The sequence below is a fragment of the Melopsittacus undulatus genome, chromosome 3 (genome assembly GCF_012275295.1).
Source record: "Melopsittacus undulatus isolate bMelUnd1 chromosome 3, bMelUnd1.mat.Z, whole genome shotgun sequence".
NCBI classification, from domain to species: domain Eukaryota; kingdom Metazoa; phylum Chordata; class Aves; order Psittaciformes; family Psittaculidae; genus Melopsittacus; species Melopsittacus undulatus.
This window is the reverse complement of record NC_047529.1, coordinates 102,638,766-102,707,966: the sequence shown is the minus strand read 5'-3', so window position 1 is coordinate 102,707,966 and position 69,201 is coordinate 102,638,766. Positions and strand designations below refer to the sequence as shown.

At 38.8% G+C, this 69,201-nt stretch overlaps 1 long non-coding RNA gene across 2 annotated transcripts; it reads right to left on the bottom strand.

Annotated features, from left to right (window-relative positions):
* Positions 1–31,278: 31,278 nt before the first annotated feature.
* Positions 31,279–62,633, bottom strand: LOC115945333 (uncharacterized). Of its 2 annotated transcripts, XR_004079689.1 has the most exons (5): positions 62,515–62,633; positions 62,390–62,422; positions 61,787–62,285; positions 54,280–54,359; positions 31,279–31,480 (listed from the first exon to the last, which is right to left on the bottom strand). It is a non-coding gene; the product is annotated as an uncharacterized lncRNA (long non-coding RNA). The 2 variants fall into 2 exon arrangements; XR_004079688.1 differs by having other exon boundaries at positions 61,787–62,422.
* Positions 62,634–69,201: the final 6,568 nt, after the last annotated feature.

The window sequence follows — 69,201 nt, the reverse complement described above, 5'->3', positions numbered from 1 at the left end:
AGATCTCCTGTTTCTTTCCAGAGAGGGCCCATATTTTCCCTTGTCTTCCTTTTATCACTGACATACTTGTTGTCCTTTACATCCCCGTCCAAACTTAATTCTGTCAGAACTTCAGTTTTCTAACCTGACCTCTGGCTGCTAAGACAGTTTCTCTGTGTTCCTTTCAGGATACCTGTCCTTGCTACCACCCTCTTTAGACTTCCTTTTTGTGTCTGAATTTGTCCAGAAGCTCCTTGTCTATCCACCCAGGCCTCCTGGCATTTTTGCCTGACTTCCTCTTTGTTGGGATGCATCACTCCTGAGCTTGAAGGAGTGATATCCTTTAATATTAACCAGCTTTCTTGGGTTCCCTAACCCTAACCTCTTCCCTGCAGGGCTTTATCGCATGACATTCTACCAAGCAGATCCCTCAAGAGGACAAAGTCTGCACTTCTGAAGTCCAGGGTAGCCAGCTTGTGGTGTTCCTTCCTCATCACCCTAAGAATCTTGAACCCTACCATTTCATGGTCATTGCCTGCAAGGCTGCCCTCCAGCTTCACAATCCCCACCAATCTCTCCCTGTTGGTCAGAACAAGGTCTGGCATAGCACCTCTTCTTATTATCTCCTCTATTACTTGGAGAAAGATATTGTCATCAGCACATTCCAGGAACCTACTGGATTGCTTATGCCCCACTGTGTTGTCTCCAACAGATATTGGGATGGTTGAAGTTTTCCATCAGGATCAGGGCTCATGAATGTGAGGCTGCTTCTACCTCTCTGTAGGGGTCCTCATCTGCTTGGGTGGCCTGTAGCAGATCCCCACTATAATGTTGCCTGTTCTTGCCCTCCCTTTAATCATAAGCCATAAGCTCTCAGTTTGTTCCTCATCTATTCCCCAGGCAGAGCTCTGTGCACTCCACTTGGTTGTGACATAGGGGGTGACACCCTTTCCTCATTTCCCCTGCTTTTCCTTCCTGAAGAGCCTATATCCCTCCATTCCAACACTCAAATCATAGGAACCATCCCACCATGTCTCTATGAAGCCAATAAGATCAGCACCCTGCAGGTATGTGCATGTCTCTAGCTCTTGTTTATTCCCTATGTCATGTGTGTTTGCACAGAGGCATTTCAGCTGGGCCTCTGATGAAGCTGATTTATTGGCTAGAGTGGCAAGAATTCCTTTGTGCTGTACTAAGCCTCAATGAGTGGCACCTAAGTATTAGAGCTGCTGGGCTACATATGCCACTCCAGGACTCCTCCCATCAAAGCACCACAGCTGGGTGATTACATCTGACAGTCAGGGAGCAGATTATAGTCTGCTGATTCAACACAAAAAATGGACCCGAGCTTCCCTATGACCGTTACAGTGTCAGCCAGCTTGTATTGTGTTGATCTGCAGTCTCTGTCCTATTACAACATTGATTACTGCTTTCAGGGGGCAATGGAGTTCCCATCACCTTTTGATTTTCTGGAATAATGTGGGGCATCTGCCCCCTCAAAAAATTGCTAACCCCCTTCTTTTTCTGACTTCTCATCTTTATGGAGCAAAGCCATCTTTGTTATAAGGGCTGGCAGTTGTTGCAGACCCTATCATGCATTTTACAGTTTTACTTCTTTTTATCTCTCTGATACTTTTTTGCTGAACTGCCTGATTACTGAAAGGCATCAAAGACAAAAGCAGAACATAAAGCAAAGGTAGGATGTCTTTCTTTTTCTCAGGGCAACTCAGGTCCCAAGAGATCTGGAACAAGAGGGCCCTTCTAAGTTCCACATCAAGAGGATGTTTTTCTGTAAATGTTCTCTCATTCTCCCTTGTTTTCAAGCATACATCTGACACAAATTAATCTGCAGGGTTTTTAGTCATTTCCCATCCACTGCTGGGGTAAATTAGACTTGCTGATGTTGTTTTGGCCTAACCCTGAAGCAGCATGAAAAGAATGGCCCAGAGGGAGAGCAAGAATGTTCTCCTTGGCTCTTCTTCTACATACTCTCCGGCTCATTCAACAGAAAAATGAGTTCAATTGGCTTGAAAGGTGCTGGGAGAATGAAAATCCCTCTGTAGTACCTTAAGGAACCAAAATACTTAATTAATGTGGAGGCCATTATGTGTGGTTACCATATGAATGAGTAAGTGGACTGCCTGAGTTACAGAGCAGGAAAGAGGAGAGGATATCTGAGGTCACCTTTGTCAGGGTAAAGAAATCCTAAACAATAAGGACATTGGTTTAAGACTGGAGGAATAATTTGAAAGAGAGTCCTGAGAGTGAAATTAAATGAAGCATGGGAGAATACTGGTGGAGATTAGCAGTGCTGTGAAGGAAGCCAGAGCAGGCTGCCAATCGCCCCTAAGCACAGGCAGCTTTAGCTGGGCTGCTGCAGACAGGAATTAGGCAGAACACTGCTGGAGTTTGATGGAAAAGTATTTTCTTGAGCAATGTTAAAGAGTTTCTCTTCTATCACCACCCCCCCTTTCACTGACTTCTGAAAGTGAACACTCTCTTTTTTTCTGGATGGACTTATGACAGAAGAAGAAAAAACAGAGTCAGGGTTTTAAAAGCACTCTGGTGCTCTCAGTGTAAATGTGAGATTCACTTAGCACAAGGCTGTCATCATGCACATACTGCTTTGGATGAGAAGAGAATAAAGCCTAGCAATTAATGGCTGGGTTTAGAGTTGAAGCTGGTGAAGAAACCAAGGAAATGTATTTGCTGACGTATAGGATGAAAGGGATGTATACTGGTTTGCTGAAAACTAGATTATCTTTCTGAAATAGCAGTATTGACGGTGATCTAAAGTTCTTTGAGGCAATTTCAAGACTTGTTCTCACTGGAGGCTTACTAGCCATGATTTCCAGAAAGCAGTACCTGCAATAGGACAGGCTCCCATAGGAAAACAACGAGCTGTAGGAAGTAAGATTTTGGGGGAAAAAAAAGCATTTTTCTAGGCTTTGGCTTCATTTGCTGTCTTGTTGAAACAGCATTCACACATGTTCTACAGCAACCATCCTGACTGCTATCTAGCAGGGGTTCCTAGAACTTATTTTTCATAACAGCTAGAAACAGAACTATTAGTGAAAACAAACAGAGAGAATGTGAATCATCTCTCTGAAAATACTTCTATTGTATGCAAGTTTTCCAGAAGATAATGGACTAGATCTTGAGTAACTTCTGCAAAACTATCCACAGAAGCCCAAAGTGAGACTTCCAGAGCCTGTAGAATGTCAGGTGTCATATTTAGACCATGTCCTTCAGTTATAAGTAACAGTAAATTGACTGGACTGGTAGCCCCTAACAGCCTTTGAGAATAGTCATTGCTTTGGTGTTAAATGTTGCCATACATTGATACCCAATAGCTGGCTGTGTGGACACAATCTTAATGTCCATCTTTGGAAAGTTGCACTGTGACTTTCTCTACAGCTTTATTCCTAGAGACTGTAGGTAATCTTGTATTGTATAACTGTAAGTCTCAGTCACTGGGACAGCTCCCGTGGTGCCAAGGGCACCTCTGTGCCCAAATCCCCCCTGAGAAATGGGCTGACATCCTTAAACTGCCTTGCGAAGAGGCATGCTTAGAACTTTACTGGTGTATGACCCTAAATCATCCAGGTGCTTCTGGGAAGGAGGTGGGGCTGCATCCCTGACTCTTAATAATCCTAATGATTTTCAAGTAACACCAAAGCTGGAGCCTGACTGGTGTGTTAAATTGGAGTGAATCAATGAAATCTACACAAATGGTGCTTCATTGCATAAACTGCATTTTGGAGGCAGATTGGATGACATTTTCCAATGTTCTCTCTGCAGCAATTGTTTAATTCCTCTGCAGAAGAACAATTTAAGTAATTGAGTTTTCCCTCAGGATAGGAAAAAATTACCCCCCTTCCAGACTTTTCTTTTTTATTTTCCCTTCTATTAATTTAATTGAAACCAAAATTGTTTGAAATACGAAATACCGTTGGAGGCCTCCCATTACTGAGGCTAGAGCTGTGTGTGAAATACTTTTCTAGCCTGAAAAAATGTGTGTTTTCCTAAATATTCTTGTTCTGCTCTGCGATGAAACCAACCCCCTTTAAAGGCAGGAGTATGTGTGCTTGTGTTTATGTGTGGGGGTTAACATTATGAGGGTGAGATGAAACCCCCCAGAAGTTTCAACTTCAAACTACCTCATTTTTTTTTGTTTGTTTGTGTTTTTTTTCCTGACCAACAAAGAAAAGTACAAATTTCTTAAAGAAAAAGTAAATTGTTCCATAATTCATTCCCTACCCAGGGCCTGAGCAGGCTTGCTCTAGGAAGACACTGCCTTTTGGCTGAGCACTCTGCAGGTTAATAGGAAGGCCATCAGAAGTCTTGAAATTAGTAGGAACCAGCATGGAGCATGGCCCCACAAGTACTTGACCAGACTGGTTTCAAAACATACCTGCAGCCTAGCAGAGCAGGAACTGAATTAGCTTTGGAAGGCAATGTTGCTTTAGGAGACTGATGACTCACTAGTCACCCGCTCTGTAGCTGTCATGCAGGGCTTCACTGGCAGCTCTACAAACTAATATGTTCCACCCAGTCTGATCAAGTGAACACAAGCAGCTTAGGAACTACCTGTTGTGACAAAGGTGAGGCCAGTCCCTGATGGCACGTGAATCTGGGCACAGTAGAATTGAGTCAGGAAGCCCTTCAGACAGAACCCCCCACTAAACACATTTCTGTATGTTAATTCTTATGACAGAAAAAACAAAATCACACGCACTGCAACACTGATTGCTCAACACATGGCCTAAACAGAGCTTGCAGCTGTGTGATTTCTGTTAATGTAATGTATAATGACCAAATTTTGCCAAGTATTAATCTAATCAGCACTGAAAGACATGTTTAGCTAAGAATGCTATTTCTACTAAACATGTTGCAGGCAATGTATTCCTGAACCATAAACTATCCCCAGTTCTCTGGTCCCATCTAAATGAAACACGGGAACTTTTCATTGATAGATTTTTGTTACTTCAAGCAGACTTTAACCCTATGTCGTGGTTTAAGTCCAGCCATGCAGCTTGTTCACTCGTTTTCCCCCCCTTCCTCCCACCGGTCCCAGAGGGATGGGGAGGAGAATGGAAAGAATGTACCTCACACGGGTTGAGTTAAGAGCAGTCCAGTAACTAAGGTATAACACAAACCACTGCTGCTGCCACCAATAACAATAATGCGAAGGAAAATAACAAGGGAAGAGAACACAATTGCTCACCACCTGCCAATACCCAGCCCAACTGAGCAGTGATCTATCCCTTCCAGGTAACTGCCTCCAGTTTACATCCTGAGCATGACATGCTGTGATATGGAATATCTCTTTGGCTAGCTTGGGTCAGGTGTCCTGTCTCTGCTTCCTTCCAGCTTCCCCCCTCCCTGGCAGAGCATGAGACTCAGAAAGTCCTTGATCAGACTAAACATTTGAGCAACAACTAAAAACATCGGTGTTATTAGTGCTGTTCCCAGCCTGAAAGTTAAAAACAAAACAGTGCATCAGCTTCTAAGAAGGAGAAAAAATTACTGCTACTGCTTAACCCAGGACACTCTAACACTGCTGCTTAATGAAATCTAATTCCAGAAATGGGATTTAATTTAAAGAAGTTTTGCTCTGTCCTTACTAGCTCATAGCAATTAGAAATCCTTTGCCTTAGAGCTCCCATAGAAGAGGGACTCATTACTTCAGCATTCAAGTCTTCTTTTTCATGTGTGAACCACAAATATATTACCTTTCAACAATTCACAAATTAAGATAATAAATAGAGGCAGGGTGGGCAGTAGGTTCGTACTTCTAAGAGTTTGGGAAGGGGTTTCAAAACTTTAAAAGTTTATTTAAAAAAAAACAACTAATTGAAAACCAGCTGAAATCTCAAGAAAAATCCAAGCAATACATGAGTTCAAAACTGACAGAGCTCTTTTAAAGGATTCTGAGCAACTAATCCACTGTTATGATTCCTTTTAATAGCTGCTGTTCCTTCCAATTGCTTAAACTACTTAAGGAGGTATTTCAGTGCAATCATTAGCATAGACAGCCCTATTGTTTATGCCTTTTGATCATTGATGCCATCAGGGAAGAAGCTGGATTTTAATATTCTTGAGAAGCATGAGTAGAGTTCTGACTGCCATCCATGCTTTATGGTTGTAATATTTTATGTCTAGGATGATGAAGATGGATATAGATATGATCTTTTTTCCTCCATCAAAAGTTTTCATAATAAATGCCTTTTTTGTGCTATTTATTATGTGCTATCCAGTGACCTCCTCAGGAATCAAATAACTGAGAAGGGGGAGAGAACACATTCTCCTTTTTGTAGGTTGTGTGGATTGTGTTGTGCCACAGAGATAAATACTAGCTTTGGGATTTTTAATGATGTATCTGACTTTGTATGATTCCGTGTGTGTAGTTGTAAAGGCTAAATCATCTGCCATCTGGATCTGATCTGCTCATATGTGACCTGGGTCAACCAGGTCACCAGAATAGGGATAAAGAGGTATTTATGCAAATAAATATATCATCTAGTTTTGGTTTGTCAAATTTACCAGCATGTTCTATTGCTCTAGAAATTGAGAAGGAATCCTCTCAGATGAAGCTTTCCTACGAGTACTTCCAGCCTTGAGATGCTGTTGTCTTACTGTGTTTTGGTTTTAGCTCTTTCAAACAGGCCCAGAGGTAAAATGCACATGCCATGAATGTCCAATTAAAAGCTGGCTAGTCTGAGGACATACTGTAAGTACCCAGAATAGTTCGTGGCATTTGTCAGGGGCTAAATTCATTCTTTAGAGTCAGCGCATACTCTAGCAGCACTTCTTCCTTAGTGACACCTGATAGTAGAAATAAAAGGATTATCTTCTTTAGTCTAAATTTCTTAAAAACTATAATTATCCCATCAGGTGCATCTAGTTGTTCCTCTTCTGGGCTGAAACCAGTGAGAACTTCATACTGGAGGAATGCATTATGGCTTCACACATGAACCTGACATTTCGTCCTGAAGAGAAACTTTTAACAGTTGTACAATCCCGCTGCTTTGGGTAGTGGTTAGTAAAGCTGACCTTAAGAAGTCTGTCAAAGCTAATGTCAAAACAATCTTTGTTAGGTGGGTAGATAGGGGCATTTGATGTTAAGCCACTTCAGAGTGAGGCTAGAAAGCAGTTTTTAAACTGCTGTTATTTAAAACAATTGTTACTGAATTTAAAACTGTGTTTTATGAATCATTAGCTCATATGGTGAGCTGGGCTCATAGGCAGGCTCCATTATTTGGGCTGACTTCTCAAAACACTGGTGAGAGCACACCCACATAGATAGAGCTGAGAGAATAATGAAACAGCAAATAGTAGCTGATAAGTTTTGGTTAGGTTCAGAATGTTTGCAAGACAGTCGAAGAGGGTAGTATTTTACACTGATGAGCAGCTACTGAGTCCTGGAAATAAAAGCTGTGATGCTGAGCTGCAACCTGCCTACACGTGTGCACATGAAGCTCTGGCATGCAGGGTGGTGGATGCAAACTAAACCTTTAGGTCTGGAGAGCCATGTATATCTGCTATCCTCCCCCAGGCCTTGCTTTCTACTGATGTGTTTGGCAGTAAAACCCAACCCTGTCCTGGTCAGGAAAAACAGATACAGCAACAGCTAAAGATGATAAAAACTAAAAGTTTTTAACTTTTGGGAAGGAAAATAATTTAGTTATCATAACTGCTGTTATAGGTTGTCCAATGTTTGATTTAGGCAAAACTTACACATTTCATTCCTTATTTCTACTTAGGCAGATTTTATATTGCCTTCAGGTTAATCTTTCCTAAAAGGTCTTTGAGTTGTTGTGACCTAGGTGCATCAAAAACTCAGGCACAGCCATTCCGTTGCCAGTTATGGCCATTGCAATTTAGACCCTTAAGGAAAAGAAACCTAAGGAGAGAGGCTAATTCAGAATTCATGAGGCCTGATGGCTGTCCACTCTCAGCTATTTAGTCACAAGTCTTGTTTAACACTGTCCTGAGTTACAGGAATTTTGCATTCAGGAGCACATTGTCCCACTCCACCACGTTTGCAGGAAGCTTCTGTCAGATATCGTGGGGAGAAGAGACAACTTCATGGGGTGAATGGGAGGTTATTCCTAATTATAAATATATTAGTGTTTCATTTCAAACCCTTCTGCTCTCATGCAAGATTCACTCAATGCACTACATGACTACCTACCTGACTTGTGAATTTCTGCTGGGAGGAGGAAATTCCTAGCTTTGGGAAGCAGCTATGATATTCATTCATGTAGAGTTCCTGTGCTCATCAGAACAAAATAGCACTTAACTTGCTGATTGCTCAGGCCTCCTATTCTGTAACAAAAAGAAAAGTAGACACACGCATACTGTACACTTATCAGTGAGTGATTAAAACTGAGTAAAGTGTTTGTCCAGTTCTCTCTGGATTCAGATGCATCAGTTGCCATCAATATACAAATACATAGGGGTTTTTTAATATAGACAAGAAAACACCAGAAATCTTTACCACCCCTTGAAAACGCTTTTGTGGACCTAAAAGTTTTCTTCTGACTACACCAGCTGACTTAAAAAGCTTCTCTTTTGCCACACAATCCTGCCTCAGAAGTATCACAGGTCATCACTTATTTGCAAATCCCCTTTTAGAGTAGAGCATACGTCTCTATGTTTCAGCACTGGAAAGCCCTGTTTTGAGTTGAATCCATAACTAACATTACTACAACTAAATCTCAACAGCTTTCTGTGCAAGGGTACCCAAACACTATCTTCAGTTCACTCTAGATCCCCATGCCTAAAGTAAGGCCTAATGTGAATTCAGATTCAGACTGAACATGTTTACCTTACCCTCATCCATAACTTCTAAACAGTAACAGATCTCCATTCTTTCCTGGGGAGCCTCATACTTGACTTTCCTATTTATTTATCATTCCTTTCAAAAGTAAAAGAGGAAGAAGTTAAACATAATCTTCAGAATAAATGCTGGACTTTGACACAGTCAGAAGTATTACGACTTCAAATAACAAAAAGAGTTTGACTTTCTTTTTCGTGGCCTGAGTTTAAAGACTATATACCTGTCCAGTTTACTGGCAAAAAAGCAGGCTAGGCTGCAGATGTGTTACTTGGAAGAAACATAATGGTCTGAATACATAAGTGCAGAGAGTGTCCTGCCCATAATGTGTTTGTCCTAAAACTGCAGATCTGGCAGAACTGTCAGTGTTACAAATTTGACAGGTTTCTTTGTTTAATTAAAGGAAATTATTTCACTAAATTGCAGCTTTTCTAGCCAATAAAGCTTCAGCTATCGCACAAGAGTGTCTGCCTAATGGCTATTTAAGTAGGTATTGAATATATTGTGTTCTTATTTCAGTTTAGGAGATTTCTGGTTTTAGGAAATGATTTGACAGTGGTTGCATTCTGCACCATTATATTTTTACCACTTTAAAACTTTGACTTAAATCCTATGAAACTACAAAAATCTGATTATCATGGTGAATATGCTGGTTTCTATTCTGTAACTAGTAACAGACACTGGTCCCCTTCTCCTTTTTGTGCTCTGAGCTCTTGACGTGTGATGCTTTTTTAGCTGGCTTTGTGCTGTTCTATCCAGAACAAACATTTCCACAAAGCTTTCTAGCACTGGGTTTGACACCATCAGTATAGCACCTGGCAATGTCCTGACTAGCAAGCATCACTTGCAAGGCTTACATTCCCTGGCTGCTTTGCTTTCACAGCCTACTGGGCTTTTTTTTTGTAATATGGGTCTTGGAAATTAGTGTGGAGCCACTGGTTTAATTTTGGATGCTTCTGAGTGGTCCCAGTGGTGAGCCGGCCCAAGCCATCACACTGTGAAATAGAAAATCAGTCCAGAAAGCACATTTGACAAATTGGTATTTAAAAGAATTCTCCCTTTCCTCTGTCCAGCCGCCTGGTCACATCTGTTTGGTCACATCCTTGGAATCTGATAGATTTAATGTTTGCAATGAATAATTCAAACACTTCTGAATCTGCCAGCTCTTTACTTTCCCCACAAATTTCCAAGTGATTTGAAGAAATAGATTTACCCCGTGGTACTGTTTAGAATCCAGGAACATCAATCCTGAGCTGAAATGGTGACGTTTTGGAAGGAATGTAACTATTGGAAGTACGCAATTAATCTTTTTGGTGGACATCCTTATTTTATTCAGGAAGAAGAGATTAAATTTGGGGTTATATTTTGAGTTATGTTTAAGGCTTATAAATGAACAGGAAAAGTTGTGGGTCTGGTTAATATTGCAGTTTCTAGAGGAGGTCTGTATCGGGGTCTTTTCAGACAAGTCATAGCTAAAATTACTATCATGTTCATTGCTCTTCTGGTACAGCATGTCTGTGTCTCTGAGTGTAATAAGAATAAGTTGACACTGATATTTCATTTTGTATTGCATTTCCACATCTCATAAAATCTGCCATTATCTGCTTTCTTTAAAGCATATGCAGAGGAATTCCATGCTCCTTTCCAGGTTGTATACATATGCTTCATGCATACTTCAGCACCAAAAAGTTTTGTTTGCACATTCAACGTACATAGCACAATGCACGAATTGCTACCCATAGAATAAATTCAGGCATGCATGTTGTATAATTAACTCCAAGATTTCCAAATTATGTATTGTGCTAATTACATATAAATATTGTGCTAATTACATACAAAGAAGCTAATTACATAGTTTGAGTTGCTTGCTGCTGCTTGGGCAAGTTTGTAAAGTGCAGAACCTCCTTTGTCTGTACTATGATTCTACAGCTATAAACCTTCTGAGGTCTGATGGTTCAAAACCAACTTTCCCAAAAGCCAAAACAGGTCACTGCAGTGTCCTTGGAGGGTTAAGCTGTGGCTTTTTGGTATCCTGACTCAGTGAGTTTTTTGATGCTAGGTTCAGACTCTCAATTTCCTTTTGTTTTCCTAATTAGAGCACAGAAGTAGCAAAATACTGCTGGAAAGCATACATGGGAGAACCACATTTTCTCTATAATGTTATAGCAGTCAATGAGATTGTCTTAGTGTCAGTGCATTTCATTAGAAGTTTGGACAGTTTCTGTTACTAAAAGAATGGAGTGATATGAGGTGAATGAGGAGGAAAATATTTTCAACAGGATATCTTGATGAAGCTAAAAAAAAGAGAAGTTACACAACATTTCAGGTGATAATTGTCCCTTTTATTTTCTAATCAGTACTTAGCCAGGTTACTGCCTGAGGTCTGAATATCACACTTGAGGTGAGACAACAGACAACTGCGGGATTGTGCAGATCGAAGTGCAAAAGCAAATATATATCTTTGTGAGTATCTCCTTGATCTTAACACCACAGATCCAAACATCTTAATATTATCTAAAAATATCATGTCTTTCCAAAACTTACCCCAAAGTTGTAAACTCAACAAAGGGAAGAACTGGAGAAAATTTTTGCCTTGTACTGTCATTGCAATCCTGTACCTTGCAAACTCAGAGAATCTCATCTACCCTTTGCGTCATGGAGAATGATACTCTGATATAATGCTTATAGGCAAGGAATAGAGCACAGATCCAAAGCAAGGATAATTGTTGTGAGCAATATATGTCTTCTTCAAAAGAACAGTGGTAGCATGGAAACAAGCAAGCAGTTGGAGAGACACACATAAAGGAGATCTCTTGTAGTTGTTCAGCCTGTGTCAAAGTCAACCTCCCTCAGTGATGAAATGCATGTATTTAACATCTGTGTGAAGGTGGACTCACTGTACAACACATCTAGTGTGCTCAGGGGTTATCCCTGTATTTTGGCAACTGGTTGTTGGAGGCTTACTTTGAAAACTGACAATCTGGGCCCTCAACCTTATGACCTCACAGGAGAAGGTGGGATTACCTAAATGAAATTTAAATAAATAGCAAGTAAGTGTGTTAGACTAGGGGCCATCAATGACCTGACACTTTTCTCCTAAAAGAAGCAAGCATCGTTATTTTAGCCTTAGAACATCCTTCTGTGATTGAAAACACTTGTAAGGTGGTGCCAGCATGTTGTTGTTTGCATCCAAATAATGATCAAGATCTCATACAGTGATGATCTGTTGTCAGCTATTTTTCCCCCACACTATACAAGTCTGACACTAGCAGCCCACAAGCTTATTAACTCAAATATCTGGTTTGGGAATCTACATTTTAGCTATCAGCAGAATATCCACAGAACCTAAATAACCAACCAATTAGGCTGGTGTTCCAGGAAGATGAAGAGTGTCTCCCTGAAGTAGAAAAGAAGAAAGACAAATGTTGGTAAACAGACTTTCCAATTCCCCCCTGCCACCCCCCTCCTGAAGAAATTTCTCAGGATTTGGGTTTGAATGCAAGATTCATTAACTACCAATAGAATATAAGTAGAGGGATAACAACTCCCCAAACCTACAAAGAAGGTGCTCCCTTGGAGCAGGGGAACCCTGAATAGCTGTTTAAATCAGTTACAAGCATATTCCCAATCATAACATCACTGGCTAGATTAAGAATTCTATTTTGGGGCTTGAACCACTCATCAGTTTTTAAGGAGGGAGTTTACACTGTCATTCAGAAGCACCATTATACCAAACAACACGTCAACTTGCTGTCAGTTGAACTAACTTTGGTAACAATAATGTAACTGCAGCAGCATTAAGCTCATCTCAACATCCAAGCATATTTTGCTGAAATAAGTGCTTCAGGAGAATTAGTTCTCCCTTTCCTACTTCAGTGTGAGGGCACCAGATTTCTGGTGCTGAACTCTGTATGTTTTGGGTCTGATCCATTATGGCCAGTCCAGTTTTCCTTCAAGGGAAGCTGGATGTAAATGGTTATGTTAAGTTACACCTTTTGCAAGTTAGAAGTAGACTTGAGGGTGGGTTTACCTATTAATTCTCTCCATGTTTGAAGTTATCTCAGCCTCTTGGCCAATTTCAAAGAATGACTAAACAAAGAAAGGGGAAAAAAACTTCAAACCCATACCAAGCCAGTATAAACTTTAACTCTTGTTGCTTTGCCACTGCTTAATTGCAGATGGATATAAAAGTTTAGTTATACATCTGTGGCAGTGTTAAATTACATTTATTAAGATATACTGTTTGCAGCAATGTGTATGCTTTTTTTGCTTACTTTTTTTCACTGAACTCTAAGGTTTCACTACAGCATTCCTTCCAAGGTTGCTGCTGTGCAATCTGACTGTTCCTGCTTCTGCTGAGCCTTCCACTGCATTTTCATGGTTTTGGTTTCATTTCTCAAGTGTTGCTTTCATCCTGCCTTGAGACATTTGCTATTGTTGGTTCATCCACTCTAGCAGAGGGGCAAATGACACTGGCACCAAACATGATTCCCAGCACTGTGAAAATGAAGTTCATCCTTGTAATACAGTATGTCTGGGAACTATAAGGAAAGAGATCATGAAAGTAAGTCCACATCAGATACACGTCATTAAGTTAAGGGATGTAACTGTATGTGGAGTCTGTCAGCTGCATGTGTCACACTTGAAATGGTCATGTTCAACAAAGCTTGGCATATTATATTTTTATAGATGTTTCTTGTTAGAGGTCAACTTCTGAAAATAACAAAAAAGAAATGCTGAATATGGCAGTGACTTAGAAAGTCCCATTGTTCCCATTTGCCCTTTCTCTCTCTTGTGCATGTCATAGCCTACATATTTAGAAGCTCCTAACTCAGTTCTACAAGTCCACATATGAGAGAAACAAAGGCCTCTTCTATAAGTGCAAGTGGCTTAAAACTCAGAGGCACAAACTCCTGTGAAGGAAATACTGCCCAGTTTCAGATTAGGCACGTTTGGTAACTATTTGGGCTGGGTTTATTAAAACCTCCAAAGAAATGTCTTTAGGAATTTCACATCCTGATTGCAGTATGGACATAATGTGAGTCAGTCATGAGACATCCTGCCTGCATTATGAAATAACACAAGATCAGTATGCATATTGGGATAGTAAGTGTTATCATGCCTTAATGCATGTCTATGCCTAGACATGTTGTGAAGTGTCTTCAGGAAGAGCCCATCAGTATTTTTACAGCCTACATGAAGTTCTCTAACAGGCTGCTGAATGATTTAATCAAGTTTTTTTTTAATATTACGTAACCATTCTGTGAACAAAGTGCCTTGTACTTAACAGTTGAACACTAAGGAAGGCGGGATGACAACAAATCAGTAAAGAATATCTTCCCATTTTGTTTTGATTTAAAGTTGATTCCTGACTTTAAGTGTATTCTGGTACTTTGCTGAAAGCATAGTTTTGACTAATTCTCCTCAATTTCCAGGAACGGCTGCTCTAAGATGTGCTGTTAACTTCATCTAAAGAGAGAGAATTAAATTAATTAGAGCAAGAATGAAGCAGCACAACTGAACTTATGATTGTCATTGTATTATTTGTGTACCATTGTACATACATGAGTACTGCATTATATTAATTCCCAGAGTTAAGAGATCAGGATCCAACATGTGTTGACATCTTTTGTATCTCTACATTCAGGTATCTGCAGATGCTGGACTCCAGATAGACTACCTGAATCAATTAGCTTATTCATGCAAAAACAAAGCAAATGCTAATCAAAGAGTTCCTATGCTCTTCAGTTACAGCACATGGACAAATGAAATTTCCCCATCTTGATTACATGGTTGTGCATAGTGCTCATAAATGTTTTAGCTGTGGTTCCTCAAAAGAAGGAGAATGCATAGGTCTCCATCTTAACTGTGCCTTGGGAGAAAATTACTATGCTAAGCAAAAGAAATGTTGCCTAAGGAGTGGGACCTTGCAGTCTCAGCACCAGCTTTGCATACAGGGAAGTCAATGGGAGTGCAAGGAGTTTAAATATAGAAAAAGTCTAATTGCCAGTAATCATGAGATTACTTATGATTACTTAAAATTATGTGAAATTAAAATTAAAAATATATCACATTCAGGCACTGATATAAAACTTTGGCATAAGGAGGTACTTTTGGTTGAAGTATACTGTAAACACATAAAAAATGGAAAGCTACTGCCTTGAGGAGCTATCAGTTTATTACAAGATGCAGTCAGAGAAGGAAATAAACAGATAGGAGCTGAAAGACAGAAGGATGTGGGAAGAATGGTGCAAGAATGCTTTTCCATAGACTTGCTATGTGCATAGTATCACAGCAAGCAAGGGGGCCCTGGGAGTCTCATGCTTCAAGCTGCAGCATATTTAGGCACAACTCGTATAGACTTCAGAAACAGCTTTGTCTTAAACAGAACCATGGGTGGGAAATCAGGGCTCATCACAAATGATCAGGTATGTACAAATGAATCAATGCACTTCCCACTCTCCTGGCTTAGTGCTGAAAAAAAAAGCAAAGCTTGGGAGGAACAAAAAAAGCAGCTTTTTGTAATTATAGATGTTTCTGAGTTAGCCTGAGCCCTCCCTTTCCTTCCTTTAACTTCCGCTTCTCCTCCCGGAATAATAACACATTTTGCCAATAATTCTGTGCAAGTCTCAGTGGGCCAGATGGAATTTAGAGAGAGGGATCTAACAGTTTCGCTTCATTGTTCTTTTTCCTGTTCTTTCCCCTCTCCCCTGATTTTCTACTTGAGATTTCTTTCTTTGGCTTATTGCGAAACATGGAGGTGGTGAGGCAAAAATAGAAGTTAATGGTACCACCACTGTTTGTTTCTATTAACGTTTACATGTGAAAAGAAGGCATTTTGAAAGAGAACCAGACTAACCAGTAAAACCTTTCACCCTCATAAACCATACACTTAGTTTGACTTTGGCTTAGATCCCAGAACTTGACACAAGCTGTATTAAAAATCTATAGTTCAGCTAGAGTTTTGTTAGTTTTACTACAACAGCTCCCCTCCTCAGAATAAAAAAAAAAAAAAGAGAAGAAAGATCAAACAGTCAAGCAACATCTTTTTTTTGTTCTGAATGCTTCGCAAGTTCTGGAGGGAATATACTGGAAATGCAATTACCAGATAACTGGTCAGCATCAATCATCAGAAAAGAAATTATGTTTATCTACAATTTATAAAACTTATACATCACCTCCTTAAAATAGTCTAAGAGTGATTGATTTTATAAACAATAAAGCAGCCACCAACACTCTAGCATATTGCAGCTTCTCACACAGGCCTAGTACTGCCAAAGAAGAGTCCACAGATCAACTGGAGAGAGTTTTGGACACCTGGGGAGAAGATGCATGCTGCACATTTTCCCAAAGGGGTAACTTAGCTCTGCATGAATTCACTCAGGGAATATGTAAGAAAAAAAAAGAGGAGGAAAAGGAGTGTGTTACACAATACACAGTTATAAAACTATTAGTCTCATCCTGCTTTTATGCATCCTATGTCTCTCATGTACAAAACCCAAATACAAATTCACAAAAGCTTGTCATTTCCTAAAAACCTATTGAACTGAGTTCCATGTCTCCTTCAGCAGCTGCTGTCCAGGGCTGTCTGGAACCAAAGTACCCAGGGGACTCCCTGAGCATCTCTTTTCTCATGCAGAATGTTTAGTGTTTGGATGGAAGCAGCATTTTTTTGTAGGCGAAGGAAGTACATTTTTTTATTATTACTCTTGGAAAGTAAGCAATTTGGCTCATTAGCAGTTATGCCTGGCTGCTATGCCAAGGCCACGGTTGGTGATGGCTGTAGGCTGCCTTGGTACTGTCTGAATCCCCCCTGTGGAGATGGGCTGAAAGCTTCACCTCTTCACCTTACTGGGACAAAATATGTGCCTGGTTGAACCATTGTTATCATTCACAGAACTTGTTTTCCACTCCTTTCTGGAGAACAACATTGTCTGGTGGTGCTTTGCTGTGGGGCATCTTAACAGGAAGTTACACACTCCACGCTACTAATGCATTAGTTAAGTGAGAATTTGTGCAGCAGATGAAAGGGGTATGCAAATGACCATTAGTTTTAGTCAAACAGGAAAATCAGTTATAAAGTACTATGTAATACACTGTAAGTTCACAAGCAATGCATGCAACTCTCAGTAAGTCTTTGGTAAACACTGATTTGCAAATTTTAATCTTATCATGAATTTTCAAAATACCCTTTAAAGTTTGCTTGAATTATAAGTAAAGAATAAAAAGTAAGAGTAAAATTAGGAAGGACTTGCATCTATCAATAAAAGGAAACCAAAATGCATGTTGGAGCCAAGGGTCCACTGCTGAATGCTGCATAGCACGTATTACGTGAACTGTTGAGGATGAGATTGTTTTAACAGTCAGTGGGACTCAGAGGCTCAATACCTCTAAAAATATCTCTCTCTTTGCTCTACATTCTTATTGCTTTCTTTGAGGGGGAGGAAGATTTGAAGGTCACAGAATCGGGCCATTTTGTATAACCAGAACCAGATGATTCATTACTTTTTGAGGGATTTTGTTTCTCTGCAAATTCTATCCCAGAAAAGCACGAAGATGCATGAAGTCTGTGGTTGGAAGAAAATTATATTAAGATTACAGAAATATTGTGTCTCACAGTTCTAAGGGAAATGGATTTTCATTGTTTAGCATAAGAAAAAGAAATACAAGTCAGGCTGCATAGCTGGGTTTTGTGCTGTGTAATAAGCTCTGAATAAAAGCATAACAAACCTTTAAATATTGCACCCAAACTGAAAGTACCTATGTTGGAACGTCTCTGACTGAAAAAGCAATTAGCACAATTAACAGTCAAACTAGGTTAACCATCATTTAAGCTTTAACAAAATCCCATTCCATTCTTTCATGCTCCATCCCCCAAAAAATCATTTGGAACTCATCACTGGAAATGTCACCTCAAACATCTTTTTTTGCTTTCTGTTATTTAAACCAGAGATATGTGGGCTCACTTGAGCAAAATAAGAATGAACTTTTTTTTTTTTTAATCAGAAACAGATCCAGATGAGGATTTCCAAATTACGATTTTTTTTTCATTTAGATTTCTGCTCATTTAAGTGGTATGTTCTAGGGAAAATGCTGATTGCTGTCAAATGTTGAAGACTAGGTTGCAAAGCCCATTGAAACCACTGGGAAAACTGCAATTTTGGTGTACTTTATATCAGGCCCTTTCTGGAATAGGCCCTGGCCATAACGCTTGGGATGGGCTGAAACACCTCTCATTGTTCTCCAAAGGGTCTGTTTATTATGGCAAACTAACAGGTTTGTCCACTGCTTCACAGTCTGTTTTCTTCTTTGATCTTTGTATGCTCCAGTTTTGGCCTGGGTTGACCAGCTTCTCCCAGGATTTCCTGGGTGATTATTGCAGACCTAAGGACCAAGAAATAGCACAGATGTGACAACTGGGTTTAGATTCAAAGAGGAGGGCTGGCTGTGTGAGTTTGGACCACACTAATACCACTCATCCTCAGTGCTGGAAAGTGGTTCTGGACACATTAACAGGCCAAAGGTTCAGAAGGGAGGCCTCTGTTAGCTGTTACACAAATATCAGTTGTTTTCAATGAAGTCTGTTTACAGCTGGGTTTACTCCAGAACATTATTTTTGTAATATCTCATTTTACCTCTCATTTTCTCTAGCCTTCTTCTGCATGTGAGCTGATCACAGCAGTAAAGGGGAGGGAGCTAACCAATACTACAATGGACAGAATTATAGAGTTCATGCTATTTTCTGCAGCTTCTTTTCTCCATGTATCAAATCCCATACATCAGCATGTTTCTAGGAGTCACCCACACCAAATCTGGGTGAGGAAGCACAAACGGGCTGGTGCCATACCAGGCATTTGCTTCATTTGCTTCTCCAGAGCTTATCTGACTTTTGTTTAATGCTGCTTTACAGCCTCCCATCCAGGCTGGGAGAATGGGGATGAGCAGCTAATGCCATGTAGTCCAGGCTGAGCCGCTCCACAACTCCCTTAGAAGGCAGCAAACCCTCAGCCACTTTTCTCCTGGACTACTTTCTGGCAGTTTTGACTTGCCCTTCCTCAGCACCAGGAGTTGGTTGAGCCAGTACTTCTAAAAGCATTGTTCTTCATGAATGCTGCTGAATGGGCTTTTTTTACATGGTGAAGTTTGACCTAAGACTTTGGATATTCTGAAAGCAATCCCTTTTGCAATGAGTGGCATTGCATTAAAGGGACAATTCTGTTCTCTCACTGGAATGAGATCAGAATTGGGGTCGCTGCAGTTTTTTTGTCCACTGTAGCTTTGGTATAACACAATGCCCCTGATGCTTTTGGTGCTGATAGATAAATGTATTTATATATTGTGCTCTTACATTCTTGGTACTTATGAAACAACAGTAACACACTCTTGCTGATACAAGTACTGCCCTGGGAATTGACTAATTACCATAAAACTCAGCCCTACAGGGACATTTCCAAGTTCATTTTTTGCTGCCTCAGCAAACTATAGAATTTGAGCTCTTAACTACTTTCAGATGCCCTTTGTCTTTCAAGAAAGAAATAAAGAACAGCCACATTACTTTAGGCAAGTTAATGATTCTACAGAACACTTATCTTTTTACCATATGCTTCATGGCAGATTAAAATCCTGAAGGAGCTAAGGATTATATACTGTGTGTAGTCCTTTGGCAGAAAAATGTGTATTGTGAACTGAAAGACAATGGCTGAATGTGACATTTATATTCATTGTTTCTTTCAGGAACTGCATACTGAGGATGTTTGAGTTTACTTAATCTAATCCCAAAGCAGAAGTTTTGTAGGTGCTTTGTTTTCTCAGGGTTTCTTAAGGTTATGACAAGTGGTTCACAGTGGCTCTGAGAAAATTAGAGAAACAAAACCATTTCTATAAAATTGGGGAAAATCTGGCTTTCCTTCACAAAAACGAGATGTGCTTAAAATGTTGAAAAGCTCACACTGCTTGCCTTTTCTGTGTCAGCATGTTTGTTTATGTGAATGTCTTACCTTTCATTTATATTTTTTCCTTGGCTGACAAAAGTTTCCTGTTCACAGGCAAAAAAACGTGAGAGAAAAGAGAAAGAAATTCACATGAAATGAAATTTTAATGTCACAGGTAAAGAAAAGCTCATTGTCTTTAATAATTTTCTGCAGATCTCTCAAGCAAATTGCTCTCCTCCTTGTACTGTTTGTTATTAATCTATTCTTAATGTACATCTGCCTATTGCTGCTATTTATGAATGAACAAAATCACATTCTGCTGTTCACAGAAATCATGTGTAGAAAATAAAAATAGAATCATTTTCTGTCAAAGGGTTGAAAACTGTTTGATAGGCTCTTAAGTGTACAGCTAAAGAAACAAGTAACACTTTTGAATGAGCACAGACACTTGCAAAATATTTTGCAAGAGCAGAAAACCAAGTGCATGTGCAAAGTGCACATTTGAGAAAGTTAATGCCCCAGTAAATGCAGCTACATGCAGTAGTCTTATTTCTGTTTTGCACACACATCTGCTTGTTGGTGAATGAATATGCTCATTTTGTGAGTGCACTTCAGGTGTGATTATCAGAAGACGGCGTGTATCTACATCTCTGTGTGCCTATCAGCACAAGTTATTTAGGTTGCCCAAACATATCTGATCCTGGTGTTTAAGGCTTCACAAACTTTACCCATTTGTAATGAAATGGTACATGATAAGTGTCTACTTGCACCTTTTTTTTCTGCAAATTTCAAACATAACAGTTCAACATTTGCTAAAAAAAAAGGAAGAAAATAACTAGGAAAATACATACTGTTTCACTCTTAATCAGACGTCCTGCAAAGGTTTCATTTTGTGTCACTGTGGCTTCTAGGTTTCAGAATAGCAAAGTGGATTGAGGGGAACATTGATCTGAACCAGGAGAACTTAAGAAATGGGGAAGGTGGGGAAGGTGGGGAAAGTGAAATCTGATATAAAGCCAGTAGGTAGGGACTATCTGACAAGGTGACTCTTAAGGAACTGAGACTCACTGCGAGATGAGTCATCACAGAAGGAGGAGTCAGAAACAGGAAAAAAAAAGATTGCTATATCAGTATTTGAAGGCGATGAGGCAGCAAGTGTCAGTCTTGGGGTGATCAATAAAAAAGCCTGTCTTTGTGACACTCTAGTACTTGGAACAGCACCAAGTGTCTGTGCAAGTCACTGAAGATCTTTATTTCCTCTTAACCCCATCCACATGAGACTGGCAATTTGCTACTGCTATCATCTACTATGACAACTGTCATGCTAGCTGGAGATGGATTGTAGTGTTTCCAGCACTGCTGAATCTGGGAGGCAGCAAAGGCTGATGACATCGTAGTATTCCTCTATAATTCCATGCAAGATACCACTCATGTGATCATATACTAACTTTTCCTTAGTTTGGTCTGCCTTTACTACCCTGAAAAGCTTAAGGAAACCTAGACATAGGCAGCTAGGATTTATTTAACTTTTCCCTGGAGTTTCTTCCCTGCATGCAGCAACAGTAGCTGTCTGTCACATAGCTCCAGTGTACTAAAACAGAGGGAACACTGCATTTTGCCTTTATCATCAGGAAGTGTCAAAACTATTAATAGTATAAATTCCGCTGCCTGGCTAAAATTCTCACACTGCAATCTTGTGCATCAGCATTTTTTTTTTTTTTTGCCACAGATGGTCATTTATGTAAACGTTGTTGGAAACTGTGGTTGTGTTCCACAGCAACAGGAAAATGGGATGCACCTGCGCTGTGTGTGGAAAAATACAAATGAACTAGAAGCTATGCAACCATTTAAATTACAGGGAACCAGGCCCGCAATAACTGGTGAACTGCATGAGCAGGAAAAGAGGGTCAGCCTCACCCATGCCCTGAAAAAAATGGCCACGTTTATGGGCTACTCTATTGTACTGAGTGGAAGTTTGCTTATGCTGGACCTTCCTTCCCTCAGGACCTTCTCTGAGAGGAAATGTCATCACTACTCAGTAGGGCTCAATTGTTATGCTAGTAAACCTAGTAAATTATGCTAGCTAAATTGTTATGCTAGCAATACTAGTAAATAGGATTTCTCCATTTTCATGTTTAGAAACATATGCAATGGTTATTCTTGCTCACCAATACTTTCAGAGAGCTGAGAAAAATCAGACATGTCAAGTAGTTAGAATAATACTGTTTTATAGGTACCCCAGTATTTGACGAATCTCACTTTTTTTCAGCTCTGTTGCTTCTCTATGGCTGATGTGGGAGTGCTGCAATCAACCAGAGATCAATATGATCAGACAAAAAGCCATTTATTGCAAAGCAATTACAGACAAAAAGCCATTTATTGCAAAGCATTAACTCCTTATATACTATTGCTTACACACACCTACAGCAATTTGGCATATCATGATTGGATACTTGTCTTGAAGACCCTTAGTGACTAACATATAATTGGTTAAGCACAGGTGTGAGAACTTGACCTCAAACGCTTGCCAACAGTCCACAGTTTTCATAATTCAGTGAATCCCAGCTTCTTCTAATCTTGCTTGCTTAGGCTTCCTCAGGCCTCCCACAGCCTTGCTGTATCCCTCAGAGTTATTCAGAGCTCATGTACCAAATATCCATTCTCCTGTGAGAACACTGTCTCCACATGGGAGTATGTTTTAAATGGAAGAAGGTTAAAAAGACTGGAGTCTTTAAAACAGGAGTCATGTTTTTATCAGAATGCTTGGTCAGGTCTGGCCTGTGTCTTGGACCAAACTGCTTTGAATCACAGCGGTTCTGGATGAACACTTTTCTGAGGCCATATTTGCAGCTTAGATGTTCCTTGAGTTTAATTTTTTTATCATGATAAAACAGGACTATTTTTTGAGATAAAAGAGCTAATACCAGTGTTGCTTTCCCTTTGTCATTGCCACTGGGTTGCCAGTCAAATGAAATAACTCTGGAGAAGGCTAGTGGATGGGGAATACACTGAGTTCTTGGAAGGACAAAATGACTGAGATTGGAAGAGCCCTCTGCAGATCAACTCATCCAACTTCATCTCAGGCAGGTCAATGTAAGCAGCTTGCACTAAGCATTGTCCAGTTGGTCTTTGAGTATCTAAAAAGGGTCGAGACTCAACATTGTCTCTGAGCAACCTGCTCCAGTGTTTGGTCATCTTCATGGTAAAAAATCTTTTTCTTATATTTAAATGAGATTTGCTATATTTCAGTTTGTGCCCACTGTCTGTGTGCTCTTGTCAAACTCATTATAACCATGCTGTTTTGTTGCCAGCCATACTGGAAAAGTGTTGAGCATCAGCCAGACGAAGGCACACTCACAGTAGTGGTTAGCAAACCTTGGTCTGTTCTGCACCCACAAGAAGTGGTTAGTAAACTTTTCTCTCTTAGCTGAGCGGACTGTGTATCCAGATACATATTTGGCTCACAATTTTATATACATTTTTCGTTAAGCTGTGGGACACCAGAAAACAAAGGAACATTGGGAACTGACCAGAGTCCACCAGTCTTCAGGACACATTTGTGTAAGGAGGAAGCATCACAACCATGATCAATGTTGAAGTGTCTTGACAGCCTGTCTCTTGAAGTTTCAATGTCCATGACATGGTTTATACTGAAGGTAAGTTGCCTATCCTCAGTCAGACAAAGTTTCCAGAGGGTGCAGTAAAACAGTCAAGAGGGCAAGAAGATGTAATTTAGTCTTTCCAGTACAATACTTAAGAATTCTCCTCCAAGGAAAATACATAAGAACATAATGGTATTACAAACTGGTATTAACATAATTAAAGCTCTGTTAGATAAAGCACTGTAGTCTAAAAGCTGATTTTACCCTATCTAGAGACCTGGTCCAACATGTTTCAGCCAAGTCCTCCCTCCTTCTTCCTTTTCTCTGCTTTTATCTCTACCACCCTCCCACTCACACCTGCAGAATTTACCCAGGTTTTCAGCCACCCATTGAATAAGTGGAGGGGCATTCATTGCACATAACCTTTCTGGCAAGCCGTACTGTTGGTGCAGGCCCAGGTTGGGGCCGTGTCCAGGCCACCAGCCCCTGCATCCCATCTGAAAGAATGTCACCGGTGAGGTAGGAATTCCCACCATGAGAATTGCACCTCTGTGTTGCTCCACAAAGGGCACTGCATTGTCTCCCTGTTAAGTGGGTGTCAAAATGCACATATGTTGCCAGGGCTATCACATATGAGGGTCCATTTAGGAAGCAGTGGGTTTTCCTGGCCGTTGAAGGCTCTGAATCCCCTCATATTAGTACATTAGCATACATATGGGCCTACTTATCAGATTAGCTACAGTTGTCACAAGTTAGTTCACCCTGTGAAGAAGCTGCAAAGGTACATTTGACTGTTAGCTCAAGAGGAAGAAGGGTTCTTTTTCATGTCTTCAACCATCAGAGTTCAAAGTAAATTAAAGGGAAAATCTTTCTTATTTTGGTAGCAGGATACTAAAGGATAGGTATTAGGGTGGACTACACAGAAGGAAGTTAATGGATACTTAGTATGACTCTAGAAAATATTTATTTAACCCCTTAAAACCACTTACATTTTCTTTCCTCACCAATGTCAATAGTCTTTTGAGAAATTACATTTCTGAAGCACAAACTTGCCTTTTTTATGGTTTGCTTCTTCCTCCCCCCCATTTTTTAGTACACTTGATTTGTAGTGTGAGACAATGATCACTGTTATGCAGCTTGAAGGAAAAAAAATGCTAGTATCTCATTACATTATTTATTTAACCCATCTTTCTCCTTAAAAGGTTGTGTTAGCTGGTGAAGTAAACAGTGACTCCAAATACTTTTTGGCAAGACTTGCAGTCTACACAGGTATTAAGACCGAGCTTAGAAAAGACCTTGAAAGTGTAGAGATAGCAGAGATTTTAACAGTTGTCTCTGAATAAACCTGGTAGTGAAACAAGGCCCATTAAGAGTAGACATGTGAGTTCCACTCATTGGTCTAGTGCAGAATATTTTAGCTAGGAAATGAAGAAGAAATCAAAACCTGAACTGTGACTTCTAACCAAAATTCTAACCTACATCAGTAGGGTTTTAATTGCTAAGCCTTTGTTTAGCTTCTACCACAAATACTGGAGCTCAATCTTAGTAATACTGCTTACCAGTCTCTTTAAACCTGGCTTAAACCTGGCGGGTTTAATGCACTCAGTCTGCAAACATTAGAAAGTACAATAAATCATTTGTAAGGGCACTAGTGCATTACTACAGGGGGGAGTTTTGGTGCTTCTGAGGAAACAGACTAGCAATGTGCTCCCAAGTGCACGTAATCCTACTCTTCTACGATTATAGCTTTAGGCTCAGAGCATGGACTTTTTCATCCTGGAATCCTTTGTGATAGCTAAAACCCCAAATACTCCCAGTTTGGTGACTCACTTTGTAGATCCTTTTGAAATGCAGCAATATTTTTACTATGTTCACATTTTATTTTGTTGTTTTCAGATTGTAGTGCCACACCAATGAAAGGGCTGTGAAGGATGTATCAAAACCACCCCTTAGAGCCCTATGTCAAGAAAAGTTACATGGGATGGTGCTTCCCAGCTCTAAGTTATAAACTATTCCCATTTATGATCCAGACAGTGCGGCAACAGCAGTAACAGCAAAGCGGAAGCATATATGGGAGAAATCAAGCTGTTGTACCCTGCTTTTGCTTGAAGTGGTTACATCTTATTAGTTGATGAAAACAGTCTTCATGCTATAAAGTCACCCGCAGAGTTCATTGTGACATCTGTTTCTTCTTTTGTCAGATAGGATGGTAAAACCTTACATTATTAATTTCCTGTGTTGCTTTTTGATAAAAAACAGCGGTGTTTCTATTTGTATATTTCCACATGCATCTAGTTCAGTATGGTCAGTTTAAAAGTCTGGTTGTTATGAATATTATATACAATAATATAAATAATATATACACTATATATAATGCTAACTGTTTTGTTCCTGTTTTTAATTTCTCTTTGGAAAGGGTAGGATATAAAAAGGATCAATGAAAGTGGAATTGTAGTTCTTGAGTTTATTATTTCCCTATCAACCTAGATATTTGTTTCTCTGTTTCTGTGAAAAATCATTTTTCAGCCCTCAGCTGACACATTTCTAATGCACTCACTATGAACCTACTTCAGTCTTTAATCCAAATTTAGCAAAATCATTTTGTTGATTCTTCTGTCTTTATCCCAAAGCAGGGAAATAGCTGAAGAGCTAAAAGCCTAAATTCACAGTAATCTTCTCTCTTTTTATTCCTTAATTAAGCACATAGGAGTCTGGGGCAGAGTACGAATGTTCTGTTTCCATTAGCTGTTATTATGTTGTCCAAGCATCACCCATCTTACCAGCATAAGCAGAATCCAAGTTCAAGAGATGCTGTTGAGCGCAAAAAATGTTGATTTTCATGCAGTTCTCTTAATTGAGTGGGTCTTGTCTGCAGCAATGCATTTTGGTGCTAAGGATATAAATTATTTTCCAGAACCCTGATTAAAATGTAAACAGTAATCTTCCATGTTTGCAAAACAAAATTTAACCTCAGTCTAGTAAATGTGTGAATTTGAGTCTCAGTAGTAACAGTCTGTCTTGCTCACCTTGAATAAAAGACTAGAATTGAGACCTGTGGCATTTTAAGCTTTGATTCATGAAACTGAGTTCCTGGCAGCTGGACCTGCATGTCATTTCTTTTATGAGACTTCAGCTTCTATCCTTACACAGTCCCAGGCAGTGTGGCAGTCTGATCCTTGAGTTACTGATGCAGTCATGTCATGTGGGGGCAGGAAATGCGATTGGGGATGGAGGTGGAGAAAGAGCAAGACTGAACAGCATGCTCCCTGGCGGGAGCTGAACATCTCTGCCTCCCTCCCTGTCACCTACCCACTTGCTTTTGTCACCTCAAGCAGTCCGGCACACTGATTGACAGAGAAGCAACTTGACATGTCTGCATGGCACACAGCTTCGACCCTTCAGTTCCTCAGTGCAGCTCATAGGAGCTGGATAGGTTTAAGCTTTGGCCATTTTATGACCGTTTAGTCAAAAGCAACACATAATTTCATCTGAAATATCCATGAACTTTAAAAAACTAATTTCTATCAAAATATCATCAAAAATTTATTGAACTTCTTGTGTTGCCCTTACTTGTTTCAGCAAGCTTCTTCTTATTTTAACATGTCAGATTAACCTCAGGCTTCATCAAACATGATTAGTAAACTAATTATTTTAGATACAGGAAAGCTGCTTCAGCTACAAGTCTTTCCTCATGCTGATGAACTCCTGCAAGCTCCATGGCTGCTGATGTGGTCTGAGGAGCCTTGTTCTATTGATAATATTGCTTATTGTGAGGATACTGACTGCGCAAATTCTTAGTGTTCAGATCTGTATTCCAGTACTCGGAGCATTCTGTAAGGGTGTGTAGGGCTGGTATGCTGGCTCTCGAGGCACAATGTGAATTACAGATATGTGTCTCTGGGCCAACAATTATTTCTATGTGCTTGTTTAATGATAGCAGGGAAGGAAGACTTCCCTCTTGTTTAGTCTCTACCACTGTCTTTGGTGCTGTACTGCATTTAATACAAACTTCCCCCCACCACCACTACCTCAGCCTAGCCCTGTTAGATATTTGCTTGGCTTTCATTAAAACACTAGTGCCTGAATAGCAGTAAGTTCACAGGGCTGGAGGGCATCTTTGCTAAAGCTGGAATCTTTGGTAAATAATATGCTGCACTTTTGGAAGTGTTAGAAGTAAGCAAGAACCTAATGAATGAGTACCTAAACAGTAGATTTAGTTGAACTACTCACAGTATGCTTTTTTGACTAGTAGAAGTAAATAAATAGTAAATGTTTTTTCAGTCACTCTATGTTGTTGGCAGCTCAGATTCCTTATTATATCTGTTTAGGTTCACAGGGCTAAAATTAACATTAATTATAATTTTACCTATTATCAAATTAGTGTGTAACATCCTGTCTAGCTATCAAAAGCAACAGGACTATAGGCAGACTTAGATTTTTCGTTATTTTAGAATAGACTGGGCTACAAAAATAATAGTATCGGAGCAACAGCTGGCTTAAGTCACATAATGTGTCACATAAAGTCACTCAGCTATATAGTCTGGATTTCTTGTTTTCATTTCACTTTCCTTGGTTTTAGAGACAAAAAAGTAAGCCCTTGGGGGAAAAGACTTCCAGCTTTATTGCTTGACAGAGTTAGCTGACTTGGACATCAGCAGTTTTTATTAACTGAAGCTTTAACATTCCTTTTTCTGAAAGTAACATTGACAGTGGCACCTCTTTTCAGCTGCAGAACCAGTACCAAACAGGTTCTAGTGCAGGCTTTCTCGCACTGCTTTTCCAGCCTTTGTACTGTCATCTGCCATGGACTATCCCTACTGTTAATAGGTAAATCATTCTACAGTCATAAACATCCTAGGCTCTGGCCTTAGAGTGCCCAATTAGGTATCCCTCTGCACCGTGTGGCTTCTATTTTAGGAAATGGTTTGAGATCACCAAACTGTTCTCCACATGGAAGCAACAAGCATTTGCCAGTGCCAGCTCTACTATAATTTGAAATCTGTGGCCTGTGTCAGGCACTGATGGAGCTGCCTTGTGGATGGGAAAGGGGAAAAACTGTGCAATGGCAGCTACTCTGCAAAGTGACAAAAACTCCTTATACACTAGACTGTGGTAGCTGATAGCAGCCCAGTTACTGAGCCAGCTGCACTGATCTTATGGAAAAGAAACAGTGATCTCCTGATCAGTCATATTGGTATGTAAAGTGAGATAAAGCTGTAGTGAAGAAAATACTCCCTGCCCATACAAAGCCACTTAAAATTATTGCTGAAAAGAACACTCTTAAGTTAATAATCCTGGACGCAAGATAGACTGTATTGCTCTTGCTAAAAGGTCAATTTTAGTCCTTTGACGGAAGATCACAACAAAAGATCACATAAAAGAATGTAATGAAGAATAACATTAGTAATTTTATCCAAGGTGCCTGTAACACTTCATATTAGTGATGGATGACTAAATATTCTCAAGTATTCTTGTGATACACTCTCTTCTTTCTTTTTCATTTTATGATGAGCTATATGAACAGTCATCTGGGTTCCTGAATCAGGAAGTTAAATATTTTGTCTATAAGGTCACTTTTGTTATCACATATGGTGTTGCAAGGAAATTTACAACTTGGTTTCAAAATAGCTTTGACAGAATGTAAGATTCAAGCCAAGAAAGCCTCCTTCTCTTTTTCCTAGCTTCTGTCAACACTCGATTAAGGTTCGGCAACTTAAACCCAGCATATGAATGTAGTTGACTAGCTCATTTTTTTAACTCTCTATGGACAAAAGTAAACTTCAACACTAAGATAATGGCCCTCCCTATAGTGATTGAGGTCTAGAAACCCTCTTCTTAGGTGCATCACATAATCTAAATTTTTGCTTTCTGTTTGTGGGTTAGGCATTCAGTATATATTTCAGCTAAAACAATCACTGCTCCCAACATGTCTAGCTTGTTCTTTTGACACAGTTTCTCAAACAGTGTTTTATTGCCAGCTAGCTGTCAAAAGGTTGGAAAAAAGAGAAATCTTTATTTGGATAAGCTATATTTATTTGGATAAGCTATACTGTGTTAGGTACTTAGAGTGGAGTCACCTTTTGTTATAACCATTCTATGTGTTTCTCATATTGTATCCAATGTGTTTTGCTATAAATTTGTTCTTACAGGTCTTTTGTATGTCTAAGTCTATGTCAAAATTAGAAACAGTGATATAAACTGTGTTCCCTGCCTCTGAATCATGGAATCATAGACTAATAAAATGGTTTGGGTTGGTAAGGATCTTAAGACCATCTAGTTCCAGTCCCCCTGCCACGGGCAGGGATGCCTCACACTAGACTGTATTGCCCAAGGCTCTGTCCAACCTGGCCTGGAACACTGCCAGGGATGGAGCATCTCTGTAGGCTGAAATACCGCTAATATTAGGAACAAGTCTGTTCAAGACAGGTACTGATCTTTGTCCTTACGGATCTGGTCAGTGACAAACTGCAAATAAGTCTTTGCTTAAGATCACAGAGCACGTTCGTCTTCCACGCTCAGCAGGCAGCTGAATTTGGATACTGGATTCATGAGCCTTGAAGTATCACTGCATCTGGTCAGGCTTACGCAGCTTACTTTGGCCTGTCAAAGTATTCTTGAAGATATTTTCTCCCTCCCCAGATTTTGGTCATGATACTGCTTAAGGTGTTCTTCTTTAGATAAGCAGCTGGTCATTGATTTTCAAGTTTTCTCTTCTCTGATACCAGCCAGCTGATTAATTTTACTCCAACACCTTCAATAGTACAGCAGTTTCATCAGATAGATGAGAACTATTTTGGAGAGCATCTACTTTTCATTCACCACTGCTCCATCACTTGTCTACAGGGTCAAAGTCTGGTTTTCAGAGACACAGAGTATCAAAGAGATCAAGAGAGCCATGAATTTTGTGATATTGAAGGTTTGAGTGAGCCACATTCTTGTCCTTGCTCAATTCTGTAACAAAAACAACACTACATACAAACCGAAGTGCAGAGGTTGAACACTGAATAAAACTGAACTGAAACTGGCTGCAATAGTGAAGGAAGTTTAGGAATATTGCTGGGGAAGATAATAGGCAGTGGCAGAGCTAATTTATAAAGTGTCTTCTTTTAAAAACAAAACCCAAACCATAACAATAAACAGAAAAAAAAAGAAATAATGAAATGATTGTAGTGGAGAGGGTTGCTATAGTAAGAGTAATCTTACGACCTAATGTGTGAGTGCTCTCAAAAGACTGGATGTCCCAGTTCAGTGAAGCAAGATGGCCCCCTGCAGTATTGTTAGCCCCCTTCACGAGGAAATTTAGCTTCTAATCTAGGAACATCACTGTACACAACACTAACAGATCTTTTGTGGTTTACCATTAACTTCACTCAAAACATAAGATAAACATTCTTTACTTTAAAACTTCAGTCAAAATAGAAGTCCTCAGTTACCAGCTTTGCTCCCCATACTTCTGAATGCCAGCTGCATGGTTCCAGTGTGAGAGCCAAACAAAACTGGCTTTAGAGTATACCTCTGAACCCCGAGGAAACAAAAATACCCTCTCAAATAAGTGTGGCAAAGATTGCAGTAGGTAATATTTAAGATTGAAAAGAAAGTCTTGTAATTCCAGAAGAGAAGTGAAATTTCACCTCTCATGAGAAGGTAAACTTCAGGCAAAAAACACTGTGTTCTACATGGATTTGGACAATAGAAATGTTGATGTGCATTGTGTGCAATGAAACTTTTATTTCTCCCACGTTATTACATTTCCCTGGCAGTAGTGAGAATGGGATAGCATACTTTTTTGAAATGAAAAGTTTTTATGATATATTTATATTTTGGGAATATTTGGGTCTTTCAGGTTATCAAATTGTTTTCACTGACACAACAAATCCCTATAAATTATGTGCTTTGTAACAGCACAACAACAATTTCACGCTTTAGAACTTGTACGTATGGATGTGTATATGTATACTCAATGTACATCGGTAACCTGCACCTGGTAATATGCAGCAAAATGTAGAATTTGATGTTTGTTTATTCATTATGCAGGGATATACAGTTAGCTTCTCTCTGAAGTACATGAGACTTTTTTGGCTGCCATCTGCAACTTGAAGGTTCCATCAGGTCACACACTGCAAAGGCTAGGAAAAGGAGAAGACAAGATAGAAAAACTCAAATATTTTCTTAGCAATTAAATGCAGTGGTTCATAAGGTTTATCAAGTCAAATAAACTCCATCCCTACACTTGTTTCCTTTCTCCCCTCCCTCTGCTTTGTATACCTTTATGATTTCTATCACTATTATTTGCAAGGCAGCAACACTATGCCCAGTGCTTGACAGAGAGATGTGGCACATGACCAGAAGTAAAAACATTAGAAAAGAAGGCTGTCTCATAATAATTCTAATTTATGCTTTAGCTTGTTCCCATCAGATTTCCAACTCAGAAAATCAAACATGGACTTGGGAAATTCGAATGAGTGCAAACAGTAATAAAAATTAATTTCCTCTTTACCTCTCAATGCTGAACTTAACACATCACTCTCAAATACTCATCCAAGCTCTAAAGAATCAGTGTTGTGATGCCTGTGTGGCCTTCTACAAACTGCTTTGGTGTGGGAGCATGGATTGTTTTTGACCCTGTGACACTGAAGGGCCAAGAGCCTCCATGCAAGTACAATGGTGCTGTTAGTGCCCATTACTAAAAGCCTTCTTGTTTCTTCCAACTGCTCACAGGCCTCCTAAACAATGAAAGAAATCCATACATCATTAATAGGGAGATTTAATTTAAATTCTGCTCCAAGAGAATTCTCAGATATCCTCTTTTTTTTTTTTAAGTGAAAATTGCTGAAGTCTGATGTAAGACTCTTAATGCAGAGAATTGTTAGGCCTTATTTAGGAATGCCCGGAGACTGGTGGGAATTGTAATCATAGAGTAAACTGAAAAACAGTACTAGCACACCAGTGAGCAGCTCCTGTGGAATGAAAGCTTCACTGAGCATGAGGATATGTCAGCTAGTGAAAAAAGTCTGTGAGCTTTCCTGTAAAATGATCTTTTTTGACTTGAGGGATTTTATGACTTTTATATTTCGAATGATGATAATTTTGTTTCTATTGGGATGACATGTATCCACCATTTCTAACAGCCATTTGTCATTCAAAAAGGACTTATTTTCACTAGAAAAGGGAATTGTTAAATTCTGACAGAAAGCTGATGTGAAAGAAAATGAAATACAATAGCCCATATTCACCTTCGTAGTGAAAGGTTGTTAATATACACAGCAATAATTTTACTTCTAATTGTGAACACTTGACAGTTAAAAATCAGCCAGTACAAAGGATCAGGATTATTTGTCCCTTGAAAATAACGTGAGTTAGATTTGCCTCAGCTTACTTTGCCTTGAGTTTTACTTAGCTTTGCCTCAGCTCCACTGTCTTCAGTGGAACTAATTACATGAGGAATGAATGCTGATTAGGGCTTTCAAAAGGTTTTATTCTGCTGTCACATTGAATTTGAAACCATTTACTCATTTTGATATTTTTTAGGAAATTAAAAACAACAGAAGATTTCAGAGAAACCTTTAAGTTGGACTATATTGTGAGAGGCTGGTTTAAGTTGTTAAGATCAGTCCATCTGCCACAGTAATGCCAGAAATAACTATGCTGCCTTCAGTGTAGATAAATGTAGCATGTTTAAATGCATATGTAATCCAGAATGAGCCAGCATTCTAATGATTAGCTGAAGGACAACAATCAGATCATGCAAATGCTTCACAGGTCCCAACAAACATGCTTAATTCATCAGTGAGTGTGTTTTGGTAACATAGCAGAGATCTGTCTACATATGTATCTATCCATCTGTGTATCTATCCATGCATACACACAGGCACACACAGAAATGTTATATAAATGTATTTACAGAGAGAGAGAAAACTTGGAAAAGAAATTTTTGTTCTTGTGGCATTAAATCTAATTGAATGCCTTTGAATTCAATAGAGTTATCCTGTAGTTGCGCTGGACTAACTCAGAACAGACTTTGTATTTTGGCAGATAGAAATTTTGTTATATAAACTGAATTCTTCTTCTAACTGCAGTATTCAAACAGACCATGTATAATTTATAATTTTAAGTTAGGTGAATCAAACTGGGTCATAAAAAGGTTTTATCTATAAGTATATATATGTAATTTTATATGTAACTGTGTAAAACTTTGGGTATATCTATATTTAAATATGTATATATTAGAGATACTTCTCCAAGTCTGCTCTCAATGTGTATTATGGCTTCCAATGAAGGTAGCTGCAAAAAAAATTTCAGAGACCTCACTAAAGCATATTCAGTGATTCTTTTACCCCATGCTCCTTGTAAACCTGAGCAGGATCTTACCAAAGATGTCACGTTCCGGTTAAAAATTCTTAAATTCTTTTGCAACTACTCCTATCATGACCTGAGGAAGACATAACTTTGGACCTCCTTGGAAACTTTTCTGTTTTGAGGGGATCCTAGAGCCTTTCTCTAAGTCAGGTTTTTACACTATACTTAGCAAGTACAGGATTGCTTTACAGACCAGTAAAATATGATTTCTTTGCCATAAATGTTTAGGCAGCAATACTAAACATCAGTTTAAACCAGGAAATTAAGGATGTTTTTATTATTATTTCTTTTTTTTTTTAAATTTAGGATAGGAAAAAGTATATGTGCTCCTGAGGACAAAATAATTCTTTGGAATTTGGGTACGTCCACATTAGCATTTCAGTATGGGTCAGGACCATGCTTTTAAAGTGACTCTCTTACTTGTTGCCAGCTACCATGTATTGGTTCACATCAGAGACACCACAAACTGGATTCTGTTAGGATATCATTAAGCCAGAAGATGCAAACATAATACACTCCAGACCACCAACTGGCAAATCAATCCACACTTCAATATTCCTTTGAATGTGTAAATAACTTCATGTGGAGCATGTACAAGTCCTTTCTATGTTTGTTTTCACAAATATTTTAGCAAATGAGCCTCATTAGCTAGAACAGTATCAGAGCCTTGATCACAAACTGGCTTGAATAAATATGCATGAAATCATCACTAGTTTTGCATTTAAAGTAATCATTCAGCACACATATTTAAACAGTGAAGAAATGGCTCAACTCAGTCCCTTGAGCTGAAGTAAGAAAAGTATTTCAGGCCTGGTTTTCTACTCCTTGGCATCCTGTATATTTCTTCAAAATGAGTGTGAAACATTATCTATCCAGTTTTTAAAACATCTCACAACAATGAATAATGTTTCAGTAAGTAGTTATGTTAGTCATCTGTCTGTATCTAATTCTTGCTTAAGCTTAGAATGTAAAATTTTGAGAGCAGAAACATACCATGCTAGTAACTATGCTGAGCAGAAGAGGATTTTTTCTGATATCTGGTACTCCCATGAAGTGTTACAATATTACAGTGTATTTTTGCAATGCTCAATATGCTTGAGACTAATATCATAGTTAGAATCTTGTGAATTGTAGTGGATATATGCAGTTGAACTGTATGCTAATAGAAGAGTTAAGAGAATGCTGATTGCTACAGTGTACAAAGGGCAATCACAAATACTAGTTCCACAAGCAGAAAGGCAAAATTTACCAAATAAGATAGGAGTTAGTTAGGAATGTTGACCTGTAGATGTCATGTAAATGTAGATCTGCGCTGTAGTAAATACATATAAGGAACAACATTATGATCATGTCATCCCATGACCAAAAGTGAAGACTCTAATATGGGAAACATTATTTTCTGCTCCCTCCCTTCCTCCTCTCATTCACCCCCACTCTTTTGTTCTTTGCCATTCAGTGTTTTGGTTCAAGTTAATTAAAGATTCCTGTTGCAGCCTCCTGGAGTGAAATTCTGGCAGTATGCCTAGTGTGTAAGCAGCCCCTCCAGTGAGCTCCACAATGTCTCTCAGAAACTATACAAAGAGGAAGAAAGAAATTGAATCCAGATGGAATGGGAAATCAGATATTTCTTCCATTTGTGCTGAAGTCTGTGAAGGCTGCCCCATAGGTTGAAAAAGAAGGCAATTCACATACTCTGCAGTCTCAGGGAAAAGCATGTTTTCTCCCCCACCCCTCTGCCCTTCATTGAAGAGGAATCTGTGAGAAAGCTTACAGTGAGACTGCATACTCAGTAATGCAAAACATGTTTGCCCAACTCTGCTTTACTCTGCTAGCTATAGAAAGGTGTAGGATAGACCTGTCAGGGGAACACAAAAAAAAACAAAACAACAGATCAAAAAAGTAACTCAAGCAGACATAGATTTTTCCTAATGACAGGGTTATGAGAGAATTTGATATCCAAACCACAAAATACACACAATTCATAGTGAAAAGAGATCTTAAAGCATTCTAAATGCTCCAAAAGAAAGTAAGCATGTCTAATACACTAAGCAATAACCACATCCTGAACTGCTTGCTGTTAAAAGGCATATCAAAAACATTACAAAAGAAAGATTATAGAAGTACGTTTGCTATTTCTTGGATCTCACATGCATAACAAAAGTCATAACTATCCCTGGAGAAGTACAGATGTGTATTTTGTTATTGTAAGTCTTTGTCAACTTGAGTGCTTGGTTCTCAAAACATGATGCTATACTTGGTTGGTAATTACTGAAGAACTTTCTTATGGATTAACAACAGTACCATTAGAAAGCAAACCTGGCTATTTGCAGATGTATTTTCTATATAAAGTACAGAGTCTGTGCTCACTAAGGATAATCTGGAATTTGTTGGTGAAAGGAATAAATTGTGAATTTATCTGCAATGTTGCTTGGTTCCTCTATGCATTTCATTTTACTGTCATCACCATGTGAATTTGTTGCTCTCTGATGGCCAGTTTAGTTTCTCAGAGTTTGGGTTATTTGAAGGTGGAAGGTGTTATATGAATATTCAACTTTGGCTAAGGCAATTATGGAAAAGAAGTCGAAACTTAGCAGCTGATTTCTATGCTAAAGCGCTTTTAGTTTCAAAATATCAGGGGAGGGTGATTTCTTGGCACACCAGAGATGCCCATTTCAGGTACAGACTTGGGCCAGAGGTTATGATTCAAGGGAGCAGAGTTTTAACTGATGGTTTAGAGAAATTTGTCAGGTGAAATGAACCTGATAATTGCAGTGCAGATTTCCCCAAATAGCAGGTTGCCTGGAATAGCTCTGGTTCCCTGTGACTAATTGGATGTTTTGTTACCACGTTTTTGGTTTTGTTTAAAGCAACAAGGATGGTCGAAAAAGCTGTCCAGGTGAAAAGGGTAATAGATGTATACTGATGTGGGTATGTGTGTTTCTTGGCCTTTCAAACCTTTGAAGACAGGCAGGGGTCAAATTGCTCAAGCAGAACAGCTCTGTTGAAAAACGTGGTATTCAAAAACCCATCCCAGTATGAGAGGTGCTGCTAATTTAAAATAACAGAGGAAGGGGTGGGGGGAAAGAAGTCAAAAAAGAAAAATAGGGAAAACCAGCACCAGTCTACATGAAATCCAACCTAACTGCCACCTTCCCCCCCTAGCCTCCTTTTGTGCGTCTGCCTTCCCTGCCTTGTGAATCGGCCATGGTTGGAGTTAAATGGATAGCTTTTGTCTCCTCACAATGGCAGGGAGTGACAGATTGAGCTAAATGATTTACTGGTGGAGATGATTTGAAGGACAGAGCTGGGCAGCCTTGGGAACACACACAAGAAAAGGACAGTAGCAAATCAACTTCTCCTCCCCCTCCCATGATTTTGAATGAAGGATCACAGAGTGAGGCTCTGACAGACACAGCACCATTGAGAAGCTATTCTTATTACTTACCCATGGCAGCCCTGCTTTGCTGAGAGAAGAGCTGGGGTTAATTAACCTTTACTATTTCTCCTTTCAACTGTTGTTGTTTCTCTGATTGGAGATGCAAGGCTCTAAGTTGGCAGGGTCACATGCCACAGACAAAGGGAAAGCCTCTGTTTAAGACTCCAGCAGAAGCAGCCTCAACAAACCCTCCCCTAGCCAAAACAAAGCTTTCCACACAGAAAGGCGTTGCAGCTAGTGTCAATTGGAAAGTGCTAGAGACAGTAACCCACCCACCCCATTAAACTGCACTGGCAGCCCTGATACCAAGTGCTAATATGGATCCTAGATTGTTTCTGAACCCTGTTTGATCAGGCTGTGAGGGCGGGAATGAGCTGGTTTGTTGGGATGGGGCATGCGGGAGTGCTGGCTTGCCATGTTTTTCTGGTCTCCTCACAAACACTCTTCTCCATCCAAGGCAGCAGACAGAATGGAGCTCCCCGATGAAGGGGAGCTGGAGATGGCAGCCCTCTGGCCTTCCAGTACTTGCACTGCAATGTTTTCCTCAGAAGCTACCCCTCCTCCCCTTACAAGGAAAAGTGAAAACTCTTCTGAGTAGGCAAAGGACCTTTTCAGACAGTCGTGAATTAGTCTGCAAACACCCAGCAGGCAGGCCAAATAAGATATTAAGGTCGAGTTTATGGATAAATCAGAACTCATAAGAGCCGTATTACTCAAAAGACCAATGGTTTCTTTCTATTCCATATTTCTTTTGGTCTGTGATTTGTGAGCTATTCCTCAAGTGCAGTGGAATGATATATTCTGTCACAGGTTATGACCTGTAATTCTTGTGTCATTGCTTGGTTCTGAGAAACAGATAATGACAACAAAAATTCCTCAAGTACTACTGCAGAAATGTGATTTTTCTAGTGCCAAACCTAGTGACACCCCAAATTCTGTGAATGTGCATAGAACTTCATCCCAGTATATTCAGTTAACTTCAAGAAAAGGCACTCAATGAATATCTGATCTATCATAACTAGGTAAGAAGTTTGAATGGTAAACCCACTGTGTGCAATAACACACATCTGTTGCTGGCTAGCTTTCAATCATATTCTCATTTTTATACTAATTTTAATGAAATCTTGTAGATATGCAAAAGAAATGTGAACATGTGAATGTGGTGGCAAAGCAGCATTTGCATCAGCAAGTTTGGAAGACGTGACTTGATTTAATGGGAAACTGAAAGGATCTATAAAATGGCAACTTTAGAAAACAAGTGTTTTCTGTTAACTAATCTGTTGTACTGTGGAGTTGCAGTACTGTGGAGTTGCAGTATGCTATCACATGGTAGCTTTCTAATGGCCTTTTGAATGCTCAGTTGCAAATAAACACTTCTGTTTTAACATACAAAGAACAAAACAAACTAAATCTAAAAATACAAGAAGGAACTATGGGTTTGTTGGGCTTTTTTATGTGAAAGAGAGCAGTGTTTGCAAAAGATGAAGCAACTCTAAAAAAAAGCTTATCCAGCAAGCTTCCAAATATGGATTTACCACTGTAAGGATTCTGGCAGGTGAAAACAAGAAAAAATATTCTCTTTGATATCCTTCCAGCCATACTCACTGTCACTGACCCAGTGTGCATGGGGAATGTTGGGATTACTTTCTTCTTGAAATTGCAGAAGAATAAGTGTATTTTAGTACTACCTGACTAGTACAAGGGTTTTTTTCATAAGTGTTATTCGTAACTGGCTCTGATCTTGTAGTTATATTTCTGGCCAGGCTCACTTACTGATGCTTTTCCAAGCACTCTAGTCTCAACTTCCACACACCAAGTGATATTGATGCTACTATAAACATCAACATCTCCAGAACTGGCTACACAGTACTCTTGTAGGACTGGGCCACGATATTTTGCCCTGCTTTAAAAAGTGTCTCCGATAAGCAGTGAAGTTCATAGAGTGCTTTAAAACATAAAGGAAAACATGTTCTATATTGCACAATATGAAAACTATGATTTGAGGCACAAGAGTGGCCCTTCTGAATCCAGGACTGCAGAATAGCAGTTATGCCTGCTCAAAGTTCCCAGTATCATTTACATTAGGCTCTCAATTTACTCCTCTAGTTTACATGAAATCAGTGTAAAATTTTCACAATGTGGGGGCAATTTCACAATTTAGGGCTTTACTATTTACTTTTTAGCGTTTAAGGAAGATGTGCCTTGTCCCTTCTTTTTCTGTGATTTTTCTCCTTTCCTTCGCTTTATTTTGTTCCCTCACTTTCCCCAACCTTAGTTCTGCTATTTTTTTCTATTTCATTTGCTTTTTCTCCGACTCCTTTATATGTTCCCTTGTCTGATAATCCTCCTGAGCAATTGTCCTAGTGTTCAGAAACCAGAGGGTCTGAACAGATGGCTTTGAAAGCAAAGACGGAAAAACTATGCAAGGGTGGGAAAATAATATCTTTAGGATGCAGGGTCCCCATTTAATTTCTTTTTATCATGTTATGTCAGTAGCATCACAGTTTGCTTTCTCTCTTGTTTGTCCATATCCAATAAATGCTTTGCCTGATCTCAGATGAGTGCCTTGATATAATCTGTTGACAAAAAAAAAGCATGGAATAGGGCTTCAGTCACCCAAAGGAGGCACGAGACCTCAGGGGGGCAGAGGACAGTATGGTCTGAATGGGGTCTATATTGCAGTTTCCTACAGACAACTGGGGGACAGAGTCCCCTCTAACCCATCTGGCACTCTCCAGTGGCATGGGGTGGCCCCTGATGCTGACATGGGACATCTGTCCCTTCCATTAGGGCACAACCCTGAAACACTGCTTGGAGTCAGCACTTACTACCTGGGTAACACCAGCCACTTACTTTCTTCCGATGCTCAACAATTATTTATTTTTAGCATATCTTTCAAAAGCCTTTCTTTATATTACAGTTCTTTTATTTCTTAATAAGAGGTTACATCACATCACAAGACCAAAAAGCACAGTGCAGCTTAGTGTAACTTGGCCCTGATCTAGCATTTCCTTGTGATGTGTCATGTAGAAACATTAGGAAAACAACATTGTGCTGTTAATTTTGGCAGCAGTGGTCACTACATGTTGCCCTGCCTTCTGCCTTGAAGATGTGCGTCATTTATGAGACTAATGAGTATTCTGTACTGGAAGTAGGAGAAATCATGTTTATGAGGCTGTAAATACTTTCTGGAGAGCTGCATGTGAGCTTAAGAGAGAGTGGGCTCTGTGTTAGTGCTGCTGGGGTGGTTGCAGAGAAGTTGGTGAGAAAGACCAGCATTTACAATTGCTGCTACTTGTGTAATGAGGGAAAATATGAGAATACACTGTTTTGTCATTTCTGTAGCTTTTCATTTTTGGCCCACTGAATGTCAACTCCTTTTAAATATGCATTTTCAAAAACAGATTTGAGTAAGAAATTCTAGAGCATCCTAGACCCAGTAACAAAAAGTGCCTCCTTGTACTAAGCTTAAGCAAAAGCTGATAAACAGGACCTGTTATAGCCTAGACCCAGGCCTGATCATGTTAAAAGAATCCCTTCTGTATTAGTTTTTTCATATGTACACAGGAAATTATAACCCTGACTCCCAGCACAGTGTATTGACCTATTGTTGCTTGTCTTTTACATCCTTATAGCTACAGTTTATTTGCATTGAAATATCACACTCTCAAAAGCCTCCCCCTGCAAGGATCAAATACTTGTTATTTTTGGAAGAAGACTTATCACTTTATCACTATGGGGATGATGAGCATGAAGCCCTGATTTAAAAGGCTTAGGTGATAGTAGGAATTGAAGATAATTTGCAGAGAAAGCATCCTGGAGGGGCCCTGAAGTGCTCAATTTCTAGTCCTGCTACTAACCTGTTGAGTGACCTTGAGTTACTCATTTTGCATCACTGCAGCTCTGCTTTCCCTTTGATTGCTTATTTGTTTAACTTGCAACAGGTTGGAAGCCTTTCTATAGCACCCTGTGAAATGAGTGCTGATCTCGTTTTGGTTTTTAGATGATGGAACACTAAAGCCAGTAAAAGTAGTTTTAAGTAGATTATTAAACATTTCCCAGGTCCTCCCATCTTAGCAGACCACTGTGCCTTACTGAAGCATGTGACCATTTTTCTTGAACTGTTCTTGCAGCTCATTAGTCATGCTGGGTTTCCACTGACAGAACCTTAGGTATGTCACATCCATCATAAAGCTACGATGGAGTTGCATATACATTTTACAGCCTGAAGTCATAGGTAGTTGGATGAGGGTACTAGTAAGGCAGTGTCAGAAAGAAGTAGCTGGCACAGGGAAAACCAAGAGTTTATGTGGAGGAGCTCATAGGGAAAATACTCAAGCACATAATGTAACACAGCTATATCGAGTGGAACTATAGAGATAAGGAGAGCTGGAATGGGATGAGTTAGGGTAAAAAAATGTGCTAGCCATTAAAAGAATATTTTGAAAGGTCTAAAAAAGTGGAGATTGTTCTGAGATTCCATGCTTACTTCCTCTGCAGGGAGGAAATACTTCCATTACTGTAGGTCCAATGCATAGGATTAGCCAAACTTCAGTTAACAGGCCTTATGCTTTTCCAGAAGAGATTATGCTACGTGATGGCTTGACTTCGTGAATAAAGATTTGTGAAGAGGTTTACCCATGCTTACTACAAGTGTGCTGATGACTAAAAAGGCCAATGTGGGATAGGCAAATTGGGTAGCAAAAAGCACAGCAAAAGGTCTCCTTGGGTGGTATAGGTGAGGCATGATTCTTTCTACATTGTCTTTTCTCCTCAAGACTAATTCTGCATGTGTTCTCAGACAACAGCGTTATGTATGGTGTGTCTCCAAGTCTCCTGATTGGAGGCCAAGGTGGACCACTGATGGTAGTCAATATGGCCAAAGCTGAGGTATTGTTTCAGAGAGTCCTTATATCTCCTCTTTGGGGCACTTCTCTTGCGGCAACCAGTGGCAAGTTCACCATAAAACACATCTTAGGGGGGCAGTGATCCTCCATCTTGGAGATATGCCCTGCACAGCACAGCTGGGATTTCAGCAATATGTCCTCAATACAGGTGACCCCTGCCTGTTCAAGGAGAGTAACATTTGACACATAGTCAGTCCAATGGATATTTAGAATTGTATGGAGGCAGCGCTGATGGAAGCATTAGAAGAGTCGCAGGTGATGGTGGTAGATAACCCATGATTCAGACCCATATAAAAAAGTAGACAGTACAATGGCTCTATAGACACTAATCTTTGTACTTTTTTCAGGTGTTTACTGCACCAGACTCTTTCATGTGGTTTTACGAAGGCTTTATATGCCTTTGCTATTCTGTTATCTATCTCTTTGTCGATCATGGCATGTGAGAAAATAATGCTTCTCAGATAGCTGAACTGCTGAACTGACTTAATCTCTGACTCACCAATTGCAATGTGGGGATGATGGTAATCTTCTTGTGATGCAGGTTGGTAGAGAACTACTGTCTTCTTCAAGCTGACTTCCAGCCCAAAAAGCTCAGCCGCCTTCGTAAAGCAAGATGTTAAGTGCTGCAGAACTGCTTCTGTGTGGGCAACAAGGGTGGCGGTGTCAGCAAAAAGCAATTCACGGACAAAGTGATTTAGGGTCTTAGTGTAGACCTTCAGTTGCCTTAGATTGAATAGGCTCCCATCAGTACAATATCAAATATAAATGCCATTTTGTTTGTTGAGCTCTACCATAGTCCTTTGGAGCATCATGCTAAAGAAGACTGTGAATAAAGTTGGTGCGAGAACATAGCCTTGTTTCACACTATTGGTTATTGGGAAGGGCTCAGAGAGTGCATCGCCATATCTGACTTGGCCACTCCAATCCTCATGTAACGGAATAATTATTTTGAGGAACTTCGAGGGACAACCTAAGAATGCTACGTATAATGGTATGTATGCCATGTACCGTGGTCTAATCACCCACACTTTCTTAGGAAGTTCAGGTGAATAAGTGTACCTGATTAAATCTCATCTTACAGTGGTATTAGCAATTGAAATGACATGTTTCCACTGATGTTTTGCCTTCCTCCGTGAAAAAAATGGTGAGAACTTTGTGGTCGCTACATACTACAGAAAACTTTTGCATGACTAGGACTGTAGTAGTTTTGGATCTAAAGTTCAGATCTACCCTAGCTAACATTGAGTGTTTTATTTGGTGCCTCTCTTTGCCAGAAAAAGGGAAAACAAAAACTAAAGTAACACTCCCTCAAAAAGCCTTATATAATGATAGCAAACTAAACTACAAAAAGGACCTGAAAGACTACTTGTGAGTCTAGGGTATATTAAAAAAGTTCATTTCATCTACAATATTTCAAGTTTATTTAATTTATTTGAGAATATTTCTTTTCCTCAAAAATTTGATTAAATTAATGCCACAAATGCTGCCATCTAAAATATTTTAAAAATTTTTCTACATAGCTACCTATGTCTGGCTTTTGTCCCTAGAGTAAGCAGACACCTTGAAGCTAGACTTAATTCGATGTTCACAGATTTATTAGAGATCTACTTTGATAGGAGATGAATGGTACCACAGAAGTTATGTTTCTCTCTGTTCACTATCAAGGCAGAATAGATAGTTAAGCCAGATGGAGACAGCGACACTGCAGATAGCTGTGTTTGATTAGATAAACTGACCAAAATACTTGTACAGGAGCTTCCAACCATAAATGCCCAAGAGATGTGTAAAGTTAAAAGGAGGCTTGATTAAAGTCTCCAGTCAACCTGTATTATCTCTGAAAACATCTATTCTTAAGTCAGTCAAAGTAGAAATGAGATTTGCTAACTTCTGTTGATTTTTACCTGTTTTCTAATTTTGAGTCTTTGTCTTCTTTGCATGCGGATCCCTGTTCCTGTTTAGCTCATTTGTGTGTCTCTGTGTGTGTGTATGTGCGTGGAGGCAGTACTGTCCAAAAGCCTCCTCAGGTTTGTAGACAGAATTGATTTCTTATGCTCCATGAATGGGACAGCAAGAAATATTTGAAGTCAGCCCAGAACAGGAGGGGAACAGGTGACAACTCCAGAACTGGAAAAGGGTTCCCTTTCCTTTTTCAGGTGTAAATAAAGGTGGGCCTTTATGCCCTCCTCAGTGGCAGTAACAGCCAGATGACTGCTTTTACTGGGAATGGAGCCAGCCTGCTGAATGTGCATGTCCATGGGCTCTGTGAGTGTGGCTGTAGAGGTATTTTTAGTCCTAACATACTGCCATCTCTATTACTCTTGGAATGAGTAAGGACATTGTATCTTTTATTAACACTGAATTATTTTGACATTCTTTTTTTTCTATATCAGAAGATTTAGCATTAAAAGTCAGGCTGTCTACTTAGATACCTGTGATGATGGCTGTAGATCGACATGTCTAATTTCTGTCAAGGAGAGATACACTTGCTGCATGTTACTTAGGGCTACTTGGTCTTAGAAACACCTAAGTTTTCATTTTAGATGGCAGTGTTTCCAGAATGTCTAAGTATAGATTTGCTGTTATGTTCGGAGATGTGCCATTATGAGCTGGCAGTGACATAAATACGCCCCAGTTCTCCTGCCAGAGCCACCCCATTCTGCAGAGAGCAGAGCAGTTAGGGCACACAGTGCAAAGAATTGAGACAGCCTGTACGGCAGCTGGGATGGGTCTGCCTGAAGTGGAGTCTGCTGGAAAGCAGCAAGCATTTCCATGACTTTGGCTTTCAGTTTGTAAGCTGGAATTCAGTCTTTTTTGTGTGAATAAAAAATGTGCTATAAAGCCCTACTCTCCATTTTAGCTGGATGGCCAGAGGCAATTTTTCAGAACTGCACTGCCAACCATGTAAAGTAAAACCATGAAGTAAAATGCTTTTTCCATATTTTTTCTTAATGTTAAAAAGTAAGGTTGACAAGAGAAAACCAGCTGAAGAACCTCAGGCTGTGAAGTTCTGCACAGCTTGAACTCTCCCTATATTTATCTGAAACAGATGTTCTAGGCAGGATGCATGCTGCAGCCAGAGGTGCAGAGGTGTACAGAACTTGAATGTATTTCAGTACAGCTCCCACATCCTGTTTACACACAGCCACTGGCCTGAGAACAACATGGGGGAAAAAAGGAAGGTGTGGGGAGAATGTAATAGGAAGAAATGGTTGATTGGAGTCATGATACTAATACTATTGCTAGCTGTGCGTCTGGAGAGTGCTGTGCATTTGTGGTTCTCTTTGCAACTCCCATTCCCAGCAGCGTTTTCTCTGTTCCTTTGGCAGGCACTGATAGGCATGCTGTCTTTTGTCATAAGGGAGAGGAAAGGAAGAGAAGGAGCAATTCATTGAAAGAAAAAGACAGCTCACCTGCAGAGAAACTGTACTTTCTCTTGTATTCAGCAATCAAGAAAAAAACACAGCTGGAATTCACCAAACCAACTTTTCTGTCTCATTAAAATTATGGACTGTTTTCTAGTAGTAGAAAAGCATTTTCCGAGTCACTGCTGGGCAATAAAAAATATTAATAATGGTAAGCCACATTTAAACAGCCAGGATGATGGCTTTTATTCAAGCTGGATACTTATTGTCAATTTTATTTCTACACACATAGAACAGAGAAAGGTCCTCTTTTCTGTGCACTGGACATGCATTTTCATTTTATGCCTCATTCCCAACCATGTCTATTCCACATCATCCACATGTATTCCTGTTTAAAGCTCAGGAGTTCAGGAAGAAGTGTATGTATATGGCCTTTTCCCCCTCTCTCTTTCTCTTTTACATTAAAGCAAGATCACTAAGGGACCAGCTTTTCCTTGTCAAAGATTCATAAAACTGCTAACGGCAAAACTCCTAGGAGGCAGAAATGGAAGCAGCAGTTTTTCAAGGTTGTTTTTCACAAAGTTCACAACACAGGCTGGGAACACTATGTATCTGTTAGGTGCCCCTGTAATACTATATTCTGCAGAGACTGGCTGCTGGCTTCCATCTACGTGATCATACCCACGTACAACATGAGGTAGTTTGAAGGACATGCACTTTTTTGTGCTTAAATGTTGTGAACTTCTGAACACCACAGGTTGACTGATGTCTCATCAATTGATAGAAACCAAACCAATATGAAAAAAGCTCAAATCTTGTAAAAAAGTATGGAAAACTCTGTTAGCTTGTGTTATTATAATCTATTTATTTTATGTCCTATTAACTAGAATGGAAAAACACTGCAATCACAGAATGAAAGTTTCTATTCCCTCAGGACAGCCCAGATATTAACGAATTTCTTTACTACTGCTTTTTTTTTTTTTTTTTTTTAAATAAAGAAACCATCTTAGTGGCCAAGATTCCTCTTTTTTTATGCATCAAGTTCCAGCAGGAGACAGAAATACCTAAAGTATGTGCTGAGTTAAGCTGCATTTTCCAGACATCATGCTTTTCTTTACCCTATTGTATTTGGATTATTTTGTTATCCAAACCACTAGCATGATATCAGGCTTTGGTTTTCTCATTTCAAATAATCTAAAACAGCAGAAATTTGTGATCAAAATGGAAGATAGAAGGAGGATTAAAATTTGGCTTTATTCTCAAGCATTTCTTCTAAGCTTCAATCTTCTTAACACTTGAAACTCAATTTTCAGATAAGGAACAGCAGTCAATCTTTTCGTTGTTTCCCATTTGTTTTTGTACAAGACAGCCTATCAAGTTCCTTTCCCCTGCAAAGACTATAATAAAGAAGATGAATTAAGGTCTTACTGTGTTATTACTAGTAATCCCAGCTCACATTTACATAGATGAATAATTACAGTGTTTGTTAAAAGCTCCTTAAGCTGCATATGGAAAAGGTACCGCATCCATGCTAAAAAGCATCCATCTTAGAGACAGACAGAGGCTGCCTGAAAAGTGTTTAATTTTGGGTTACAAAAAGGTTTAGAATAGGCTGAAGCTCCGTAATTGGAAATACAGACACTATTTGGGGAAGAAGGCTATTTTGTTCTTCTTAATAATTTCTAGTTCCATGTATTTTACAGTATTTTGCTTTTGCACCTGTTTTGTGATTATTTTTTTTCTACCTTCTAGTGTAAAAATCATTGCTAAAGTTAATGAAAACTTTGAAGTTGTCAAAGAAAAAATGTCACTGCGGTTACTGGTAGGCAAACAGCAATATACCTTTTTCTGACTTAAGCCTTTGGCCTTCAATTAGACTGTAGGCTTTACAGCTTCATGAATTACTATTGACACTAGGAAATATTCCCAGCACTGTCCCTAAGACAAAGATCTTATATGTGACTACATAGTATAAAAGTTGTGCAGCAAATGGAGAATGGCAATCATAATAATGATCTAATCCTAATAGCCCTTTCTAATTGAAAAGATACTAGGAGATGAAAAAGCACTAGGGAGACAGCATGAGTATTATTTCAGGGTTATAGCACAGGTATAAATGTTAAACCCGACTCCACTTCTATTCATACTTTATTGGCATTTCCCAAAAGGGTAAGATTGTTTAAGATATGATGCTTAAAGATATGAAAGTGTTCTATCGATTAGTAAGTGAAGAGACTCATCTAGGCAGCACGAATATTAGCTATAGACATTTTATAATGGTCTCCAGCAACTGAATATTCAAAGCAATCCTCCTTGTTTTGGATAAAATAAGGAATAATAACAAGATCAGGATACAATATGTATAGTCTACAGCAAGGAAGGATTTCTATATAATTTGCTTATGATAAACAGAGAAGATACTAATGGCAAGATACCAATATTTCTTTGCTATTTCCTCTGCATGTCCAGAGATTCTAGTTTACAAAGCAAAAGTGGGAATAATGTCAGAATTGGCTTCTAACTATTACTGTTACCATTTTTATCTATTTATACTCTAATCATGCACAGTGGTCAGGATTGATACCTGACTGCACTAAATGTTTTATGAGAGAACATACTTTTTGTTCCAAGACCCTTGTTGTTCCATGGTAGGATAGGCACTGAAAAGTTTCAATATCACCCTATCTTGAAGATTTTGAGAAAGCTTTTTGATTCTAAGTAAATTCCTTCATGTTTTGCATTATTGGAAAATAAACCTCCTCAATATCAATGTCTCTTACTGCCAATAGATGTAATCACCTGCAGTATTCCCTTGTAATCTTTCTCTCTGTGACTCCATATTAAATAAAAGAACCCTCAAAGCACTTTCAGTTCTTTTTCTTTATGATGATAGTTTTTCTGTTTGTCACTGAAGGGAGCTCCAGGGCTTCATGTCTGAAGCCTTTCATTTCTCATACAAAATGAATAATGTGAAAGGGATGAGGGAATGTTATATTGCTAGCTCATGCAAAGGGAGGATGAAATCTGGAATGAGGCAAACATCAAGCTGAAGACGTTTTTGTCTCCTGGGTCTGATTGAGCTGCGCTTACGGCCAGCAGACAGTGCATGTTGACAAGAAGATGTAACCTGAGCTATCTGAATCACCTTGATCAGTAGCCTTGCTTAAACACAGGAAGAATTATGTGCAAGAGCTTACATTTCTATTTGAGATGTACAATTAACAGATTGCAGAATTTTTGAATGTTCTTTTTTGTAAAACCAGAACCAATTGATTGGCAATTAAAGAAAATAATAGTGTTTTTACCAAATTGACATATAGAATCATAGAATCACTGAATGGTTTGGGTTGGAAAGGACCTTAATATCATCCAGTTCCAAACCCCCTTCCATGGACAGAGATGTCTCACACTAGACCATGTCACCCAAGGCTGTCCAACCTAGCCTTGAATACATCCATGAATGTTTCATGGATAAATACTAGTTAATTATTAACTGTCATGTATCAAGATAAACTTGCTCAGTGTAGCTGATAACACCACTTAGGTGGAATACAAACATTTCAGTAGTCCAAGTGTTCACAAAAGCAGTAGCAAATCAGAGGTGACTGAGCCCTTTGCCATCGGCACCCACTTTTGTGGTTAACCGAGGAATTCTTTTGCTTTTTCTTCAGTAGCTAAGAAGATGATGCTGAACAGGGATAGACATCACTTGGGTGGAGGATAAGTTACAAATGATGTAGAAAAACTTAAAAGCATTTGGCATTCATACCAGGCTGAATATTGTTAATTTTCACAAAGAGGATAAATGCTTCAATAATGTTTAATGTTCAATTTACAGTTATTATTATGGGAATAACTCAGAAATGCAGTCATTAATGTGTCATGTCTGATGACAGTTTTAGTTCCATTCATAGCCAACTTGGCCACTGTGAGAATTTCTTATTCTTACTGTACATTTTCTGCAGTCATGTCTATAAACAGTGCATTTGACTCAGTTTGAGTTATGAGCAATGCATTATTCATATCGCACACACACTCTGCTTGGGAACTAGACTTGTAGACTTAATTTCATGGTTAGTGACTTCATTGTGAGAATAGTAAGGACAGATAGATAAAAAACAAAATACATTTAACTTCTTTAGCTTTGAAGAGCATTGTAATAAATAAAGCAAGGCAAGTTAGCAAATCCAGTACTGTGAGTAGAAGATTACAAGCCGTATTGTTGCCTGCAAAGTTTTCATTTTTAATCACCTTGTGATTTTAGTGCAGAAAAGACAGGTTATACACTCAAAACTAAGAAGATTTGCTGCTATATTATTAATTCTAATGAGTACTCAGTATCTGCATTTCATAAAACCAGAGGGAGGGTATGACCTCAAAAGATCATCCCATTGCTATCCTTTTTTTCCTGCCATTTCAATCCCAATACTCTGTTGCAAGTGCAGAGTAACTAAATTTGGTTGATCACTAACTTTCTGTTACTGACACTTTTGATTTGTGGGCCAGGAGCTGCATTTCCTTCTTGTCTCATAAGATAAACACACCCTTTAAAATATTTCAAGATAAAACCCTTAATAAAGCAAAATATGCTTATTATGCTGTGTCTTGCACAACTATCTTTAGCCAATTGAAATCAGATGCAGGGGCTTGTGAAAGAAGCAGGTGCATACAGTTTAAATACGTGATTAAAGGTTAAGCTGAAGATAAGACCAACTAGGCAGTTACATGCACAGTATCAATATTTCAGAGATTTATTTTAATAGATTATTTTTAGAAAAATGCAATAATTTAAAAGCATCAATGACCATGCATTTTGAACAATACCGATCTTAGTTATATTTTCAACCACAGAAAAACTGGCATAGCTAACGACATTGGATTACTTAGCTTTTTAATTAGGAAGGAGAAAGTTGTCTGTGGCCTTTGTAGAGTTTGCATGGTATGAAAGGGGAAAACAACAAAAATCTTCTTCAGTGGAAAACTAAACTACCATGAAGAGGTCTGCTTTATATTTATGATTTACAACATGAGTCTGTGTCACATCAACAAGACTGTCTAACGGGAATTCATTTTAGGGATTGTAGAGCTAAGTATTATTCAAAAATATCTGCTAGTTGGGAACCATAGATGAGGTTATCAGTCTTTTCTTATGTGTTTTGCCGGGCAGTTTTACACTTTCTGTCCTCAGCCCATTCCACAGTACCTGCATGTTCAGAGGGTACTCAGCCATGTTAGCTTTTGAATTTGTCTTCAGGTGTTCATTTGGAAAACACACACAGAGCTATCTAAATCTGTAACATCCATATCTGCCTGTATCTCTATCAATCTGTATTTAATTTACCTATTTTAGCTTTACTTTAGCCACTTTACCTAGTTTTACTGTTGAGCTAGCTCATTAGGGTGATATCAGGGCAATGTGTACAAGACAGACCTTAGGAGTGATGAAACAGGGCAAAAGGATCCCATCCCCAAGGGTGTATGTAAATGCCCACAGCCAGGGAAAAAGGCAGGTGGTCACCAGATTACACCATCACTGGGATAAATGTGGTGTGGACAGCTTATATGGCTGACAGCTTGTTGTGGATGGATACACAGTATTTAGCACAAAGAGACAGGGAAGACAATGGCAATGTCACACTTTAAGTGAAGTAGGATCTTGGATGTATAGAGCTCCTCTATGAGATGGATGACAACTTCGTTGCCAGCTTATGGGTCAGGTCAAAGAAAAGGCCAGCATAGGTGACTCTTTGATGTAACTGTTATAGACTACTTTCTTAAGATGAGGAAGTAGATGAAGACTTGTTTAAACAACTCTGGAAATCTCTGTATTGCAGTCCCTGATTCTTTCTGGGGCCTTTTGGTTTCCCTGTTAACTGCCAGAAGTGCAACAAGGCAGGATGCAAGCAGGTGTGGTAGTATATGAGCCAAACAAGGATGACACATAACAGTGTCTACTGTTCACTAACAAAGCAGAACCAGTTGGTATGTAATAACCAGTGATAGCTTTGGCTGCAGTGACCATGAAATAGGAGTTCAAAATCCTAAGGATGGAGAGTAGCAGATTACAAACCCTGAACTTCAAGACAGCAGATTTAAGTTTATTCTATAAACTAGTAGATAGGATCCCATGGGAAGAGGTTTCAAAGAGCAAAGGAACTTAGAAAAGTTTGCAGGTCCTTAATGGCAGTATCCTTCAAGCACAGGAATGGTCCACCCCAATACACAGGAAGGTGAGTAGATGTCAGGAGACAGATTGTCTAAGCAGAAAACTCATGAAGCAGTTCCAGTGCAAAAATGAGTTAAGCTTAAATGAAGATGTCAAAGGGATGCCAAAGGGAAACAAGAATATCCTTTAGCACTACAACAAGGGAAATGTGGTCTTATTAAGTGGATAACTGTATGAGTAAAAAAAATTGTCTAATTAATCAGGCATTGATGGATGTGGAATAGACCAACCCTGCCTGGAGGTCTGTTCTGGACCTGTTTATTGTCTTTAACAAGGACTTGCTAGAAGCGTGCATGCTCGCTGAGTTTGCAAATGAAGCCAAACTGAATGGATGAGTCGATAAAATCTAGGGAAAAAAAGCTGCCATCCAGACAGACCTAGACAAGTGGAGAAATGGGTGACAGGAACCTTCTGAAACTTAGTGAGAACAAATGTTAAGTACTGCATCTGGAAACAAATGAACTCCTACAGCAGTACAGGCTAGGGGCTGACCAACTGAGGAGCACCATTGCAGGAAAGGACTTGAGGGTCTTGGTAGCAAGGTGACGTGAGCTAATAGTGTTCCCTGGCAGCAAAGGAGACCATTTTGGGCTGTATCACAAGGAGCATAGACAGTAGAACAAGGGAAGTGTGCAAATAATCCTTAGGAAAGTGGTTCTTCCTCAGACATTTGGATATTAGCATCTTGATGACATTAAGTCTGTCTTTCCTATAAAGGAAATTTGAAGTTCAAAAAGTTTTATCTTGATTTAAGCCTGTGCATGGGACTAGACTAACAGTTTTCTCTTAATTTGTCTCATTGGCTTTGCAGAATGACTAACATGAAATTGGAGGCATCTACCAAAATCTACCAAATATAGCCTACTGATGGGATGGGAGAAAGAGGTGCAGCATGTTACTATATCTCAGACTTTCTGGAGACAGAGTTTCAAGTTTCTAAAGCACTTGAAAGTGAACAGTGAGAGGAACAGGTAAGTGGAATCTCAAGATTTTACAGATGTACATTTTCCCTAATACTAGCAGCTATGTGCTCCCTTCAGCCATATACCAGAACATATATTATTATCCTTGTTTGAAAAAATGGTTTCTCAGTAAGTTCAACAGCATAAAATAGATTAGAGAAAAAGAGCAACAGAAGGTAATGCTTGGCCAGCCATGTGATGTTGTGAATAAAATGGTTGCTTGTCAGTCATCTGGGTATTTACAGCAATTTCCCCTGTGAGAAGGGCTATTGGTAAACGCTACTAATAAAACCTTACCATAACAACAATAATATATTTCATTTTTAATAGCATCTTTGATCCTAAAGTGGCAGCTAATTTACCACTTTTTCCAATTAATAAGAACATTTGTGTTTTACAGCCCTCATTCTATTTATCCTGCTTACTGGCTGTTTAAGAAGGAATAAATCTGTAGCTCTTGAAAACCTAAAACTACTGTCCATTTCTATACTCCCTCTTTATTGCAAGGTCTCTGCAGGCTCTCCAATACTGAGTGCTATAGGGTGACTCTGCTTACCTCCAGTTCTTGATATAATATGACACGGTATTATGTCTCCTAATGTTTGTATTATATTAGATCCTTTTATGTTAAGATCTCCAGACAAGTAATCACATTCTGTTGTGATGGCATGCTGTGTAGAGATTTATCAAAAAAGGCAGCCTACAGTCCAGGGAGTCTGTGATCTAAACCAGACAGGGCACTGGAAAGCTTAAGACATTTGATCCAATGAGGGCCTCAAACACAGGGATAAACTTTAAACAACTTACCAAATTCATATGGGATGTCTGTGGAAGAATAGGGAACAAGTAATTTCTGGACTGAGTTCTGCTTTCACACAGGATACTTTTGGAAAACTTCAATTCTGTACTTGAGTCATAAACCAATAAAAAGTAAAGCACTGGACTAGGCTGCCTAAATGTCAGGGTCATCTGAGGTTTGTAAATACTTAGATTTAGATGAGAGTATTCTAGACTATACCAATCCATTTACTAAAATAACTTGAAAATCAAAATATTTTTGCCCCAAGTTGAATCTTTCCTCTAGATAGTAGTTTCTTGTCAGGCTGAAGTCTCTGTAATATTTATATTAGTCTTCAAATTAAATGGTATTTTTTACCTTTCTTTAGCTTTCTTTAGACAATGTTGCACTGAAAGCTTTACCGAAGTAACAGTAGCATAGAGGAGAAGCTTCCAATGGACATGTCTCAGCTTTCCATTCTGTAGTACTAGGAGGTGTGATAGGTCACAGAGGGAATGTATTTAGAAAAAACCAGCCTGATTCTCTTGATTAGGTCTCTCCAGAACAGGAGTTTTTTGCTTTTGGGCTGATATGACAGTAGATTAGGTTTAGACTGGTCAAGTATCTCAGTTGCTACGGTCCAAGGAAGATTTTTATAGCAGATATCACCTCAATAAGACTTACTTCTCTAAACCATAACATCACTGCTGCAGAAAGGCATAGTGCTGAGCCAACACCACTATATTTGTAAAAATCTCCATGCAAAGAAAAGACCCGGAGTTTTCTCTTGGAATCAGACTCCTTATCCTTGCAGCCTGAAAACAAGGCAGAAGATTTATACCATACTCTGGAATCAGATCCCTATGTAGATTAAAGGTCCAGCAGTTTGAATGCTTACCCAGATCTCGTCCACAGTACCTCAGCTTCCTGATGTTATAAATCATTTAGGCAAACATACACTTCCTGCAGCGTTCTGGACTGATGAAGGAATATGTAAAAGGAAGAGATTTAAACTGAATTAAACAGTTGTTTTAATCAATTTCAAATTTTAATGAGTTCTGTTACTGAATTTCAACACAGCTATAAATATTAATTTCACTCTCTTCTCAGCGGTGCATGTAAAGGTGATACACCTCTAAGCTGTGTTCAGAAAAACCAAGTTCTTGTTTGCCAGTTTTTCTAATGTCTTGGGTTTTTAAATATCAAATTATACCTTCTCAAATATACATGAGAAATGTGTGTGTCGGTATGTTTATAGAGATGCTGCAGTGGACATCATTTTATGTCAGATTTAATACTTGCTCCATCTAAATTAAAATAAGCTTAAGAATCTTTTGTATTCTTTTAAAGTGGAGGGATTTATAAATCTACAGGCTGAACACAATGAATTACAAACCTTAAAAGACAGATTATGTTTCTAAACCATGAGGACAAATATGACCTTTTTGTAAAACTGTGTGGTTTTTTTACATTTTAGGTAAAAATGATACATGAGGGGATTATTTATGTTTAGGTATGTAAATAAAGAGTAAGCCTTTTGAAACATTTCTCATATTTCCAGTAATGCCTGCCAGCAATAATTTATTTCTGCTATGGCTTCAGGGCATTATGACCTGTGGAACGTAGCTAAATTAGATATTGCAAATGCAAAAGTACCTGTGGCACCTCTCACCTTCACATCTAAAAGAACCCAATTCAGTTGAACATGTGTTTTACTAAAATAGAGCAATAGTGACAGTCTGGTATGATGCTCTCAGACTAAACAATGGTCTATGCAAACATAGTAGAACTGGGTCCTTAGTATTATATCTACCTGATCATGACAGAACTTTAAGTCCTATATTGACTATGACAGTATATTGGAAATATTTCTAGGGAAACTTGACTGCGTTTGTACTAATACTTCGCTTTGGTTTAGCTAGCTGTAGAAGGAATGAAACTGTGTTGGTCATGTAGTGATAAATTTAGTAGATTTTGTAAAGGTAGAATACTTCTTAAATGATTGAAGGTAAAGACAGTCATCAGGAAGTTGTATTATTTCAGTATTTAACTTATCCAAATCTCTGTTCAATTACTTTAAAAATATTGGAACAATTACAGCAAAAGCTCCCAGACTATTATCTCTGAAATGATCATAACCAATCATGAGCTATCATTGGTTTAGTGTCTTTCATGATTAGTATTTTTTGTTTACACATGCACAAGATTAACACATATATTTATATATTTATATATGACCTTTGCACTTAGGCATGCATGATTGAAAGTGCCTGCTCTGGAGTATCAACCCTATACTATATCCTCCATAGTACTCTGTTGTAGTCCAAGTTTAGACAGAGTGCCATAAAAATTCCACCTTAACATTCTATTAAGTCAGATGTTACAACATGCAAGCACTTGGATGTTTCAGTATCATTTCTTCTGCATAACACTGCACTAACTCATCCAGCAATTATGAGTTTTATGCTTTCTTCAAGGGGAATGCTTGAACACAAAACTTTCACGTTAATGAAGTGCTCAGACCATAAGGTATTCTGGTTAACTTGTTCTCCACCCTTTCTCTTGAAACGCAGCCAGAAATGCTAGCATCATGGGCCAGAAGGAGTGCAGCCAAGAAGAAACCTGATTCTAGCTTAAGGTTCAGGCAGTTGGTTAGAAGAGGGAAAAAACAAGGGAGCCAGAAACTCCTCTCTAATATGTATGCATATTATATACCTGCTAAAACAGTCTTGGGAGCACAGCTGAGAGACATGAAGCCTATTACTATTAAGCACCCACCTGAGAAGATGGCTAAATATATATTCCCTTTTCCTGCTTATAGTAACCCTGAGAGTAACCCTTCACCTGTCCTTTCTCAAGTGTATGGGCAAAATCATTGCAGCATTCATTGTTTTCCTCTTTTCTTTTAATTAGCACTTGATTCCTGTTAAGAGCTTTTGAACATGTTCCCATGCGCCTGGTTGCCAACCAGTTCGTCACCTTGTAGCTATTGCATACTTGGAAAGCAGTTTTCTTGACCTGTTTATTAAGGAAATGCAAGAAAACCCATGTTTTATTCTGCCAACACCAACTGTGATTCAACACTAAAGGTTAAAATGAGAGACAGAAGAAAAAAATGTGCAAGGATTTTATAGTGTAGTTATCAGAGTGCTCATAGGTATTCACTGGGATATGAAGTGCTGTGTACAGTTCAAAGAAGTAATTAATATATAATCTTTTCCCTGAAAGAAAGACATCCTGAGTAAATAAGGAAGATTGAAAATGGGTTATGAAATCAGGGTATGTAAGAGCAAGATAACCTGCCTCAAATAAAAAAAAAAAAAACAAACAACAAACCAGAAAAAAAGCCAGTAGAACACTCCCATGTTTCTGGCACTTAATTCAGTGCCCAGCATGCCATACATATCATATTTCCTTACCTAGACATGTCTTTGTGTTTGAGATAGATAAATAAATTCCTGAAACCTCTGCTTAGACAAAGTCTACCTTTTCATGAAATTAGGCAAGCTAGTAACATTGTGCCTTGAGAACACTGCTTCATGGTGTGACTGGTCCCATTAGCATGCCTTTTCCAATGAGAAACACAAGCACTTTTTGATGTAAAGAGAGGTTTGAGAGTCTAACCATAAAAATCAATTAAAATCTCTGTTTACTGGGAGAATTTTGAGAGGCTGATGACAAACAAAATAACCAGTGATGCCCATTTCATAACAGCTCCTTAGAATGGACTTTCACACAGACTTCTAGAATACAAAATACATGCATATACATATATACAAATGGATATAGGTATATGTGCATATAGATATCTGTATGTATTATATGAATGTGTATATATGCATGAGCAAATTTGGCTCTTCATAACTGAACAATGTTTCCACTGAATAGCATAGAATTGAGCTTTTAGAATACCATTCTCTATGGAAGAAGTTGCATCCTGTCTGAAGTGCAAAACATCTTCTTGGACTCCTCCAGCTTTACTGTATATGCAATTAATAATTCAAGATCCATAAAAAAGAAACAAAGAAAAGGAAGCTCACCAAACATGGTTTTGCTTGAGAAACACAGAGAAAAAATTTCCCAAGGTGTTACTAATATTGAAAGTTGATGGAACTTCTTAACTTTTCAGCGGTCAGGATTATGGTTGGGCTACTGTATATGATATGATCACATGGGCATCTTTTTAAAGGTCGGCTGCTCAAAGAAAATGTTAATGTTTACTGGCCTATACAAAATGGACCCTGCAAAACTTGAGCCAACTGGAAACCCTTGTCAGCTGGAGGTTTAATTAAATTAATTCAGCTTAATTAAGTATAGTTTGTACTAACAGTCAAACAGAGCCTAATTAAGATACTTTAAATATTCTATTCCCAAAAATTATTCTCAGCCTAAAGAAATCTGTTATCCGTACCAGTTTAAGTATTGCTCAGTTTCCACAGAATATATTACTACATTCTGCCAAAACAGCCTTGTCTAGCATGTGAAATATAATGTGTCAACTGTTATAGTTTTGAACCAAAGTGAATAGTTGTTTTAACAATTGTTTCATCACAGATTATTTGTTATACTCAAACGATTCACAACAATAATGGCTGAGGTTTTAAGGATTTTTGTCACCTGTGTAGTAAAAGCAGGAAAGGGCACGTTCCTGAAAACTACAGCCTTCCTGCTGGCACATGGTTTGAAACTGAACCCTGGAATGACAGACAGAATATTTTCTGTACTATTTTCAAGTACTAAAAATCATACAAAAAGAAAGAGTCAAATTCATTTGAGACATAGAATTACGTTTTCTAATCTTTTAATTACAGCTGTGTTAAAATACAGCTCCTCTCAGCTCAATAGCAGATGTACAAGATCTTCCTAGAATGTTGCTACATTATAGATGCATGACTTTGAAATGATGTATAGCAACTTTTTGATTTGCTTTGTGTTGTGCCACACACCTTTGACTGCTGTTGTTTTGTTTTCTATCCCACTGGGTGTAAAGCTTACTGGAAAAACTGCCTTGTTTTGCCAATTCAGGACCAGAGTTCAGGACCAGAGTGGGGAATCTTCACTAATCACTTGTGAATAAACTACGTCACTAACTGCTATGTTCAGCATCAAACCAGAGAGAGGTCTGGATCATAAATTAACATATGATATTGCACTTCTGTCAGAAGCTTCCTCAGCTTTTATCTTCACTTACAGGTAGGTCTTAACAACTAAGTTTTATTCCTAGAAACTCAGCATTAACAAGTTTAAATTCACAGAGGCAACTATTCCCCCCCCCAAAAAAAAACTCTGCAGCCTGTTTAGGGAAGGACAATCCTTGACACAGAATCCAAGGATTTTGCACAAGTGGAGCCTAATGAGTAAGTTGGGAGTCTGACCTGTACTTCTGAGGTGTACTTCAAGAACCATCAGGGATGTTGAAGGACACTATAAGACAAAACATGACTTTGCAGTTAGACCATACAAGATAGTTGAGAGGTATCTGTTCAGTCCAAGCACATTAACAAAAAAACATGTGTCTTCAATTTCTATGTTTATTCATTCGACTAAATTACAAATTTCATCTTATGCATGCATGGAGAGAGAAAGTTTTTTTCTATTTTCCATTATTTCCATTTTAAATCAAATTAAAATTTACTTGTCCTCTAGAAACATGCATGATAATGTAAACAAAATGCAACAGAATAGAGTATGAGAAGTGAAAACTATAAAATTCCCACGATTAGATGAAATTCCCTGGTTTTCCCCTTTCCAGTTCTTGTTTGGTTGATTCGTTTCTAGTCCTTGGAAAATTCCTTACAACTTGACCATGAATCTGGTCAATGTATTCTGGTCACAGGAAATAACACAGAGAAAAAAGACTGCAAGTGATTTCTTGACCTAAAGAGCTATTTCTCTACCACCCCTCCCTAGACATCTTGCCTTCAGCACATTCTATTTCAATTAGGAATAGTAGTAGGAATGTCTCAAATTACTGTCATTGCTGTGGCAAAAGGAGAGGAAGATGATAGAAAAGTATATACCCCTGACCTGTGTGGGACTTATCCAAAATAACTCAATTGCATGTTATGAAATAACTGTTACATATGCTAGTACATAGTGGTGATAGCTATGTGGGAAATGGCATTTATGAAGCACCTTTGACCACTTCACCTGAACCAGATCACTAATCCATCTGGCCTAAGAGAATTTCTAACACTCCCAGTATGTCAACAGCTTCAAACAGCTGCCATTTCAAAAAAAAAGCCAGCTCTTTCAGACAGGTGTTGTCTTCTTTCCCTCAAGATGTGATATTATTCTTTTCTCTGCTCCTCCTCTCATAAATTCCACTGATGTGATGTGGGATCAACAAGTAGTAATTGAAACGACTGAAGAATGGCAGATCCAGTAGCTGATAAAACATCTTGAGATGATAAAAGATCATTCACACTCATGATCTGATTTTAAAGATATACGAAAATAATTTCTGCCCGAAAGAGAGCGAATCTTTATATACAAGAGTGCAACAAGGGTACATAAAATCTACTTTTGACTTCCTCCCCCCACCCCAAGATTTTTGTTTCTGTGCTTATAAGAATTCTGCAGGATGACAATTCCATCTTCATTGTAACACTGTTGTCAGGGGAATTTAAGTTAAATTTATATGTGAGGAGAAGTGATGACAGCAGACTGCTTGAGTGAGGAAGGGAAAAGACACTCCATTTGTTCCATTTGCTCCAAGTTTCCACTCACAGACTTTCTGTTACTTTTAACACAACCAGGATTATGTTTTTGGGAGTCATCTAGGATTAAACAGTATCATCCATAGAAATGAGCTATAAGGAGGTTGTGTGAACATGGACCTCCTTTTCAAAGCTTAAGGATTTATATTTATTGAAGGCTGCTTCTCTCTGGTTGAGTTCTTCCAGCACATCTCCTTTGAAGTAGAACGAAGCTCTTGCAAGTTTTCTAATGGTATAATTAGCTTTAGTAGAGCTCTCTGCTGTCACCGTTAAACTGTTTCTAGGTGTGGAACTTAACTAGCTAGTTCAAATACTTTTGTACTATGGTCACCTGCACAATTCAGACATTCTCTGTAATACAATTTCCTGAACAATGGATGACATCTTGTGCTTTTTATATTTGCCTATGGCATGCTGCTACAGAGGATAACTGTATATACCTTCAATAGAGAAACTGAAACTCCTGGAGAGACTCAATAGCAAAAAAAAACCCTATGTTTCTTATAATTTGTCAGATTCTCATTTTCTTCCAACTGTTTGGCATTTTCCACTTGAGGTAAACTGGTTATCCATTATCCAGTTGCAGAGACACAAACCAGCACTACTAAATGGCTTAAAATAAGCTAAACAGCTCTTAAATGATTTCCACTGCATTCCTGAGAAACATGGGACTAGGAACTAAGTGATGGTCTGAAGTATGGTTTTAGTTATATTTATTTTTCGGTAAGTTGAATCTTTAACACACAAGTAATATGATAATTCCCAGTGAGTACCAGCAACATTCTTATGTGACACCAGAAATACAGCTAGTTATAAAGGCAAATACATCAATAGCTTATTAACTAACCATAACACATATATTAAAATAATGGATTTTCCATCTGTGCCTCACACGTGTATGTGGAACTTTTGCTGGAGCCAATTCTACCTACTTCTTCAGTTAATTCAGGTGGAGTTGCAAGTAGTCAATACTACTGAGGCTATTTAATAAGGGCTTAAGCCCACAGCATTTGGAAGTGAAAAAAATCCTGTAAAAAAAAAGAATTTTATAGAACTGGACATTTATTATGTAAATCAATAACATTTTAAAGAATCTATAGCACTCAATACTTTACAGAGGTTTTGAACCATCCTACAGAATTTAATAGGTAAGGTTATGTTTGGTATATGGCATGCAGGAACCTTTCAAAAGCAACTATGCAAAGCATATATTTTGTACCAAGTCCCCAAATGTTTTATCTTGGTTTGAATTGGACTTTATTAAGTGTTAGTATGAATTGGACAGTTTCATTAATTTTGTGATTTATCAGTTTTTTTCATCCCCAGCAGACAACATTTAGGAAGATAAATTTTAATTCATGAACTTTCCACTAAAGCAAACAAAAAAGACTTCAAGACTTCCCTGGAAACAATTTTTTCTCTTAAAGAGAAATTGGTGATATCAGTTATTCCAGACCAACTCCTTCTCTCACTTCTGAAGTTTTTTAATCTGTTTAGAAAACCCACTCCATACAATCCAGAGATCGTGCAAGTATGTGGTTTATCTCATTTGTATTTATCTAACTAGCTGTGGATAAGAAAATATGTTTTTCTTTTATCTGAGCACTGGTGAACAGAATTTTTCCTTTAAGAAATCCCATTTTACTGTATTAAAAAGAAGAATTCACGATGAGTCAGTGAACTTACCTTAGTCCTGAGATGTCCCAATTTCAGAATGGTTTGGTTTATGTTTAAACCTTTGATAACTGGATAATCCATCATTGATTTGGAAACACATTAATTCACATGGGAAAATAAAACTAGAAGTGGTGAAAATTTGTTACTGCTTCCTTATACAACTGCTATCACAAAATAAAACCTCTTCTTTAAAAAATCTTCTTATGTTAAATTTGGTGCTGTATCAGCTGCAGTAGAAATAACCAAGTATCCCAGGACTTCATTCTCAGTATTTCAGAGCTTCCAAAATACAGAAGCTAACACTGCTTTTTATCTGGTATGGCAAAAGTTGCCAGGAGTTGTTTTCTCACAAGCAGAGTTGGTGGTTCAGCTTTTGAAAGGAGTGGTATATCCAACATGTTGTGGAGCTCCTGACAATTTATTCTGCTTTTAATTACAGAGCTGAGACTATGGAGGTTCCCAAGGAACTGGCCACTGGAATTTCTTATGTATGATAACCCTATATTCCCTGAAAAAGAGAAGGGTGTAGAATGAGTAATGTCAAGGTATAGTGATGACAGCCCAAATGGTTTGCAGGAAGGATTAGGATCAAAGTGGAAATGGCTGCTTTACCTTAGAAGCTTCTTAGGTGATGAAAATAAAGAGCTGAAAAAAAACAGTAATGATGTGTCACAGTTTTTACACCTCTCTAAAAATATAAGTATAGTCACTAACCCAAACAATGTAAGACCACCTACCTGGCCTTTCAGCCTCTGGAAATGTATGACTGATAGGCACCAACTATGGAAATATTTCACAAGGGGCAGAAAAATAAGGTTTTCCATGGGGCTTTTTGTTTTCAGAAACTCTCTTGGATCCATAAATAGTGCTGGTTCAAATAAATGCAGAGAATGCTCTGCAGCTATTTATGCCTGTGTTGTAACCTGGGGAAGCTGTTGACTGGGCTGACAGCTCTCCCACACATGCCACACAGGAAAACAAAGACTCAAGTTTCACAGCAAAAGTCCTTACTTGAGGAAAGTCTTCTAAGGGGAAAGAAAGCTCTGTGAATTTCCCCCTCACTCATCAGCTTCTGGAGGTGAGATTGGACCTTGGGACACAGTTTGGACAAAGTCAGTTTGGCTTTTGGTACTGCTGCACTACAAGCAGGTTAAGGGGATAGCAACACCTCAGAAGTGAGCAGACCCACATCTGCAGAGTCAGCAGACTTTGAAGATTTTTGATGTGGGGTCCCTTTTACTTTAGGCATGGATGGCGTTATGAAAAGGACATGCTAATGTTGGCTAACCACAACAGAAATTCCCTGTTTGACACTACATAAACTGATGAGACTGTAAAAATTCCTTGGGGGCTTTAAGGAAAATAGATCCTTGTTTTAATTCTGTTCTATGATTAGTTACTGCTTCATTCTTTCCCTTTTTTTTTTTTTTACATCCCTAGAGGACACTCACTGATTTAGTTCACAATTCTGTGCAGTTTATAAACCAGATTTTGCTTTCTATTAGCACAGCAATACCTCAATGCCGTGTGAGAACTCAAGGGTTCATGTATTAGTGGTACGTACAGAAAGCCTATTTAGAATTTACCACGGATCACATTGTCAGATCTTTTTTTTTTCCTAGCATTAGATCCACCAAAACATCTGTGAGCCTGTCCCGCTAAATAAAAGCAGCTCTTGTAGATCTTGTGTTTATAGAATGTCATATGGTACAGTTTGGTCGGAATATTTTTGAAGTTAAATAGTGTTTAGAGAAGTTCCAAAACAAAAATCAATCCAAGAGAAAAAAAAAAAAAAGATGAAAGATTCTTGATTTGTAAAATGTCAGCCCCACTTCCTTTGAGCAGGGCTCATCTATAAGAAGTGGCTGTGTAACTCTAACAGAAGGGACTAATTTCTTTTTCAACTGAAATAATTAAGCTTTTACAGCCATGGAGGCATGGTTCTTTCTTACTTTGAGCACAATCTGTCCTGTTTGGTAAGGACAAATGTTTGCAATCAAACCTGTCTGCACACAAGGACACATGCCCCAATCCCCTTGCCCATGAAGAAAAATTCCCTGAGCATTGGACTGCGTACTGAAATACCTATACAAACACAGAGGCTACTTGAACATGTAGCTGCAAACTTGTTCCAGGTGTGACACATGTCAGTGCAGGCTTTAGAAAAACGAGTATCTTCAGAAACAGTACTTTGATCTTTCTGTTCAAGTACAACACTAAGATAAAATAAAAATAAATATCCTAGTTGAGCATGTTTTAGTAATCTGCCCAGGAATGTGATGTTCCCTGAAAGCAGATATATGGGTTTCTCTTTCTGTCCTCTCAAAAATTCAACCCCTTTTTGTTAACAGACATAAATTTCAAGCTACAAATTTACAAACAGGCTTCTCATCAGCTTCTGTGTAAGTAAGGACACACTGCTTGTGTCCAAATTCACCAGTCAGACCACAGCTCACACAATCTTCTGTGTCTTTCCTCTAATGTGGATCTTGGGAGTTTCCATTTGTCTGAGGAAGGGTTATTTATCGTGCAAGTGACTCTGGTTTTAGTTCACCTGAGTCTCATGACAGTGTTTTGGATATGTAATGGTCAAGATCTCAATTTGCCTTAAAATGGCAAAGCAAATTTCTAACTTCTGTGACTGAAGCAAAAGTTCTAAAATGCAGGATTCTCCTTTAAATGGCAGAAGCCAGAAGGCAAATAAACTCATCTTTGTATTTCAGGTTCTTACAGCTTTTTGTCAGTTTCTTTCTTTAGGATTTGGGGTAATATTTTTCTGTAGAGAAGGCTTCTACTTACCAATTTTTTTATTCTTTGGGACCTTCAAAGAGCTTTTTTTCTGGCCTTCTGACTGTAAATGAAATTAGGGTAAGGCCAATATCATTATAACTGAAATAAAGGGCAATTAGCCTCCAAGCAGCAAGAAAGTTAAGGTTAGCGTGCCACTATCTATCCAAACAAAAGAAAGATCCAAAGGAATTCCTTCCATGCAGTGCTCAGGACAGTCCTAAAGAAAAGGCTGGGATGAGCCCTAAGAAGAGACACAGCCTGACAGTGGGCAGTGTTCGGTGTATCAGAGGAATTTGCAGTGCATGTGTCAAATCAAGTGCTTTCCTCAGTGTTCTGAGAGGGGTGCAAGAGGCTTTCCTTTTCCCTCATACAAACGGCCCCACAGCCCGAACGTAAGGGTCCGATGCTGAACAACTGAAACTGCATTTCTTGTTTAATTGGTAGCTCCTTGCCTGGATAATTGTAGATGTGAGTAATTGGGGTTTTCCTCCTGCCTTTTCTTCCTTTTTTTTTTTTTTTTTAATTGCATCAGTGGAAACAGCTTATGTCTGGGAATATTAGAGCAAGTGGAAAGAGAAAGCAGCCTTTTTCCTGGAATATAGTGTTATGCCATGTGGGTCAGAAGCAGATGAAGTTAAACAATGACAAAAGAGAGTGCCTTTATATGTACATTTCTTCTCATTCCTTTTTGAGACATAAAATCCCTGAAGCTACTTATTTTACCATAAAAACAATTACTTTCCTACCCTTTGGGTAACTGGATTCAGATTGAAGTTACTGTTAAATGATTGTTTCTTTCTATTATTTCCTTATTTTTTTTCTATGTTAGTGCTGTCAGTATATTCAGTGCCTGTTTTAGTAAGACATGTTGCTCAAGAAAGATTTCAACAGACTTCATGTTTTGTACACACAAGAAATTACTGCTTGTAGCTAGCAGGAAAGATGCGAAGGACTGAGATGGGAACTTGCTGGTTTGTATTTAACCCTGCTTTTTTGAAAACCATTTCAAGAAAGGGGTCATTTCCACAGTTTAGAAGGGACAAGAAGTTCTAAAATGAAAAAGTCTTCAAATAAAACAAGTCATCCTCAGAGAACTCACTGGGAATCATTCTTTTGAGTTCACCCTAGAAACATTACTTTAAAGTTGTTTACAATGCCAGGTTCTTGGATTACAAATTCAAGCTATTTCCTTAGTGAAAGTGCTTTTTTCCTCCTCCTTTTTTTTAAACAAGATTCCACTTTAAAATCACAGCTTGATTTTCTAAAGAAACACATTCCTTACAAGTATATCAAAAAAGTTAGACGCTTTTTTTCATCGAGGAAAAAGGAGTTAATGTGTCTGAAATGTATGTTCACCAGTTTAGTTTTGTATGAAGTGGTAGCTTTAAGAATCACTCCTCATTAACTCCAAATGCTAATGAAGTTAGCAGGTCTTTGCACATGGTTCAAATTAAATACATGATCAAGTGATCTACTGGATCTGACAGGCTGTGCTGTTCAGGAGACTCAAAAAACACTTTTAGCTGTTTTTTCTTGTTTTTTTTTTCCTTGAGAATACATGTAAAGCCTCATGACCTGAAGCATTTCACAAGTTCATTTCAGTTTTACATTATCATTAATGCAAAACAATATTAGCCAGATAAAGGTGTTTTGTCATTTTATTTTTGGGTGGTGAAGAGTTCAGGAAACAATCATTTAGAAATCTTCTTCCGATGTAATTCTGACATATAAAAAAAACCAGTATTTGAAGGTTTAGAACTTTGGATCACAGGGACTTTGGTCTAACTTTGTCAGACATAAAATGAAATTTTCCAGTCTGGTTCCTACAATTGTTCAGCAATCCAAAATGGCTTTTCTGCTTCAGTTTTACAGAGCAGTCAGGAAATTTGTTGTTTTCCTTTGCCCAACATTCCGCTTTATCTGGAAAGTCTGAGTTTGACCATTAGGAACGTGATGCTCTTTAACAGTGCTTGTTAATAATTTAAAATTCTTGGATCTTTTTTCAGAAAGTTCAGACCCTGGCAAAGCAAATTTTTTCAGTACTATGAATAAACTCCAGGTGACTCAACTTCTCCAACTTCCGTAACTGTCATCAAAATGAACATTACACAGAAACACTGAATTTACCTTACCTATCTTCCAATACCATGAAAGAGGCAGTAGGTGTTGCTGTGAACATTAGTGACCTGTCCTCTCCAAAAATGAGTCCATAACCAACAATGAAGAATTTTCATTTACTTCTTACAGATAATATTCTTCCTGTGCAAGTTGTTTGTGCCTGGCAGGATGCCCCAGCCACCAGCCCTTGAAATCCACAGACACTCATTCATGCTAACACCAAGTCAATTAGCTGTTTTATTTTAGCTGAGAAGAGCAAGTTTCCAGCTGGACAACTGTCTCTAGTACTTTACATATATTGAAAGATGTCACATAACAATGTAAAAAACAAAGCAGCTACAGAACTTTGGCTCAGTACCTACAACTTATAATAGCTTGTTTTGTTGGCTGTAGTACTCTACGGAGAGAAACAAAGGGTAGATGAGAGAAATCCCCTGATATTTTTGAGATCTGAATAAGAAATAATCCAGGATAACAATGGCTTATGTAAAAACACTATACCTCTGTGTTGTCACAGCAGCATCTTTCCTCATCATCCTGTGTGTACCAGAGGCACCACTTAAACTGATACCCAGTGATCTTTACCTTCTCATTATTCAAATCAGCCATTCCAGAAATCCCTTTCTATGCCTTTTTTCAATTTCTGTGTTAGATGAAGGTCTTTTATTTTATTTAAGGCCTGGTACAACACTCTAAAGCCTACAATACTGTTTTATCTTTCTTTAGTCTCCTGCTGTTTGGGGGACTTCCTAGCCCCCTTCCCTCTTTTTCATACACTTCCTTTATGCCCAGTTACTTACTCTGTGTAAGTTACTGATTTTAAATTCTTTACATTTACAAAGCACCCAATTCTCATTTCTTTTCTCCTTTCATCATGCTGGAGCTGCTGCTGCTTTCCAGTCTGAGAGCATCCCGCTCTCAGAAATACTCTTTTTTCACCTAAAACCACCAGGACACCTATTCTTTGAGTAGTTCCCCTTCCTCTTTGCCCAGGGTACTGAGGCCTGGGCATCCATCCCCAGTGGACTTCAGGGAAACTCACTGTTTACGTTTCCTTGTAACCTTCTCCTCTCCTGATGAACTGAGTGCCTGCTGTATTGCTGGAGGATAGTATTATTGCTGGTAGTATGGGTAAACAGTGGTTAGCAATGGTGACACAATTACCCTGACCTTAGAGGCCACATGGAGACTATAGTCAAGGTCTGTTCTCTTCAATACGCTTCTTCAGTGCTTAGTAAAAAACATAACCTTCTATTACTACTCAGTTCTCAGTATTTTAATTCACTTCTCATTTTGCTGACAATTTTTCTTTGGCCTTTTCCTCAAAACACACTTTTGTGACACTCCCATCAAATCACAACAAAAACTGTCAAGAAGGGTCATAAAGAGGGAACTTGCCCCACCCCTGCTGTCATGCCTCAGCAAAAGCCAGAAACTGCAGAAAGAAGTCAGAGTGATGAATGAACTGATTGCTAACTCCAAACCCTCAATTCACTTGCTTGTGACGTGCTGCTCTTGTGAGTGTTTTCTTCACCTGTAGCCCATGCTAAGTCAACAGCAAATTCATTTACACATGTAGGTTGTTAAACTGATGATTCTGTAAAACCACTGGATAGCTGAGCAGAGACGAAAATGAAGCCTGTGATTTCTATGGAAGCCTGAGCATGTGTTGGTCAATGAGAAAATGAACATGAGCCAGCAGTGTGCACTCACAGCCCAGAAAGCCAACCATATCCTGGGCTGCATCAAAAGGAGCGTGACCAGCAGGTCAAAGGAGATAATCCTGCCCCTCTACTCTGCTCTTGTGAGACCTCACTTGGAGTACTGTGTGCAGTTCTGGTTTCCTCAACATAAAAAGGACATGGAACTGTTAGAACAAATCCAGAGGAGGGCCACAAGGATGATCAGGGGACTGGAGCACCTGCCATATGAAGAGAGGCTGAGGAAGGTAGAGCTGTTCAGAGTGGAGAAGGCTGCATGGAGACCTCATAGCAGCCTTCCAGTATCTGAAGGGGGCCTACAGATATGCTGGGGAAGGACTATTCATTAGGGACAATAGTGATAGGACAAGGGGTAACTGGTTGAAACTTAAACAGCAGAGGTTTAGATTGGATTTAAGGAAGAAATTCTTTCCTGTTAGGGTGGTGAGGTACTGGAATGGGTTGCCCAGGGAAGTGGTGAATACTCCATCCCTGGCAGTGTTCAAGGCCAGGTTGGTTGAAGCCTTGGGTGATATCATTTAGTGTGAGGTGTCCCTGCCCATGGCAGGGGGGTTGGAACTAGGTGATCTGAAGGTCCTTTCCAACCCTAACTATTCCATGATTCTATCTTCCGAAATCAGATTCCTCTAAGAATCCCTACTTTCCAGTCTCTCTGTCACTCTGGCAAGCTCCTGAAAGGTTGTAGAGTTTCGGGAGAAGTTTTTTAAACCCAGTTAAAGACAAATACTTGTTGGGAATATTCTGGATATAAACAGTTCCACTGGGTAGTTTCCAAAGCAGAGATTCTGACTTTTT